The sequence below is a fragment of the Triplophysa rosa genome, linkage group LG1 (assembly GCF_024868665.1).
Source record: "Triplophysa rosa linkage group LG1, Trosa_1v2, whole genome shotgun sequence".
Classification (NCBI taxonomy): Eukaryota; Metazoa; Chordata; class Actinopteri; order Cypriniformes; family Nemacheilidae; genus Triplophysa; species Triplophysa rosa.
In genome coordinates this window covers 38,271,831-38,343,919 of record NC_079890.1, presented here as the reverse complement: position 1 = coordinate 38,343,919, position 72,089 = coordinate 38,271,831, and the positions used below count along the sequence as shown (strand labels likewise).

Here is a 72,089-nt window from a genome sequence, read left to right as displayed (position 1 = left end):
AGCGGCAACGAGTAACTTTTTGACCTTAAAATAATGTCTCTAAAATTATTTTAGTGGTAGGTCAACTTTTAAGAGAAGGAGAAGTTAGCCAACAGCAGAGCTAACAGCAACTTATAACACACCAAAGACACAGAAAAACACGTATTCGCGCCATATGACCCCTTTAAGATGTTTATGAAGCATTTGGTGACGAGCATGATCAAAAGTACTATTTTAATACCGTGAATAACTCTCGTCGGTGGGGATTTTGGAGTGATGCCTGTTAATAAAACAGAACGTAAACAGTCATTTCCTGCATGTGCAACAGGTTTCACTGTATATATGTGAATATTTCTGCATGTGTACCTATTGGAATCTGACAGATCCAGTCAATAGAAGCTTCACAATCTCGATCGTTCCACTTGCGCTCCCTCGCGTAGCCGTAATCTGCACAGTTCTCATTATTGTTGTAGTTGTTTGGCTCCCCGGATGCCCAGTTTTCATAATCAGACTACAAACACAGACACAAACACACAATTACAGACAGAAGAACATGATGCAAAACATGTGGACGATAAAAAATTATATTTTATATATATATATTAAAGCAATCAAAGTAATGAAAAGAAAAATGTTTAGGAGCAAACACCACAATAAAGCACAAACACAATCACTCACAGGAGTTTGATCTGACCACACAAAACCAGAATTACTGTCCAGTGAAGTGAAGCCGATCCACGCCGGGTCTGAGATAAAATACCTGCATAAAGATCACGTGACAAAACTAAAATTCATCTCTTTGCTACAGTGAAGAATGTATTTTGAGCATCGCCGTGCAGAACAGCACTCACGGTAACACTTTCATTTCTTCTTCGGAGTGGAAGCTCGCTAAATCACCACCGACGGCTCGACAGAAATCACGAGCCTCAAACCAAGTCTTCTTCTCGTCCTTCTGCTTTCTGTAGAGCTAAGAAACACAACTGAAACGTGTGACTGCCAGGAGCAAAAATGTTGAGATCACGAGAAAGTGAATTCAAACTTGTTCACATTTACCCGAACACAGTTGCGTGGATCTTTCTTAATCCAGTCTGTTGGGCAGCTGGGAGGTTGTGTGGTTGGAGGCTCTGGGGTTGTAGTGATTCCTTCTGCCGTTTTCTTACAGATGTATTTCTGTTTAGTGTTACAGGCCAGAACATCCCATAATCCTGCTGAAGATCCTGTTAACATCGCCACACAACCCTGGTGCCTATCTGAACATCAGAAAACAAAGACATGAGAAGAGAGATGTGACATTGATGAGTGAAGCTGCACACCTGCACGAAACTTCTCAACACACCTGGCATGCCGACATTAAAGTGTGTAAACTTGACTTTAACACCATCACTCCTCTGGAAGAGCTCCAACTGCTGAGTGTTAGACAGACCGATCCAGAAATATTTCTCAGGCCGAAGACCAACCAGACTGATGAGAAACGCATTCTCATACCTGACGAGCAAACATACAGCACTGTTTTATTCTCACTGTCATTTAGAGAGACATGACCTGATGTCTAAGGTTGGTAAACATCATGTGCATCACCTGCTGGCAACATCAACCAGACTCGCTGCGCTCTGCTCACACGTCAGTTTGGCATCAGTAAAAGTTTTGGTTTCCATGGCAACATTATAACAGTAATAGCCAAACCTGAACCAACCCTGTGGAGACATTCACACGGTCACCAAACCGTCCCTTCAATACATCTCTCTTTAAAACAATAAATCAAATGAAAAGCAGGTTGGTGGTAATTCACGTGTTATTTTCTAGACTCACAGCAGGACATCCAGGACTGATCATGTGTGTGGATCCTTCAGGCTTAATGGAAGCTTTCTTCTTACAGATGTAACCATGAGCTGTTTCACACGCTTCATCTGCCCACTTTCCCTCCTAATACACACAAAACCACCAGAACAAACTCACAAACATCACCGTGTCAAATGTTATAATGACCATAACACAACCACAAGGTAAGAGATAAAGAGTCCCCACCTCTCCCTTCATAAGCACACAATCCTCCACGCGATTGGTGATGTGTGAAGGTTCTCCGACAATCCATCTGGTGAAGGTGACGTGTTTTCTATCTGACCACTCAAACAGATTCTGAATCTTCTGATCATTAAGACCAATCCACAGCTCATCACTGGACACTACACAACACATACTCACACATTTTAGACATACCAACTAATATATTATATAAACTGATAATCAATTTTGTCTTTAACTGAAATCAAATAAAAACCGTTTTTGATAGAGGATCAATCCTAGGATCTATTGATGGATATATATATAAAAGTTATGATCTTTTATCAGGCCATTTATTTTATATTTTGATATCCACAGTATGTATGTATTGTACGCTCTGTGGCTTTAGGGGAATGCCCTCTTAATAGAAGTCTGATCATTATTTGTAAATAAAAAAGCTACAAACAACAAATTTAATGTAATAATTAAATTGCTTTCATCATAAACAGAAAACGTTACTTACTAAATTATCCTTTCCATGCCTTTCATATCAGAACTACTGCTATCTTTAAATTCCCAATTAGAACAAAATGTGATCCTGTTAGTGAAGACCCAGCGAGTCTTTTTACTGTTTTCTACATAAAATCATCCTATAGAATATTCTGTGAAAATATAACAACAATATCTTCAATATTGACTGAATAATGCCATTTCAAATATTAAAATTTTAGTTAATGCTTGAAATTAATCTTTGATGCTTGTTATTTAATAATTAATTCGTTTATGAGACTTTAGCCTGGGTTTTCACAGGGACACAAATGTTTACATGCTGATCAATAATGCTAATGATAAATGTAGGCTAGATAAAAACGTTCATAAAATATCACAAATCTGGTTGAAAGGTTGGATACATATAGCAAACAGTAAACAGACAGAAACAAATACTTTAATATTGATGCATTTTGTTTACTGTTGTGTCTCCATTTATCTGCTCTGCGTGTCTGCACTAGTGTTGTTAAAATAAGCACGTGTCTGCTGCTCTATGGAAAGCGAGGAGGGTCAAAAACGCGCGAATTTTAACACGTCAACAACGCGTAGAGTACGTGTAGTTTACGCGTGAAAAATCGACGCGTATTCTACGCGCAAACAACACGTACTCTACGCGTTGTTGACGTGTTAAAATTCGCGCCTTTTTGACCCTCCTGGCTTTCCATACTGCTCTTCATGCGGTGCGTCTTTGGCTCGATTCACATTTCGCGTCTAAAACCGCGCGCAAAACGCGAGAGGCGCTGCTTTCTCCTTTTTTACAAAGCACTCTGGCAGTTGCGCACGCAGAGCGTCTGCCGTTGCTAAGCAACCATGGGCCACGATAGCCGTTGAGACGAGGAGGTATAAATAAATTATATATGGATTATATGCACTGAAAATACCTTTCAATAACTCTGCTATTAGATTTAGTTATGCTGTGATCATCTGTGTCTCCATTTTCGTTGAGCTTGTCTATATTGGCTGGTTGGTTCTTGTCACATGACCTGCGGTGCGCTTGCGCCTTTCTGAAAAGTTGAGATTTTTTCATCTCGATGCGGCGCTGACGCGCCTGAAAAAAAGAGCGCGTCGCGACCGCGTCGCCCCCTATTTCCGCGCGGGTGCCACGCGTCTACATTTAAAATAACGAATATGCGCGCGGAAAAGACGCGAATCCGGCCTTTGGAGGGAGAAAAGCAGCGCACGCGGAGCGGAAAGGGTTCAAATGAAGCGCGTTTATAGCTAAAAGATATCACAGGATATAGCGACAAAAGATCAATTACATACATGTCCCTGAGTACGCGTGATGTGATTCTCCGTTGTGTTGACGCGCGGCTCAATTTAAACAACTGAAAGAGTCAACATTTTAAATGTCTCGCGGTCCGGATGAAACGAAGCAAAGGTCCGGATCCGGCCCGCGCGGTCCGCCAGTTGACGATGCCTGGTCTATGTCAACTGTTATTGACTATGTTTGATCTATGCATGTCGTCTGTATTTGTTGTCTGTATATGTCGTCCTCTGTGTCGTCTGTTAATATCGTCCTGCATGTCATGTGCTTGTGTTTCATTTTGAGAGGATTATTCATCTGCAATGATCAGATATGTTTAACGTGTTTGTGATTAATACGAGTAATTTTGACACATACAGACGAGTAACATAGGACAGGGAGGACGACATAAACAGAAGACAGGGACTTCCATTGTGCATCATGTAGTTAGGTTGCTGTTCAACACATTAGGTAAGGAGCGTTTGCCACCCATTGTACTTTTGGTTCGCAGAGAGTGTAGGTTTAGTCAGGGCCTCTGCGTTTTCTTATGTTTAGCAGAGGATGGGGGAAGTTAGTGTGCTTTTGTTTTGTTCTTAGCTTTAGCAACGCTCGTGTTCTTTCCCTCCGTGTTTGTATGGCGTTAGAATTGTGCCACAATTAAAAAAGCCCTTTGCAATCCTACAAACATAGTTTAAAAAAAAAACTTTAAAAGTTATTTTTAGGTTACACTCTTTTGTTACATTAACACCTGCAGCCTTGTGCGCATTGACGTTGTTCCTGTGAGAAACATGATGAACTGCGTTTGAAGCATAGCGCAGTGCTGAGAGACATGTTTTGCCTATTTGAATTCTTTGTAAGCAATTGCATAATTTTTTTTCAAATATAGTTGTGGCATGAGAGGTTAGTGGCGTATGGTGAATACAGTATGTCACGCTAAAGGACAATGTAATGATGCTAAGCGGAGCAGAAACAGAATATTTCACAGAACACGGAATTGTTAAGTGCAGCGTCATAGTTGTGCTTTATCGTGAATCAGAATAAACCGTTTTATAATTGTGTTTGTGTGTTTGTGAAGCAGACGTACAGTATCCACTCTGTGATATGATGAAACTGTGCTCCTCTATGTTGTGTATGCTGGCCAGATCTGATCCTTCTTTATGACACGCTGCCAAAGCGTCGCTCCACATCTTCTGAGAGCGCTGCAGATAATAACAGTGACCGGCGTACGGCACCCACGCCGCTGGACAGAAGTTCGGCTGATCTTTACCTGACACACACACACACACACAGAGAGATAAACACATAACACTGACACTGGCGTGTGTGTGTGTGCGTGTGCGTGTTGTACCTGTTGAAGGTGTGATCTCTGTTGAATTGCCCTTGCGGCAGATGTAGCCCAACTTCTTACTGCAGGACAAACTTTCCCACTTTGAGGCTTTAGCAGCGTTTAATGCAGCACAGTTCAGACCCGGCTCCAGAGACGGGTGACCTACAGTCAAACAATACCAACATTGACATCATCTACACGCCATTCAGCTGCTTTTTCTAGATACACGTGACGTACCAGGAGCCCAGTTGAGATATCTGAATGGGTTTCCATTACTCCATTGCCAGCCGCTCTCAAAGTCAAGACTGTTCAGTCCGATCCAAAGAACAGAACCCATGTGATCTGTCAAACCTGAAATATAAAGTACATAAAATAATGACATGTGTACAGTGTGTGTGCGTGTGCGTCTGGACCAGTCGCGCCGAGGCAGAGGAGTCCCAAACATTGAATGGATCTATACTGCATCCAGAATAGGTCATCTTCTTAACATGCTGAATAACAGCGACACATCTGTCAGAGAGCTGGCAAGTGAGTCACTTTTTCTACATCTACAACAGTGCAAGATACCGGCCGCCACGCGCAATGAGCCTAAGTTTCTTAGATTTAAATTAAAACCAAATGGAAAACTGGACATCGAAGCAAACCAATTTGGTGTAAACTCTGATTGGCTGGATTTAAGTGATCTTTGCCAGCGTACAGGACTGCAGTTCTCTTGGCAGGGACCTGACGGGGTGGTAGTGGCCCTTAATGAGAACATACAGTATCTCACAGAAGTGAGTACACCCCTCACATTTTGTAAATATTTTATCATATCTTTTCATGTGACAACACAGAAGAAATTAAACTTTGCTATAATATAAAGTAGTGAGTGTACGGCTTGTATAACGGTGTAAATTTGCACACAGCCATTAATTTCTAAACCGCTGGCAACAAAAGTGAGTACACCCTAAGTGAAAATGTCCAAATTGGGCCCAATTAGCCATTTTCCTTCCCCGGTGTCATGTGATTCGTTAGTGTTACAAGGTCTCAGGTGTAAATGGGGAGCAGGTGTGTTAAATTGGGTGTTATCGCTCTCACTCGCTCATACTGGTCACCAGTGCTGTAGTACTTGAGTCCGGACTCAAGGCGGTTTTCTTTAGTCTCGGACTTGACTTGGACTCGTTGGTATCTGCACTCAGACTTGTCTCGGACTCGATCATTGGACTCGACAAATGTTCTAGTTGGTCTCGACCGAGTCCGATGATATTTTCTCCTTCCAAACAAAACCTTTGATGAAGCATATATGTTTGCTTTAGTTGGACTCTTGACCTTCATTAAGTTAATACTCTTTCCTCTTGGAGTAGGTTACTTTTTGTGATGGGTTTCAAGCTGTAAAAAAAGATACTAAATGACTGATTTGAGTGTTCTGGTTCTCAACGCTAAGATACTGTGCCAAATTAAACTGTTACTGTGATACTGTGCCTCAACAATTGTATTTTAGCACACTGTTATAACAGACAATGAAAACCTAAAGTTAAAACACAAGAATCAAAAACCCAACGAAAGAAAATACTGATCACAATAATGATGTTTGTTGAAACTTCTACGTTCTTTCAACATTCATTGCCATGGCAAAAGTGATGTTGATTCAATGCAGTTAACACTGACAAGTCAACAAGCTGAGAATGGGAACATTTTCCTTTGGCAGCCCAGAATGTGATTGTTACACTACAATAAAAAGACAGGAAAATCTGAAGTTGCACTTCGGCTTCATGTGACTGGTGAAATTGCTATACCTACAGTAAATAAAATGATCTAATTTGATCCGCTTTTTGATCATTGCAAATAAAGTATGTGGTCTTGATTTTTGAAGAGGGTTCTTTTTTCTGTGTCTGTCTTGACCGTCTCATTTGGACGCGGTCTTGACTTGGAATCAAACCTCTTTGGACTTGGACTTGGACTTTGACTCGAACCTCTTTAGACTCTGTCTTGACTCGGTCTCGACTAGTCCTGGTCTTGGACTCGACTAAGGTGGACTTGACTACAGCCCTACTGGTCACTGGAAGTTCAACATGGCACCTCATGGCAAAGAACTCTCTGAGGATCTGAAAAAAAGAATTGTTGCTCTACATAAAGATGGCCTAGGCTATAAGAAGATTGCCAAGACCCTGAAACTGAGCTGCAGCACAGTGGCCAAGACCATACAGCAGTTTAACAGGACAGGTTCCACTCAGAACAGGCCTCGCCATGGTTGACCAAAGAAGTTGAGTGCACATGCTCAGCATCATATCCAGAGGTTGTCTTTGGGAAATAGACGTATGAGTGCTGCCAGCATTGCTGCAGAGGTTGAAGGGGTGAGGGGTCAGCCTGTCAGTGCTCAGACCATACGCCGCACACTGCATCAAATTGGTCTGCATGGCTGTCGTCCCAGAAGGAAGCCTCTTCTAAAGATGATGCACAAGAACGCCCACAAACAGTTTGCTGAAGACAAGCAGACTAAGGACATGGATTACTGGAACCATGACCTGTGGTCTGATGAGACCAAGATAAACTTATTTGGTTCAGATGGTGTCAAGCATGTGTGGCGGCAAACAGGTGAGGAGTACAAAGACAAGTGTGTCTTGCCTACAGTCAAGCATGGTGGTGGGAGCGTCATGGTCTGGGGCTTCATGAGTGCTGCCGGCACTGGGGAGCAACAGTTCATTTACTTTACTTTATTGTTTATTTTTACAGGGACAATGCACAATTAAAAGTAATTGCACCAGAGTTAGCTAATAGCTAATTTACATCTGCTGTCATTGAGTGAACCATGAATGTCAACATGTACTGTGACATACTGAAGCAAAGCATGATCCCCTCCCTTCAGAGACTGGGCCGCAGGGCAGTATTCCAACATGATAACGACCCCAAACACACCTCCAAGTCGACCACTGCCTTGCTAAAGAAGCTGATGGTAAAGGTGATGGACTGGCCAAGCATGTCTCCATTCCTAAACCCTATTGAGCATCTGTGGGGCATCCTCAAATGGAAGGTGGAGGAGCGCAACGTCTCTAACATCCACCAGCTCTGTGATGTCGTCATGGAGGAGTGGAAGAGGACTCCAGTGGCAACCAGTGAAGCTCTGGTGACTTTACACTGTAGCAAAGTGTCCCTTCTTAAGTGTTGTCACATGAAAAGATATAATAAAATATTCACAAAAATGTGAGGGGTGTACTCACTTCTGTGCGATACTGTAGTAACAGACTCGCATATCTCTGCTCGAGCGGTACTCAATACTGAAAGTGAACCTTGTCAACTACTGACCAACAATGTAAGAGCTTCACTTTTTCACCTCAAAAGAACCCAAAATGCATTTCTCCAATCAGCTGACCACTCAGTATCCCATTCTGCCTTGACAAATGTTTTCGATCTCAGAGGATATTCAAATTTTTATGATTAAAGCACGATTACAAAGTCTTCCAACTATGTACAAGCTGTCCATCAAATTTCAACCCCATTTGCCTGTTACATCAAAATCAACAGGAAAATGAAACAGTTATAAAGGACTGTATATGGCCAGACACGATCGCCTGGCTGATCTGATTGAAAAGGATTTGGAAACAATACATAAAAACAGTAAGATTGACCAACATACTACTGTTGAATTGAACTGGTTCCATCACAACATAGTTGACAGAGACTATTTTAAAGCAACCCTATGTAGTTTTTCGACCTTAAAATAATGTGTCTAAAATAATTTCAGTATTTGAACAACTGTTAACCAGATGAATTCTACTGATGCTGCTGCCTGAGCAGCCTCCTAGCGGCTAAAACCACACTCTGTAAGTTTCGTGTTTCGGGTCGGTACACAAACCCCCTCCCATCCCCTGGCTGTGGTAGAGTGCAAAATGGTTTCTAAATGACGTTTCTGCATTCGCAGGTTCCACCGGCTTACTGAACAAATTCACGCGGGAAGTTTATACAGTGACATTATTTACAACACTGGTAACAGACAATTGCGCTTATCAATCACATGGGGGAGCCGTATTGCAAAAATTCTCTCTAGTTGCTTAAAAACATTCAAAATACTCCTGACATTGTGATTGTAAACAAGGCTTTGAGCTCTGTATTTATCATTGAGGTTGGCTGTTGTTTTGATCTGTATTTGGATACCTGTTATCTTTCCAAACTACTGAAATATCAGCCATTGGTTGAAGCTATCCATCAACTTGACTGTCATTGTAAGTTAATTACTTTAGTGTTTGGAAGTTTAGGTCATATGCGTAAAAATGTGACCAAAGGACTGCAGTTGAGTGGATTGCAAAAAAAAGCAAAAAAACTTGCAAAATGTTGTTCAGTCGCAGCCATTATAGGGAGTATGCAAATATGGAAACAAAGATGTTTTGTCTACCCTAAATGTTATTAATATAAGCAGTTGTGAATGTATGTTATCCGTGAGTACCTGTCATCTTGCAAACTGAGTTCCCAAGGTATTTGGATTCCATTTTTGTTGCTTGTCTTGTGGATCCAAATAGAAGAAGAAAATGTGTGTGTGTGTACAGAAGATGTGAATGTACCTGCTATATAAGACTGCTCGTGGAGTTCTGATATACTGAGAAGATCTGCATCTTGATGTCGGCAGCTGGTTCGAGCTTGATGCCACGTCAATACTGACTGTGTGTTCCTCTGATACAAAACACCACTTACTGGATCACTGTCCCACCCTACGATGCCTATTAAAGGGAAAACATTTACAAATGAACAATGTTTGAATGTTTTTTTTATTTTGCTGAAATTGTCATTTTCTTACCTTTGGTTGGACAGAAGCCCCATTTCTCATCAGTGTCATAATCTGTCTCAGTTGAACACCACAGTAGACGGTCTGATCTTCCCTCCACGATACACTCGGCGTACCAATTGTCATCAAATTTAAAGGGGAACTGACATGGTTTTCCAAATGAATTCCCACCTAGAGTATAAATCTCTACAGACAAGAATTTCAAGAGAAAGAAATATTGATGGGTTCTGACTCATAACTGCATCAGACGTTTATTATTAATAAGAATGTTTGCTCGTACCTTGATATCCATGAGAACACAGATCGTCTTGACTCCCATAAATCTGCCAGCGACTCCAATCTCCACTTCCACTAAACAGCATCATATTTGGCTCTTCTCGATTGCCGTAGTTCAGGTGTAACGCTTGATCTTTTAATCCAAACAAGGTCTCGTTCTTACATTCCCAGGTCTGTAGAGGACTGTGTTCTGTACAGGGCAGAAGAATAATCTTCATCCAGTCTTTGATGTCTTGAGCTCCCAAGCAGAGTTTAAGAGAGACGCTGATGATTCTTGAAGATGAAACCCATCGGAAACGCTGAGCGTCAGAAGAGACGTCACACGCTGCCGTCTGCACCGCACTGGCATTAACCACATTCACACATTTGTTATGATCCTTGTTGTAGATCAGAAAAGAGCCGGAGTCTACACAAAAATAAATCACACAAGACATTCATTCTGTATTTAAACCTACAGGTGTGTAGATACAGTAAAATCTGCAATCTCCTCAGAGCTTCAGGCTCAGATTTGGGGATTTCAAACACTTAAAGGCGGGGGTGTCAGATTTCTCTTAGCCGTTGTTGATGTTCAAATCACAAAAACAAACACACCCCTACCCCCATCTGTCGCTTTCGTCAGCGCTCGGCTCGGCTAATGTCCGTCCTGTGCACCTTACTGCTGATTGGCTACAAGGTTGTTTTGGTACTCGGCCCAACTCAGTTGTCTAAAGCGTAATTCGGAAATCGGTTACCCCGCCTTTAAAGTCCTTGTTTTCGTTTTTGGGTGAACTATTTCTTTCTTTCTTTCTTTCAATGACTTTCTTATGACTTAAAGGGGCAGTTTCCCGGACAACGCTTAAGCCTAGTTCCAGACTAACTAAAATGTTAGATGTGTCTTGATCGAAAACAACTGCATTGACATTTCTTAAGAGTACATAACATGAGATCATGAAAATTACATTTCATGCGGTGTTTAATGTTGGTGTGTTTGAAAGTAAGCAGTCTGTCAAGTTGTAAATCCGAAGGTGAATGAATAAAGTTATTGGCTTGGAAAGAAGGGAGTCGACTCTGAATCACACAAACGAGTCGTCACTAGTCCGATTCGCCAACCGCCGCAGATTTACGTCACTACATATAGTCCCCGCCTACGTTTTGCTAGAACTGCGCGTGAAAACTTCACTCTTCTCCCCCAAACACTGTAGCTCGTGAGCCTCATTCGCAGTAGACCAATCACAGCAGACTAGACCATCTGACCAATCACATCAGACTAGGCTAGAGGAAAAGGAGGGGATTAGATGAATCACGCAACAAACCATTTGAGAGTCAGTCAAGAAGTAAGGTAAGAATAATTACCTATTATTATGAAATAATCGTGTTTTTACACCTTCTATGTACGTAAACTTGTTGTTGGACACTCCGTGAACCAAAGTAGGACCTTAAAAATCCCTAGTTATGTACTCTTTAAAACATAAGTGCGGCCATCTGTGTTGTCTCGAGATGCACATCAGTAATGTTTTTTTTAAAGTACATTTAAAAAAAAAATCCTAATTTAACTAAAGCCTAGTCCTGATTTAAACTAATCCCTGTCCAGGAAACTGCCCCAAAAATAGATTAGTATTAGTATAGTTTAGGATTTAAATCTGATTTTGGTTCTTTGTCAACATCCAGGTTTTTGTTCATTTTATTGTGTTAAAACATTAAAACATAAGATGAACTAAATTATACAATGTCTCATTTACCTTAGTAAAATGATTACAAATATGCCTAACATTAAAAAGGAATTATGTGAAAAGTAATTAAAATAGCATGATTTTCAGTGTGGCTGATGGAGTAGACACACACATCATAGTAATAACAGTTGTGACGTAAACCTCCAGTATCACAATGATATTCATTTCTACATGTTACCGTAGTGAAAAGTGAAAACAAATGGAAGATATTAAGCAAGTAGACGTCCAGTTTACATGAAAATAAATGCTGAAAACACGTAGATGTTATATGTATCATACCTGTTTGACTGGATGGCTTTGACACAACAAACAAACAAATGAAAACAAACAGCAGAACACGAGACGACTTCATATCTGAACTTTCACTTGTGATCCGCACATGAAGGAATCCAGCTTGTGTTTGAAGACTAACACACTTATATTCACTCTTGACAGACTTGAACACTTCTATCCTGTCATGTGCTCGAGGGGGTGGGGGCAAAAACTGATTGGGCAAAAACAATCACCATGGAAACAGGGTGGAACTCATAAATGATATATTAACCATCATGTAAGGTATAAAAACTAGCCAGTTATAGTCCTTTAAAGTTCTGTTTTTAAACAATCTCCAAAAAATGAATCCCACTATAGAAAGATCAAACATAACACCTGCACTCTATCACATCGACACAAACACTACGTCTCTTTTCCACAAGTGACTTCTGAGATTATTAGGTTTCATAGCCACAGTCTCATAATCTGATAATGTTTGTGTCTTTCTATGAACTTGTTTAATTATCTGTACGTAAAAGGAGAAGAAGATTTGGTTCCTCCCAAAGTCTATTTCAAAATCTTTTGCTTTTCACAGAGAGGTTTGTAAGATACTTCTCTTTCTAAAGCTGCTTTAGAACAATATGCATTATGTAAATCACCACACATGAGATTTAATGTCCGCAAGATTAAGTGCCATAAAGTGTATGCTGTCAACCGCCAATAAATAAACTGTAAAACTTTGCTGTAGTTTTGCAGCAGGTTTGCCAGTAACTTACTGTAGATTTAATTTACAATTTTGATTTAAACAAACTTATTGTCTTTCATGAAACAAGACTAAATATCTTAGGACACTTTTCTTGTCATGTAATTGTTTTGTAATTTAAGAAGTTTCAAATATTTCTAATAAAAAACAAGACGATGCTTAGGAAGAATGTCGTTTTTGCAGTGTTGCTGTGCTAATGCCAGTAATGAGACCAGGCTCTTCCTGCTCATTTTGAATCTCAAAAGTCAAAGTGTTTTAATTTAGGTTAAAGTTTAACTCAAATTAAAACAGTACTAATTGTAAAGTAAATAAATCTACAGTAGGTTACTGGCAAACCAGTTTCAAACCTACAGCAAAGTTTTACAGTGTATAGATCCACAATATACTGTACTTTTCCCTTAAATTACATCACGTCATAGACAAAAAACAAATCTACGCAAGAGTTTTCACAATTGTTTGACAGTCAATAATTTATTGTTTATAAGTTTAATATTGTCACTCAGAGTGAATGGCGCTCCATGTAGACTGCAGACAATTAAAATCGGTTGATAAATGTAATTGAAAACAAAAAAACTACAACTCCTCTGTTCACTTACATGTATTTGTATTAGACAGTCTTGCCAACCTGATCTCAAAGGAATTCGTAACGATTTTACGAGGTGGCTTATTCATACGTTGTGAATCGTACCGCAAACATATGAGCTTTATATGTTCTATTTGAAGTTATTTTCTGAGATCATTTCAATCAAATGCAGCTTTCAGAAATGTTTGATTTTGCTAGGTCAGCAAGTCTTTCCAAAAATAAACTAGAACTTTGGTGAAGAAATGGTTTGTAAAAATAACAATACTGCACTTGGACTGTTTTGGTTCTTTATTTTTTTGTAAAAACAAAGAGGATCAGAAACTGAACCGAGAAAGCACCAATTTAAAAGGAAAAGGTTTCATAACAATCTTATGCAGAACATGATGGAAATCTATAAAGCAAACCCTTATATTGATGTACTTTGTGTTCCTTTACTCACCCTCAGGTTTCAGTCTCTCACAGAAGTGAGTACAGTACACCCCTCACATTTTGTGAATATTTTATTATATCTTTTCATTTGACAACACTGAAGAAATGACACTTTGCTACAATGTAAAGTAGTGAGTGTACAGCTTGTATAACAGTGTAAATGTGCTGTCCCCTCAAAATAACTCAACACACAGCCATTAATGTCTAAACCGTTGGCAACAAGTGAGTACACCCCTGTGTCTAACCTGCAGTTAAATGCATAGACAGGTAGAATTTTAAAACTATTTGAACACATATTTACATTTCTGTACAAAATAATTAGGCAGATTTTTCCAATATTTTAGCACAGAATTAACCAAAAAGTCTGCAGATTCCGTATGTCCCTGGTATTGAGTAATGTCATATCCCTCTGAAATGAAATAAAACCGCACATCGTAATTTCTGCAAGTTAAGTCTATTTATTATCAATGCATTTGTCAGTAATACTGCTATTTTGGGGAAAAATTTCAGTAATTGCATTGCAGGCTCATTTAAGGTGTGCCTCTAAATTTTGTGCTTGCGCTTCTAAAAAATTCAGCCAGGGGCAAGTGCTGCTAGTAAAAAGGTGCGTTGGATATTCTGCTTAATATAGTCACATCACAAACATGTTTCCTCTGTAACAGGGATGTAGCATCCAGTAAAAATGAGAAAAATTCATCTTTCCACTATTAAAGCGGCACTAACACATGCGGTTTCTGCCAATCTCATATTTTCCCACACGCGCTCTCTGTCCGCTGGTGGGAGTGTGCTTACCTGTAGATGTGCGCGCACGTGTCTCTGTGTGCAAGAGCATCGGGGCGGAACTCCTCACGGTGAGCAGAGGAGAACTGTAAAGGCGCCACCACGTAGAAACAGAAATGACATGCCTATGCCGCCATGTAAATAAGATAAATAACACAATGCTATTTAGATTGTTTAATACGAGAACAAGGTATAGACATGTTATATAGGAAAGGTAACCTTAAATTACTTCCGGCGGGGTGCCCCCCTAAGGCAGTGATAGGGGAAACACTGCTATAGAGTAGTATTGCATACTTCGTATCTTCAAAGAGTATTTACTTTGATCACATTTATAAAAGATAAGATAGAGCTGTACGATTATTTCCTAAAGCATACAGCGCGTGGGGGGGGGGGGGGGGGGTAGGCTGAACTAAAGCACGTGCGCACAGACATTAGTTTCACGGTTCATGTCCGGCATCTTTTAGCACTGGGACGGCTCCATATATGAGTTTGAAATGAAAACGCGACCTCTTACATGGCATCTTATTGGTTGAAAGTGACTCGATGTATTCAACGAAGCAAGATGGATCCACCACGTTCTCAGGTAACAATATTAATATGTTTGATGCAACATTATTAATCAAATGTATATTAGAAATGAACGGGGCATTAGGATGCTTTGTAGGCTACATATAAACGTCAGTTTAACTACCATGTTATTCAGACAAAACAGGCCAACACCCTCAAGTTCATGTGGTCCTCATGCATGTCGTACACTAAACACAGTATTGTCAAAATAGTACTAAATTGATACCGAACAATATAGATTGGTGTCTTAAGTTAGCTTTATTCTAAAATAATATTTACTACAAGTAACGGTATATCAAAACAATAATAGCAGCTGAGTATGATCCTCCCAAGACGGCAGCGCAACATAGGGCATGACGTCAGCTTCACACTCATCATGGTGACAATTTTAGCATTTTATTTTATAGTAACAGATTTGGAATGCATTTGGAAATATCATATAATATTCTATACCTATTTGGTTATGCATTTAATGCGTTTGCAGACAGACACTGTAAGTGTTCTGCATTCAGTGTTCCAGAAGTTCAGGGCATAAAACTGAACTTCTATGCAATATACCAAACGCTCCCTTACCGTTCATTTATAATATACATTTGATTAATAATGTTGCATCAAATATATTAAAATTGTTACCTGAGAACATGGTGGATCCAGAGGCGTATTAAGACCTCATGGTGCCCCCCATCCACCCACACGCAAGAATCCACTCATTAAAAGATTTATATATTCAAAGATTTTATAAGAATGAAACTCAGCAATTTACAATGTACTATTTTACAAGAATTACACATTAACATGACACTTTTGTAGAAAAGAACACAAAAAACAACTCTTTTCATCAAGCATTTTTAACAATTAGGCCTACTGTAGTTAAGAGGTCGCATTTTCATTGGCCAGCCGTGGAAGCCTATCCCTGATTGGTTGACTACTTTTGACAGCCTATAATGCCTGGAACACACAGGAGGACCTCTCGAGAGAAAGAGTACCAAAGGATTCGTGGACGCAGTCTAATAGTAGTCTAATAGTGACCACATAATCGTTTTGTATTACCTATTTTTATTAGCCATTTCACACAGCTTCTGTGCACGGCACCTTCTCAGCAAGCAGGGGCGCCAATTCCCCACACAGTGAAATGATAGATAATAGAAAACCGCTTCGCGGTGGCAGCGCAGAGGATTTTTTTTTTTTAACTGCTCGTGCCACCCCCCCATGTATCATGAAAAAATGCCGCCCCGGGTGACTGCCCGGTTTGCCCGTGCCAAAAACCGATACTGGACGTCCAAGTAAATATTTTTTGAGACTTTGCTTTATATACATGTAATTCTCTTCACGCACATACTGAGCTCATCGGTAGAGTAAGAGAAGAGTTTACAGTCCATCTCAAAAGCAAACGTACTTAAATTATTTTTTTTAAATGTGTGGATACATGTAATCATATCTGCTTTGTGTGTGCAAACAAAGCTTTTTCTTTTATGGATGCAGAATTTGACTTCATCCATTAGATTTTCTGAAGTCTGTACTATTTTAGACAAGAAATTGATGTGATTTAGCTGACCAATGACATCAGCTAAGGGGCGGGGATTGCGCTTATGAAGGTACTTAAAGAGGAGTCGATTCCTTTAATGGACTCTCGATTCTCAACGGCTGAATCCGAAACCGCATACAGTCATACTATATAGTAGGCGAAAAGCAGTAGGCGAACGAATAGTATGTCCGAAACCTCGGTCTTCATAAAACAGTAGGCGAGAATTTCCCGGCTGGTGCACTTTTTCTCACGAGATTTGGACGTGTGTATACTAATGTTGCGACCGAATACGCCTACTTACCTACTATATAGTATGAGAAAACAGTAGTATGTCCGAATCTATATATATCTATATATATATATATATATATACAGTATATATAATAAAAACTAAGTAAATGAGAATTCACAGATATTTTACCAACTGATGTATTCCAGTGCTTCCACTAGGATTTTGTGGAACTGTAGTGCTGGATGACGCCACACGTACAAACCCGATTCCAAAAAAGTTGGGACACTGTACAAATTGTGAATAAAAACAGAATGCAATGATGTGGAAGTTTCAAATTTCAATATTTTATTCAGAATACAACATAGATGACATATCAAATGTTTAAACTGAGAGAATGTATCATTTTAAGGGGAAAATAAGTTGATTTTAAATTTCATGGCATCAACACATCTCAAAAAAGTTGGGACAAGGCCATGTTTACCACTGTGTGGCATCCCCTCTTCTTTTTATAACAGTCTGCAAACGTCTGGGGACTGAGGAGACAAGTTGCTCAAGTTTAGGAATAGGAATGTTGTCCCATTCTTGTCTAATACAGGCTTCTAGTTGCTCGACTGTCTTAGGTCTTCTTTGTCGCATCTTCCTCTTTATGATGCGCCAAATGTTTTCTATGGGTGAAAGATCTGGACTGCAGGCTGGCCATTTCAGTACCCGGATCCTTCTTCTACGCAGCCGTGATGTTGTAATTGATGCAGTATGTGGTCTGGCATTGTCATGTTGGAAAATGCAAGGTCTTCCCTGAAAGAGACGACGTCTGGATGGGAGCATATGTTGTTCTAGAACTTGGATATACCTTTCAGCATTGATGGTGCCTTTCCAGATGTGTAAGCTGCCCATGCCACACGCACTCATGCAACCCCATACCATCAGAGATGCAGGCTTCTGAACTGAGCGCTGATAACAACTTGGGTTGTCCTTGTCCTCTTTAGTCCGGATGACATGGCGTCCCAGTTTTCCAAAAAGAACTTCAAATTTTGATTCGTCTGACCACAGAACAGTTTTCCACTTTGCCACAGTCCATTTTAAATGAGCCTTGGCCCAGAGAAAACGCCTGCGCTTCTGGATCATGTTTCAATATGGCTTCTTGTTTGACCTATAGAGTTTTAGCCGGCAACGAATGGCACGGTGGATTGTGTTCACCGACAATGTTTTCTGGAAGTATTCCTGAGCCCATGTTGTGATTTCCATTACAGTAGCATTCCTGTATGTGATGCAGTGCCGTCTAAGGGCCCGAAGATCACGGGCATCCAGTATGGTTTTCCGGCCTTGACCCTTACGCACAGAGATTGTTCCAGATTCTCTGAATCTTTGGATGATATTATGCACTGTAGATGGTGATAACTTCAAACTCTTTGCAATTTTTCTCTGAGAAACTCCTTTCTGATATTGCTCCACTATTTTTCGCCGCAGCATTGGGGGAATTGGTGATCCTCTGCCCATCTTGACTTCTGAGAGACACTGCCACTCTGAGAGGCTCTTTTTATACCCAATCATGTTGCCAATTGACCTAATAAGTTGCAAATTGGTCCTCCAGCTGTCCCTTATATGTACATTTAACTTTTCCGGCCTCTTATTGCTACCTGTCCCAACTTTTTTGGAATGTGTAGCTCTCATGAAATCCAAAATGAGCCAATATTTGGCATGACATTTCAAAATGTCTCACTTTCAACATTTGATATGTTATCTATATTCTATTGTGAATAAAATATAAGTTTATGAGATTCGTAAATTATTGCATTCCTTTTTTATTCACAATTTGTACAGTGTCCCAACTTTTTTGGAATCGGGTTTGTAAATCAACATAATATTCGTTGCGTCATCACATAGTTTTTCTGTTGCAACTTCAGACCCACCCCTTTCGCCTCTACTATCTGAACGGTCTGTAATCTAATACAGATTATTGCATAATAAAGATGTTCTTACAGTTTCTGTTGTCAGTACTGATTTATAACCGTCTGACAAAATCACTACACACATCTTAAAAAGCGGGGAGTTTGGCTAACGTTATAGGCTATTCTTTCACAGTTCACAGCCTCTAAGCCTGTGCTTATTAACAGACGATCCGTGTTCATGTTTATGTATCCAAACAATCGATAACAGTGACATGTTTTAAAAATGCCGTTTTGTACTCTATTATTCACGTATCCGACACGGTAAGGTGAACTGAATGTGGTACTTCTCCCTACCGCTCACGGCACAGAGTAGACGCCGAGAAAGAGATCCGTGCGGCGGGAAAGCGAGACCTCGGACTCGCGGGGAAGTACTACTAACGACAATTTCCCAATAGATGTAAGCTGAGGTTTATGAAAAAACACGCTAGATTTGGTGCTATGCGCTTCTTCAGATCAAATGTTGCTAAAGGGGTCGAAAAAGTAGGTAAATCTTGTAAAGGAGTTTATAACTTGCTAACACGTGCGGCACAAAATAATTTAAGTTAGCTAAAAAGCTGCATCCGTGGCAGGGAATATTTTAGCGGAAACGCTGTATTTTATAACATCTAACGTAACTTTAAAAAATAAGTTAGTAGGGTCATGTGTTTGGACGAAAAGCGCCAAGCCGATGTGCTGAGCAACTCCTGAAGGAAGATAGGCCAATTTTAACAAATTTTATGTTTTTTTATAAAGCATCAGATCAGTAAATCAATGTGAAAATCAACAAATGCGCTCTATATAGCGTTGGTAAATCCGTTATTGTTTTGCTGCATCTGCTATTAATCAAGTAAGTTGTGACGTTTTCTTCTGTATAAATGCTCCATTTTCAGATAAGTATATCTTGCAGCCTGAGCCTGGGGTTAAGTCAGTTTGTGCAATAAAGACGTTTTTAATTTAGGAGGTTATAAAAGGGCGGGAATGCCACAATGTGCATGAAGCAAGCAGCGGCAGTGAGACTGAGGAGAACAATTCACCTAACTTATCTTTCAACGCTGTTGTTTATTTCACTCAAAATTACGACATAGACAGCATTTAGTAGTCAACAAAATCGTATACTTACCAATAATAAATTAAACAGCAAGAGAATCCGTCCTAACTCCTCGTTGCAGAGCGCTCAGCCCACAGCAGAAAATGGCGGCCACACATTCGAGTTCTTTCCTTGAGTTTATCTTGCTCATGCGCAGAGCCTCCAAAACCAAATTAATTTGAGTTGGTCATACTAAAATTAATCTCATAGATGACACTATTTATTCATTTCATGTCAGAATAAAGAAATATTTTCATGTATTGCTATAAAAAATTTTTTTTTAATAAAGTCAACATAATTTTAATGTTTCTTATGAAAGACGGGCTTGAATCATTTTTTTTGAGTGTAGTAGAGTATTGGATCTCTAGCACTAAAACAATTTTTATAAAACAGTCAGTTTTGGTCCTCGATTCTGATTGGCTGAGCCGAGTTCTAAGCCGTTATAAAATACTCCGATTTGTAACTGCCTACATAGTCTAGTATTACTTATTTGTTGTGTTTTATTTTATTAAACCTTGCTACGCATATGAAATAACCATTTAAAAGCAGTAAGCCCCGCGAACCAGAGGGTTACAAGTGCTTCGCGTCGTGCCTAACAACTCGTAGTTGTTATAAAATGCACTGTAAATCACTGCTTCTTGGGGCTTATTGCTTTAATAACACATACTCCAACAGGTTCAGAATAGATGTGGAGAGATTCCCGAAGAGCCACAGTGCATAACTCTTCATCCAGGCTTTGAGCCTGTCTGCATGAACCCTTATTCCCTGAAGAATGCCCCAAACATCAACAAACAATCAACCAACACACATTAGATCAGGGGTTCTCAAAGTGGGGTCCGAGGACCCCTAAAGTACTTCAGATTAATGTTAAGAGGGTAGGATAAAAATGAATGACTATTATTTCAAAACATGGCAACATGAATCATTTCTATAACTAGACAACTAGTGCAGAGTCTAGAGCCACAGTGAGTTTCGGAGACATCTGATAAGCCTGTCTACTTTAATACAACACTTTGGCAGTTGTTCATCACAGGCTGTATTCTAAAATGTATTGAACTCAATTCGCCTGGGAAACTATTTCACATTTAGTCTTCACTCTAGTTATTATTTACTTTGCAACTTACTTTTTTATTTACAATAATTATTTAATGTCATTAGCCATACATTTAAATACATAGAAATGCTAGAAAATCACTAAGAACTGTAATTTGTTAAGGGTAATTAATATTGTTATATATTATTAAGATAGGGTCTTAATCAGTTCTTAAAGAAGATAAGTCCTTCCGATTATAAAACTGAACAGTGTCTCTGAACACTGTGTGTGGACTACGAACTACTGTGACCTTACCATACATTTTCCACATCATACACAAATAGGTAAGTTAATTAACATATTGATAGAAGGAAAACTTACTTTGACGTGCTGAAGTCTTGTGCAGTGGCATGGCCCATAAACTGAGATCCCAAAAATCTTGACTAAACATGGTCATTTAACCAATACTGCACATGCAGTCGCTTGCTTATAGTTTTCTGGTTCAGGGTTTTGTCGAACATGATCACAAAAGAACCGCATCTGTTGACCTCAGCGATAAGTTTTTTTTAATATATGGTGCCAAACCAAACTTAGCAACATATCTGGTCTTGTCTTTATGTGTGGGAAATGTGATTACATAAGTTTTATTACTCTCTATTGTGTCCAAATGTTTTAACAAAATCATATTCCGGCATTTTATATAAATATTTTATATATACCTGTATATACAGTATATATATATATATATATATTTAAGGCAGCGGCTATCTACACTAAGTTTGAATAGTAGTAAGCTCTGTTTACACTAAGTGTAAATAGCAGCATTTCTTAGCGATATGCTATTTACACTAACCAAAAATAGCTGTAGGGCCTATTTTCTTTGGATTAAGTAGATATAATAGTTAGATGCTTTTTACTTATAAATAGTGGCAGATAACGTTACTATTTGCACCTCAGTATTGTTGTGCATTAAACATTATGCAATAATAACAGACAGTAAATCATTATATTTATTAAAATTATTAAAATGATGGCAACTTATTGAGATATTAAAGCCCTATACCTGCCCTATACCTACCCCTAACCTTACCCTAAATCTACAAAACCATAAAAAGTTTATGAATAAAAAAAAAGAATTTTAAGTCTTAAATCAATTTTATTGAAAACAAATGCCTTTATGATCTGTAAAGTAATAAAAAAGGTTAAAGAAGGTTTTCAGCGGGATTAGAAGCCCGGTCTCCCATGCCGCACTACACAGACTTTACACTTTATGCCACTCGAGTCGAAATGGCGTCAATCTTACACTTTCTCTTTTCCAATCACATATTGGTGGGCGGAGCTAGTGTAAATAGTCTCTGCCAACAAGGCGGGCTATTTGTACTCTGTGTAAATAGAAACTACGTTTTTTAAAATAAATCCGTTTTAGCAGTTGTTATTGGGAGACAACAGACCAAGTCTGAATCAAGTACTCCAAACGGAAGTGTAATATTGTTCGCTAATGCTTCGCTAACATTATATAACAATGAGCAACATTTTTAAAACATCTTTCTTTCAATCTTTGTCTATGTTAATGTTAATATCAATACATTTGCTTGTTTTAACGAATACTAAAACTAATACAAGATACAGTGTATGACTTGAGATATGGATTAGTAAATGTTGAAATCAATATGCTACAGAAGCACTTTTCATGTTAACTCAGGAAACAAATGAAACGTTACTGTACAGTGTTAGCACAAAAACATGAATTCAAAAGAACAGTTCAACATTCATAAAAAGCTTAAATGCTGCCAGAAAACAGCAAGTTTGCTTCTAAGCTCGATAACTCGCTGGCATGAATGGAATGATATTCTGCTTAATGTATACATCGCAAACGTGTTTCCACTGTTACTGGGGTGTAACATCCAGTCAAAATGAGTAAATTCATCTTTCCACTATCTAAATTATTATAAAAGATCTTATTATTTATCACAGAACAGTTGTCTGCTGTCGGGTCTGTATTCTCGGCGTATCTAATGTACATGTTTCAATACGGCTTGTGTGCATTACATTCAAAATTAGTGCCATGTGTGTATTGATGTGTTAGTCGTGCTCATTTTGTTCATTGTTGCCAGCGATACCCTTACTATTAAAAGTGGCAAGAGGCTCCGACAGATCAGAGTTGTTATAGAGTCTGTTGTCAAATGTACGCTGTCCAATCAAAGGCCTGCAAATTCTCTTATAGAACAGAAAGCCGGCAACACCTGCGACAGCGATGATGATCAACACGACCCCTACAGCGATGCCAGCCGAGCCGTGAGACGTCTCTTCTACGTGACGCTCTGCAAATGCTGCAATGCAACAATAAATGCATGATTTCATAGATATTAGCTGAAAGAAAGTTTCTAGATCTACAGTAGTTCTACACACCTGACACGGACGGCTTCTCTGTTGGTGGTATGACTGGAAAAGAAAGACACATGTAGATGTTTATACAAGATGATGTAATATGAATGCATTCTGTATATAGTGTTGTGTGTTTGTTTGACGGACCTTTAGCGGTCTTGCAGATATAAGCTCTGCGATTATTACAGTTGTTGTTACTCCACATTCCAGTGATTGACTGAACTTCCACACAGTCACCGGCGTTATTGGGCATCCGCGGTTTCCAGTTTGTGTAATCCACAACCGCACTATCAATCCACATCCATTCACCTGTGACACACAAACATCACATTCTGTTCCTGTTTCACTTCTACGGCTCATTTTGAGTGTTTGATTGATTTAAATGAAAACAAGTTCTGACCCGTATGACTGCGGTGCATTCCGATCCAGATTGAGCTGACTTCATCTTGAAGGATCTCCAGATTCCGACGGATAAACTTTGATTCTATTGGGTCCTCAATATTGACTAAAGATGCACCTGAAATCGCAGGAAACTCACTGTTGATGCCGTCTGTGCCTTGATGAATGTCACTCTTGTCCCATGTTTTTCAAGCACTCAGTACAATAGGATTCATGTGATATTTAAGCATCTAATTGGGAGGACAAAGTAATGTCTCACCTATTCTCATGCATTCCACTGTGGCATCATCCCAGTTTTCTCTCCGAGAGATCATGAATGTATAGCAGTGTCCTCTGAATGAGATCCAGTCTGATTCGGGGCAGTTACCCGGCAGCTGAGGGGGATCTGTGGGGGCAACAACTGCGGGGCAAAGTGAGGAGTTTAATTGACAATTGTAACAATAATATGATAAACTGACAGGATGAGTTTGAATATATTGGTGCCCAATCGCTATGACAAATGCTGGTTTAAATGTATTCGAAATCTAATTTTCTATATAGAGAAATGTACTGATAACACACTGTATAAAGCTTTCACGGTCAATGTTACTTGACTATTTTTGAAGAATCATGCTTAATAGACAATATACTGTAACTCCAAATTAAAGAACAAGTGTGTAATGCTGGGAGTCATTTACTTCAAGACTCTTATAGGAATTACTTTAAATCCTTATGTAAAAATGAATGGGGGAAAATCTAATTGTCATTTGTAGAATGTAGAATGAAATACCTTTGGATCGTTTGCAGAGGGAATAATATGTGTTGTTGCACGCTGCAGTTTTCCAGTCGCCATCCGTGTCGATATAAACACAAGCTAAATTGTTTCTGGGTTCTCCTGCGGCCCATTTACTGTAGCTTAGAAGCCAGTTATCCACCCAGCGATACCGTCCACCTGTCTGGAGCAAACAGATTTAATACATCCAAATCCTCCGATACATCCAGATGATAAGATGAATTTGGTACCAGGTTGCTGTTGAGGCCGATCCACAAAGGTTCTCTGATGGTGTCGACTCTGAGGCTGCTGTACGCCTGACTGATGGAGTCCAGCACACTAGCAAGATCAGCATCATCGGCTTTACACTCTCTTCTGGCTTCATCCCAGCTCATCTTCACCTGCTGCACCTTGTATAAATCGTTGCCCAGACTGAAGAATCTCTGTGGCACTGCTGTGGTCACGGGAGCAGCCAGCTGAGAGTCTACGACACACGCAAACACACTCACACATCCAACACAGTTGTACAGTCACGTAGGTACAGTTACGCCCCATCAGCGACATGATCTCATTTGTTTCAATGGTAGTTTAGTAACATCCGGCGACACGAGTGACAGTGACCGACGGCGACAGGAAGTGGGCGTGTCTAGTGACACGACAAAGTTGAGATTTAATCAACTTTATGCAAATGATGACTGCAGGGTTTGTTTATAAATGTTACAAGAGCAACCAAAACTACAGTGGAACACCTTCTAACAACCTCAAAGTAGAGACCGGCAACACGCATCTTAAGAGATTGATGAGGAGTACATGTATGTGATGAATAGTGATGTAACAATTCACTCAGCTCATGATGCGATGCGCAATACTGATCTTTTCTTGGATTTATTTACATTTAAGAATTATCAGCATATCCACGTTCTCCAAGTTTAAAGTGAACAAAGTTTAAAACATGTATTGCGATTCAATTATCATCTCAACTGGAATAGTCACATATTATAATTAGGGCTGTCAAAGGATTAAATCACAATTAATCGCATCCAGAATAAAAGTTTGGGTTTACATAATGTATGTCTGTGTACTGTGCATATTAATTTTGTATTTATAAAAACATACGCATTTATTAAAGAAAAAATTAAATATTCATATTAATAAGCATTTACATATCATTTAAATGATTGGAAAATATAAACAAATGCATGTAAACATTTTCTAAATATATACATGTGTATATGTATGTGTTTATTAATACTAAATTAATATGCACAGTACAGACATACATTATGTAAACACAGACTTTTATTCTGGATGCGATTAATCGCGATTCATCGTTTGACAGCCCTAATTATAATCGATTTTCAATCGTTACATCCCTATAGTGATGAAATGTGATTATATCTTTATATAATATATGTTTTATGAAGTTTTGTATTGACCTGTGTTCCTCTTGCAGATGAAACGTCTCTCATTTCCACACACTTCAACTTTCCACACACCAGTGATCTTCTGTGGATTTCTAACCATGACAACACAGTCATAGTTCTACATGGGAAAGAGTTCAAATTAATAGTGTAAAGCTCGATGCTTAATCAAATTACAAAACATATGTACTTGTAAATTGCCGTCACACAGAGAGTTAAAGAAATGCCCATGTGTCCTTTGGACTGGAAACCCACCTGACTTTCAACCCTGTGTATCGATCGATGGGAAGAAAATCTGATCCGTATGTCTTCCTAAAACAGAAAAAAAACAGATAAGCAACATCTAAACTGCTGTAGAAATCCATATGTAGTATCTTACATTTAAATATTCATATTTAATATAGTTTACGTCAAATGATTAGCTCGCTTTATAAAATCCAACAGAACCGAGTGTTCATTATAAATCGACTTCTGAAGAATCAAAGACAAAACCCCAGTGAAGTTTGATGAAGATATTTTACTTATGCAGTTGTTGTTAAATTATTAGCCCTCTGACAATTTTTAATGTGCTAAATATTCATAATTCACACTGACATCACGCACACTTGCCTCTTCATCAAAGAGGATTCTTGACTCTTGCGGTGACACGGGTTGACCTTTCATCCAGTTTGTGTATCGGACGCCTTTACCATCAGTCCACACAAACTTCATGTCCCAGTTGATGTCATTCAAGCCCGTCCACATGTCATCAGCAGAATTGAGCGTCATAGTTGTGAGAAACGCTTAAAGAAAGATTCAAGGACTCATTCAACAAATGCACAACCTTTTTGCATCTTATTTACAAACTGCTCGCAATCCAGTTAAAGTAGCTGTTATCTGTACTGGTTTTGTGCTGCATGACACTGGACACTAGTCTTCCTAGAGAATACATGTTAGTAATCGAGTGCTATAACAACGCAGCACATATACAGACACAACGCTGTTTCATTTCTTATCTTATCTTATCTTATCTTAAACATAAGTTCAGGTGTAAAGGAGAAGAACAGATAAGAGATATAATACTCACATTGCTCCGTGTGACTCTGAATGGACACCAGATTACCTCCATGTGAAATGCAGTGATCTCGCGCTTTATGCCACGTCATCTTATTATCAAAACGCTTATAACACTGTTTGGATATAAAAACCCTCAGAATTAAATGTGAAAAATACATTGTGTTTAATGCGTTTGGCAAATTTAGAGATGGACTATTTAACTGTTGGTAACAAAAATCAGGCCCAGCTGAAATCTGCAATATTGTTCGCATGTCCTGCGCTGGTTTCTAGCGTTAACTGTCATGATTCTCACTTTTCCGCGGAAGCGGGTCCATTCAGGAGCACAGCCGCCCGCCGCTACAGTTGACGGAGACATGGTGGTGTTGACAAAATCTGAACTTCTTTTACAGACAGAGGGTAACGGCCTGCCGCAGTTGACATCATGCCAAAACCCTACAAAAACACAAGCATGATATTGATCAGATGACGTGGTGCAACATTAAAACACACTGTGCTGCAGAGTTCAGCTAAACCCTGAAACTGTATGAATGGACTTGCCTTAATTTTTAGATTAGATTCAACTTTATTGTCATTACACATGTACAAGTACAAGGCAACGAAATGTAGTTTAGGTCTAACCAGAAGTGCAATAAGCAAGTGCAGGATATACAGTTGTGCATAAATACATAAATACAGGATAGAGCAAAATTATGAAGAATTTACAAGTGGGAATGTACTATGACCATTATATACAGATGGCTATTTACTGAAAACAGAAATTTACTGATGGATATGTACAATATAAATTAACTATGCAGAACAGTAGTGCAAGAATATAAAGTGTGCATAACTTATAGACAGCAGTTATTAAGTTAAAGTAAACAGTGCAGTAGATGAGTTATTGCAGTATTCAGTACATAGTACTGGAGTGCAGATGATGCGGTATATGTGTAATAATCCAGTAGTGCAAATGACATTAGTACATAGTACTGGAGTGCAAATGATGTAGTATATGTATAAATAGTCCGGTAGAGCAAGTAAACATGTAGTACATGTGTAGACAGTCCAGTCGTGCACTTGACAGGCCTGTAGTGCAATAAACAAAACAATATAGCAGCATTAAGTAGAGGTATATGAGGGGGTTGTGGAATCAGCGGGGGGTAGAGTTCAAAAGCAAGACAGCTCTGGGAAAAAAGCTGTTTCTCAGTCTGCTAGTCCTTGTCCGGAGGCATCTGAGGCGCCTGCCAGAAGGCAGGAGAGAAAACAGTCTGTGGGCGGGGTGAGAGGAGTCCTTAAGAATGCCGCGAGCTCGACGCAGACAGTATTTCCTCTGGATGTCCTCAATGGCTGAAAGTGGAGTCCCTGTGATGTGCTGGGTGGTTTTCACCACCCGCTGCAGTGCCTTGCGCTCTGCAACAGAGCAGCTCCCATACCAGGCTGTGACACAGTTGGTTAGGATGCTCTCTACTGCGCAGCGGTAGAAGTTCACCAGGATAGCTGAAGACAGTTGGTTCTTCTTCAGAGTCCTCAGGAAGAAGAGGCGCTGGTGAGCCTTCTTGACCAGGCTGGAGGTGTTGGTGGTCCAGGACAGGTCCTCCGAAATATGGGTCCCCAGGAACTTAAAGCTGGGGACACGCTCAACAGCCATCCCGTTAATGTGGATGGGGTCATGTGTGCCTCCTCTCTCCTTCCTGAAGTCCACGATGAGCTCCTTTGTCTTGGAAGTGTTAAGGAGCAGGTTGTTGTCTGAGCACCATGTGGCCAGGTGCTGGACCTCCTCCCTGTAGGCAGTCTCATCGTTGTTGCTGATGAGACCAATCACTGTAGTATCGTCTGCAAACTTGATGATGGCATTAGATCCATTCACAGGCCTGCAGTCGAGTGTGAAGAGGGAGTAGAGAAAGGGGCTCAGAACACAGCCCTGTGGAACGCCAGTGTTAAGTGTGATGGTGGTGGAGCAGATGTGGCCTGACCTAACAAGCTGGGGTCTGTTTGTCAGAAAGTCCATAATCCAGTTGCAAATGGAGGTGTTAATACCCAGGTTCCCAAGTTTGGTGATTAACTTGGAAGGGACGACAGTATTTTGTGACAGTATTCTTTAATGAAGTCAAAATCATCCACACATTATAACATCATACAGGAACAGCTCTAATGAGGTTATTACCAGTGTTCTTGTAAATGGTCACACAGTTCTCATCATTGTTGCCAAAATTTGGTTGATTGTGATCCCATGCAGTGTATATGACAGGTGAACCGTCCATCCAGCTACAAACAGACAAGAAAAACAAAACATTCATTAGATTTGCTTACTGACCTTTAAATTCAATGGAAGGTCACTCGTATGGTCACAGATTATTGTGCACTATTTAATTTAATATAACTTTTAATTTTATTTAGTTCCAAAAACACTGCTGCAACAGTGTTCTCTGTCTTTCATGAAACCCTTTTTGAGCATCGGCACATTCCACACTGTCACTGTCGTGGTCTGCAATGCGCTGAACCGCATGTTCCATTCTATCGAAAAATAAACCCGAATGAACATTAGTCCGTCTGTAAAAGTAGAGTCTAGTTTACTGATGACTCATATCTCACGGAATGACCCATGTTTCAACTGCAAAACTTAGAATGAATAAATAATAAATAAAGATCAAAAATGAATTGGAGAAGAACGTGGCACATTTTGCTTGCAGGTTTAAAGGACCCGGCATTGAAATTTAGCGGCATCTAATGGTGAGGTTACAAATTGCAACCAGGCGGTTCACTCCACACTAGAGCTTATTAATGACTAACGTAGGCTATAGGCCACTTTGAAGTTGGAACAAAGAAATAAAATAAGTCCTCTGTAACATCGTAACATCTCACATATCCCACTGGCTCATTATTCTCATTATGCACATGGTCAAAACTTTTCCTCACCTCAGACTTTGCTTTAGTTGCTGGTGCAACCAAAACGTAATTGCCAGAGGCAAGCCTCCGTTTCACCTCCTCAGCATCCATTTTCGCATCTTTCTCGCGCTAATCGGAACGCATCACATGACCGCTCATGCCGCAAGCCCGAGCCCGTGTAAAATGATAGAAATTAAGCCCGAACCCATCGGGTCACATCGGGTTCGGGCAAAGATCTTCAGCTTTACTCCACACCTCCTGTGTGAAGCACTAGGGTGGCTAATACAGGCAGGGGTGGACTTACCATTAGTCAAAGGTAGGCAATCACCTGGGGCCACGAGCTACCAGGGGCCCCCAAAAGGAAGGGGTGGACTTAACCAATAAACCATGTCAGCAGCCACGTAGAGCCCCAAGTAATCCTCAAAATAGTCAGGATATCCCTGTTAACGTTTAACGTTATTACATCTGTACGAAGGCACTCCCCCCATTATAGATTAGAGTGGACCATCCCATTAGCACCGTATATGCACGAGACTAGTTCGACACGCAGCAGCAGAATTAGTAGAACTGCCCACAGCGAGTGTCATTGTGTGGTACATTAGCTGCAAAACGAAGTAAAAGTCGCAGGGAAATAAAACAACAACGCAGCTACACTAGCGGAGAGGAAAAAAGACGATTTACAAACGATTGTTGCCAAAGTCTCTGCTTTTTCCCCACACAAACTCCACCGCTGTTCCTACAGCAGCAGCGCCTCTCTCTCCCGCCAGACACAGCACTCTCCTGGCCAGATCCCAGATCAGGGTTTTTCCTGCATAAAGAAATTGGAGGCGGCCGCCTCAATCAAATTTCGTGCCGCCTTAGACTCTCATCAAAAATATGTCAAGTGTCTTCATAAAAAACACTGCGTGCATTATTAAACAGATTGTCATTTGTAACTGCAGTTACGCCACAATGGAGGCGCTGTTTCGTTACCAGCAGTGAGACGCTGAAGAGTTCAGTAAAAGAGCTATATTAGGAGCTGTATTAGCTGTGTTTCACGGCTGTTCAGGAGTTTTACGCTCAATTTACATTTTCTTGAATTTCTTGAAAAGATTTCCTAAACTAACTTGCTGTACATCATTATAATGTTTTTAGCTGTGAAGTTGGCTCGTTGAATCAGCGTTATTCTGTACACAGCGAGTTCGCCAGTATGAACGCACATTGCGATCAGAACTACTCGCAAACAAATGACTTCTTTGAACCAATTCGTTTACACAGAATGTAAGAGATCAGTGAATCGTTCAAAGCTCAGTGAACTACAAGAGAACGTAGGATGTGAATGAGCTTTGCTCATTTAGACTGGTTACTTATGGGCGAAAAAGTCTTATAAAAAAGGCTTATATTAAAATTTTCAACTTTTCTGTTTGATTGAATAATTTAATGCTTTATATAACTATTAGTTTTCATTTCATCAAATTTTTTTAAAACTTTAATATAAGTGTTTTGTTAAGACACGTATCCCATGTTTTTCATTTGGGAATTCATTATTATATATTTTTTAATTAGTCAGTATCTGTGTTTATTAAGCTTAGTTTTCCCCTGTCACTTTGACAGGGGGTGAAAAGTTGTGTGCTTTGAGGAGGAAGAAAAATAAGGGTTGCAGTAAAGTAAAATGGTGCATAGTTGGGGCCCCCATACATGGATTTGCCTAGGGCCCCCAAATCACTAAATCCGCCCCTGAATACAGGGCTAAGATGTCGTCTTTGCCAAAGTAGAGAATGCATTAGCGAAACAACATGGTGACATGTCAACAACATTCCATGTAAGGGGACCCGCCAATAACGCTATATTTTGTAAGGTCTGTATACACCTCTGAAGACAGTTACGTATATTATATTGCATTTCTGTCAATAGATCCTCCTCAAAATCCCACACTGCTCCTATAACAAACAAAAAAAGATCTGGAAATACAAAGGCCATACCTAAAATTCTGAGGATGTTAATAAATGAAGATGATTTATTTAGGATTTAGGATGTGTCATGTAAGGGTCACATGAGGCGATAACCCCCCCCCCGAAATTTAGGCCCTGTTTTTAAATTTGATACACGGAAATCTCTCCAGTAGTTAAGCATCCACTTTAAGTCTTTTATACTCACCCAAATGATTTATCCAACTCGACAAACATCCCGATGTAGTAGTAATCTTCTGATCCACTAGATACCTGTAAAACAGCATCAGATAGTCCTACTCAAAAGTTTGTCAAAAAGAATGTTTTTCTTTTCTGTGAGCAATAGTCTTCAGTCTCTGTGACGTGAAGCATATTTCCAGATTTCTGAGACAGCTGCCCATAACAAGGTATGAGAAGAGTAGTAAGCTTTTATTTTGTGCCATTTTGGACCAGTCAAGTCAAACTGACAAAGAAATCGGAGACATGAAATATCAACTTGCTTTGTCCCAAACTCAGGAGAAACAACAAAGAGGAAACTCCTAAATCGAAATCGCATAAATGAGTACGAGTCATGAATAGTATGTCCGAAACCTCAGTATGCAAAAAATAGTAGGCGAGAAATACCCGGATGGTCTACTACTTCCGCTGAGATTCGTGAGTGTGGATCGGATGGACACTTCTCTATCCCATTATGCCACAGGAGCTGAGCAACGGTCAAATTTCAAAAGTAAATCAAATAAATATAGCGGAAAACTTTAAGGCGGACGTCCGTTTCTAATGTAAGTGCCAATAAACGAATTTTTTGTGACTAAATTATGTTTTTATCAACACTCACACGTAGGATGTTGTTAATACGTCACAGGTCAAAGAGCATACGGGTCACATGACCATAAAACATGGCGGACGCAGTATGTCCGAAATATGTTCATATACTGTTTTAACGGCCGATAGGTAGGTACTTGTTTAAATTCAGTGCATACTGTCACAGTATGCGATTTCGGACGCAGCCCAAGTCTTTCTCAATATTGAAATCATCAGACATTTTTCGAAGATCAGCTGATGTACAGTGTGCGTCTGCTTGTAAACACAGAGTTGCTCTTCCGGGTTGTGAGTCAGAACGTCGGCGTCTGCCCCCACCGAATGCGCATGCGTCGAAGTGCTCTCGTGAACGTGCACCATTGACTGACAAGACAGAGGAGAATATATCCATTAAAGTCGTTTTTTTTATAATTCATGACGTGTACTGGTGTACATCATGGTATTTTGTGTACGTTTATTACTTTGTGCGCACACTTTAGATGCATTTTAGCACGTAACCCGACCCCACCCCTACAACTTAACCTAACAGTTTGTATATTATATAATATAAAACACAACACATAACAGGCAGATACGGCCACAGATGCTATTTTTCAAAAAGTGCAATTATTCCAAGCGTTCCGAGGCCAAAGAACAGCAATCCTCTTCTCTGTCTGCCGTAGAAACCGGTTCCGGTTGCGTACAATTTCAAAAATTGCCGCCGGAACATCAGCTTCGATTGTGAAATGGCATTGGCTCTCGTGTGTCTCGTCACTGGTTGCGTCATTACGTTCGCTTACGTTGTAAAACGCCATTGCGTGACCTGCTCAGATTGCGTCACATGCTAAACTTGAGCCTATACGTCACTGCGTGCGTTCCTTCCTGCTGTGCTCACAAAATCGTACAGCTATAAAATACTCGGAATGCAACGCGGCCTCGTAAATGTTTTTATACAGTTTTTGCTGCGTGTTTTAATAAATGCCCGTGGTTGACTTCTATTTGCTTGTTGCGTGTTTTTTAATCGTCGGGAGGTGGGAAGGTTTAGGGGTTAAGTGCTCTAAAATATCTATTATTTTATATAAAGTACAAATAATAGGTATTTTTAAAATCGTTTCAGTTTACAATGGCAAAGAACTGAGCGTGTCATGTTCACGCCTAGAGGAGTCAAGCGTGACAGTGACACGCATTTTCGAGTGGACCGGCGTGTCTGTTTCACGCTTTGCCGTGATACCGGATTGCACAGGGACATCCTGCAAACACAAATTGTAAAGATGCTGACACGAAATGAGGCTTCTTTTGCCCCAATGGACAGATTTACACTTCATTTCCTATCTAATGCACTTACTGTAAGTGCAACAAGTGGCTAAGGTGCAGCTTCACCATTGGCACTTACTGAAGTCCTCTGTGATAAGACATTTGATTTTAATTGTGATTATTTAACTTCCCAATGACAGTCATTTACCTGCTTCCATAAAAACCTCCTCTCGCTTTGACCGATATCGACAGCAAGATCAGCGTGATTCTTCTTACAGAACGCTCGAGCTTCTTCCATAGGAAGCAGATCATTATTAATGAAATACTGACTGCCATTGAACACGGTCCAGCCATCCGATGTCTTGTTGTATCCTATTAAAAGATAAAAACAACAGAATCTACATTAGGTTTTAACTATGATCATGTGATTTATAGCTGCAAAATGTTTTTGAAAGATTTTTGTTCAACGTACAGTATATATGTAAACACATTTTCTAAGTACCTTGAATTACTGACGTAGATGGGTATTTTGGAGTGATGCCTGTTGAAAGAACAGAATTCAAACAGTGTTCCTGAGGTGGTGAATAATTTCAACAGACTGAATACACAAACCAAAAACAGCATTCACAAACACAATGTGTCACCTGTGAACGTCCCACTGTATAGAGCCATGGAAAAAAATAAGAGACCATTCCAAATTTTCATTTAATCATCATTTCTAGATCTATTGTGGTCGTTGGAGTCTGTTGATTTCAACTAAATCAAACATCAGGGCGACATAAAGTCACCCAACAGCAATGTGAAAGACAAGACACATGAAAACTCTGATCAAAATTCAGGTTATCGCATAAAAAAATAACAGTTGAACTTTTCCTGTACCTAAACACACCAAAGGTCTTTAAAATGGTCTCTTAATTTCCCCGCAGCTTTATGTGTATATTTCTGCATGTGTACCTATTGGAATCTGACAGATCCAGTCAATAAGTTTACCACAATCTCGATCGTTCCACTTGCGGTTACTCTTATAGCCGTATTCTGCACAGTTCTCATTATTGTTGTAGTTGTTTGGTTGCCCGGAGTCCCAATTTTCATAATCAGACTACAAACACAGACACAAACACACAATTACAGCATGTGACAAAACATATGAATGATTTAAAGATCTGTTAAAATAATTTAAGGAAAATGTTGTTTGGGAGGAAACAATACAATCAGAAAGAGTGAGAGAAAGTCATGAGAAATCACTCACAGGAGTTTGATCTGACCACACATAGCCAGAATTACTGTCCAGTGAAGTGAAGCCGATCCACGTCGGGTGTCCACTAAAATACCTGCGAAAAGTTCATGTGACACAACTAAAATTCTTGTATTTTCGGTAACAATTCAGTAGACATGTTCTGATGACAGTGTTATTTGTTTTGACAGTATTACATAAGAAGTGATTTAAAGTCCCCTTGTGGTGAAAATCAAGTTGTTAATGTTGTTTATATGGTGTTTTTAATGTGATTTAAGACAAACCATGTGCAAATTTATTATTTTAAACCATTGCTGAGTATTTTCTCCATAAAACCTCTCGGTTACGACTGTAACCTCCATTCCCTGATGGAGGGAACGAGACGTTGTGTTGAGAGACAGACTGGGGTTTGATCTTGAGAACCTATCATCTCCGAGAGGAATTTTAAAATGCCAATGGGCTTGGCGAATGACACACGCACGCCAGTCCCCGCCCCGTGCATACGGGTATAAAAGGAAGATGGCGGCGGTCATTCATTCACCCTTTGGGCTGAGGAACCTGAGAGGTATCTCCCAGTCGCTGCAGCGGGTCGGCAAAGCGTTGTGGCATGAAGACACAACGTCTCGTTCCCTGATGGGTTACAGTCATAACCGAGACGTTCCCCTTCAGTCGGTCTCTCGACGTTGTCTTGAGACAGACTGGGGACCTATCTTTACACGCCACGGCACTGAGCCGTATCACGACCTCAAGCGGAGCGACACTGACTGGACTAGCGAGGCAGTTGTGGTCTAATGGTTAGAGAGTCAGACTCCTGACCAGAAGGTTGCCGGTTCGATCCCCAGGGCCGGCGGGTAACGACTGAGGTGCCCTTGAGCAAGGCACCTTACCCCTACTTGCTCCCCGGGCGCTGCAGTGATAGCTGCCCACTGCTCCGGGTGTACGTGTGTTCACCACTTGCTGTGCGTGTGTTCACTACTCTCTGGATGGGTTAAATGCAGTCACATTTCGCAGTCACAGTGCCCATCTGACTCAGGGATGAGTCTGTCACACCCAAGGAGAAATTAGCTCTTTTTGTCAAGAATGCGTGGAGAAAGAACCCAGATGCAGGCAGCGGTAAAGAGTTAACAAAACAAGACTTTAATATATAAAATAAAAAACAAACAAAAAACCCACGAGGGGGTAACGAAGACCAGACTAATATAAAAACTGAAACAAAACACTTCCCTTGATGGGGCAAAAATAAACTAAACAAAACAAGACACAACGTCAAGGCAGAACAAAAATGAAACAATAACTTACACGACTGAGACAAGAACTTCCAAGGGCAAGGTAATTCACTGGGAGAGCACGACAGGCAAGCATACAGCACAAAGACAAAGCACAGATACATACACATGCAATACACGAGCACAGGACAAAGAAACATGAGGGCATTTATAGGTAAGACAAACGAAGGACAACGAGCGAGGGCAGGTGTGAAACATAAGTAGTGTTGGGTGTAACAAGTTACTAAGTAATTCGTTACTGTAATTTCATTACTTTTCCCTTGAAAAAGTAAAGTAAGGCATTACTCTTATTTTTTCTGTAATTTAATTAGTTACTTTTGATGTTATTAAACTAAATACTTTGTGTAATATGTGTGTGTGCAGAAGAGGAATTTACATAAAAATTCAAAGTCTAACTTTAAAATCCGTGCTTTAATGTATAATTCTCACATTTGTAATTAATAATAATACTTTATGTAGTTTTATATTATTTATTTGAATGAATTAAAAGTGCCGTTTCAAGTCTATCCTTGAATCACTTAACTCATCAAGGTTGATGTAGGATATAGAAAGTAATTAGTAATAAGTAATTAAATACTTTTTGAAGAGAGTAACTTGTACAGTAATCTAATTACATTATCGAATGTGTAATTAGTAACTAGTAATTAATTACTTTTTCAGAGTAACTTACCCAACACTGAACATAAGACATGGCAGGGAGACAATACATGAAACGAGAGGGGCGGGGCCAATGACAAGACACTGGAGAGAACGCATATTATGTTAAGATAGACAATAATATGATTCTCTCCACATAAAACCTAAGGGCTCTGTCCCGATCCTGCCACATGACTAGAAATTCATAAACAAGAAGGTAGGACCGTGACAGAGCCCCCCCCCTTAATGAACACCTCCAGGTGTTCACCAAGGGGTTGACTAACCGGACATGACAGACTGCAACAAGGACAAGACCCAAACAGACATGGCAAACAAGACAAGGGGCAGACAAGCAATAATAACAACAGGGTTGGGGTGGGACAACAAGAAAAATTAACATGGGGGGGTGGGGAAACAACAAAGTTCGTGGGGGGAATAATTTTAGTCCCCGGCTGCGCTCGAGGGCGCGGAGTCCTGGGGGACCGCCGACCTGAGCGTTGGCGGAACAAGGCTGGGACCTGGCTGGAAGGCCGGCTGCTGCACCAGACTGGACACCGGACTGGACGCCGGCTGGATCACCGGACTGGAAGCCGGACAAGATACCGGCTGCACCGGACTGGACACTGGACTGGACACTGGACTGGACACCGGCTGCACCGGCTGGATCACCGGCTGGATCACCGGACTGGACGCCGGCTGGATCACCGGACTGGACGCCGGCTGGATCACCGGACTGGACGCCGGCTGGATCACCGGACTGGACGCCGGCTGGATCACCGGACTGGACGCCGGCTGGATCACCGGACTGGACGCCGGCTGGATCACCGGACTGGACGCCGGCTGGATCACCGGACTGGACGCCGGCTGGATCACCGGACTGGACGCCGGCTGGATCACCGGACTGGACGCCGGCTGGATCACCGGACTGGACGCCGGCTGGATCACCGGACTGGACGCCGGCTGGATCACCGGACTGGACGCCGGCTGGATCACCGGACTGGACGCCGGCTGGATCACCGGACTGGACGCCGGCTGGATCACCGGACTGGACGCCGGCTGGATCACCGGACTGGACGCCGGCTGGATCACCGGACTGGACGCCGGCTGGATCACCGGACTGGACGCCGGCTGGATCACCGGACTGGACGCCGGCTGGATCACCGGACTGGACGCCGGCTGGATCACCGGACTGGACGCCGGCTGGATCACCGGACTGGACGCCGGCTGGATCACCGGACTGGAAGCCGGACTGGATTCCAGCCGCACCGGAAGCCGGACTGGATTCCAGCCGCACCGGATTCCAGCCGCACCGGATTCCAGCCGCACCGGACTGGATTCCAGCCGCACCGGACTGGACACTGGACTGGACACCGGCTGCTAAAGCCGGCTGCACCCGGACTGGACGCCGGCTGCACCGGACTGGATCACTGGACTGGACGCCGGTTGCATCACCGGCTGGGCTGTAGTCAGTGACCCCCTCCTCGACGACGACTTCTTGGACCGGCCCACTCGAAATGTGGCCGGCTGCAGAGAAGCGAGGGGAGTCCCGGCTAGCTCCGTGCTGGAGGAGTCGGACGGGGAGTCCCACAACTCCCTTCTCCCTCGCCTCCCCCGGAGGCTGGGAGGACTAGGAACAGCCAGGCATGAGGAGGGAGGAACTGAGTTTCCCAGGGTGGCGACCGCCACTACACAATCCTCCTCAATGGGAGGTAGGCGGGAGCTTGGGGAGCCTGGATGGTCGCTGGAGGAGAGGCCGATAACCATCTCCTTGAATGACCCCCTGACCATCCTCTCGCGGTCCTCCAGAGACGGAGGGTTGACCAGGCCCGCAAGGAAGAAGGCGTTCATAACGGCCTCGGGGAGAAAGCCTCTCCTCTTTGCCGATGCCTGGGCATACTCGGCGAGGGCCCGATCGCCCTGCGGAGGAAACGGGCCGTCTCCCCTCTGGATCCTGGCAGTGGTTGACTGCCACCAATCGGCCAACTCCCGCCTGGTAGAGGCCGAGATGCTGCCTGCTGGATTCATATGGGGCTCGTGTATTCTGTCAAGAATGCGTGCAGAAAGAACTCAGATGCAGGCAGCGGTAAAGAGTTAACAAAACAAGACTTTAATACATAAAACAAAAAACAAACAAAAAACCCACGAGGGGGTAACGAAGACTAGACCAATATAAAAATGGAAACAAAACACTTCCCTCGATGGGGCAAAAATAAACTAAACAAAACACGACACAACGTCAAGGCAGAACAAAAATGAAACAATAACTTACACGACTGAGACAAGAACATCCAAGGGCAAGGTAATTCACTGGGAGAGCACGACACGCAAGCATACAGCACAAAGACAAAGCACAGGTACATACACATGCAATACACGAGCACAGGACAAAGAAACATGAGGGCATTTATAGGTAAGACAAACGAAGGATAACGAGCGAGGGCAGGTGTGAAACATAAGACACGGCAGGGAGACAATACATGAAACGAGAGGGGCGGGGCCAATGACAAGACACTGGAGAGAACGCATATTATGTTAAGATAGACAATAATATGATTCTCTCCACATAAAACCTAAGGGCTCTGTCCCGATCCTGCCACATGACTAGAAATTCATAAACAAGAAGGTAGGACCGTGACACTTTTAGGTCTGTAACTCGCTGACTCGAAATAAACCATTTTATTATTCAGTAAGTCCAATAGTACTGAACTGATGAGCACGAGCAGCTGATACTGAGCGATTCTCGTTCTCGAGTCAAGTACCGGTTTGCAGCAGCTTTCGCAGATCACCAGTAGGCCTACACTGAGCAGGGAGCTGTTTCTTTCCGAGAACCGATGAGCCGATGATACTGCGCATGCGTGTAACTTTTAAAGCAGATAAAAAGCTTGTAAGACAGATATTTTATTGAACATCAAACACATTGGAAATATGTTTAAACTTAATTACTGCCTTCTCACTGTATATACACTAGGGCTGGGCGATATGGCAAAAAAGTAAACTCGATAGTTTTTTTCTATATTGATCGATAACGATATTTATTTCGATATATATTTAATTAAAAAACTATTTAAAAGAATCTATTTTAAATACAGTTTATTAACAAAAGTTAACCTTTAACCAGTTAAAATTCAATTAAATTAATGCACTGTTGTAACAGAGGATATTAGGCCATAAACAACATGTATCAGTTCATTCAGTCTCATTTTGACTCAATTGACTCGTTAAGTAAAGGGAGTGTTCATTCAGTACATTCAACCAATGAAAGGGCTCCGTTACTGCGTACATACGAACGCTATTGGCTCAGCACCTGCGCACATACATAACGCTGCAATAATGTCTTGCTCGAGTAGTGGGATTCATTCAATGCATTCAGTGAACCTTAGTCTTTCAAAAAGACATCGCACATAAACTGTAGTACATTTCTTTAATCATGCAAGCATCTTACATACAAGGGTCAATATTTTAATGTGCACACAAACTCACTTCATTACATCTCTGATCTGTACAGGGCAGCGCTGGTTTGTTTCATATGCACCAGCTCATGTTAGCAGATATGTTAACGATGGATATAAAAACGTTTGTGCTTGAGTTTCGAAGTAACTCGCTTGCAATTGCGCCTCAAGTTTGTTTTGTTTAACCGGCGATCGCGAAAAAAAAATAAGACACTTGATAAACCGCGTGATGACAACTCGAGGTTAGTTTCACCTTTGTTTCCGCTTCCAGTAATGTTTTCCTCCTCATGTCGAGTTTTCTTTGCCAAGTGCAGTATGAAATGGACTTTGTACTTTGACACGCATGATAAAAGCTGCACGCTGACCGACTGTTGTTGCATTTATTTCTGCGTTCTGTTAGACTGTAAAATTAATCCATATCGAGTCAAAATGCCAATAGCTTATCATCGTTTTTGAAATACATTCTATCGCGATTCGATATGATATCGTTTATCGGCACAGCCCTAATATACACCGATCTGCAGCGCCGTTTACGTGCATGCCACTGCTAGAGCGGTTCTCGTTCAGCTTTCGGATCACCAGTACACTGAACCATTGAGATTTCAGACTGAGATTACGCAGACTTTTCAGACGATTTATTAACGTATGATCTGATGACACTGAGCATGCGTGATTCACCGTGAAGCTGCTGAACAGTAGGCTATGGACAACTGATGCTGTGCTAATGCTACGAGTGCACAAGAACCGAGGACTTAAATAACTGGAGCACTCTGGCGAAACATAAATTTATTTAATAACAAATAAATCGTATTGGATTATGCATGGGTCATAAAGTTTCTGTAAAACGCTGTCGCTGATGAAGATTATTCACTTTAAGACTTCAATCATAGTTTGCACATCACTGTTCTTGTATTTGGGGGCTTTTGTTGCAAAACTTAAATGTAAGAAACGTGACAGATCATGACGATGATGTTTTAACTGTTATGATTTACTGATTTATATATTTGAATGTGTTGACTGTATGACACATCCCACCTCTTTGCCCATTTTCGATAATCCCGGAGTGACGTGCTGCTAACACGGCGAGGGCCGGCTCTGCCCACTTTAGGCTTCAAAAAGGCACCTCAGAAACCTACGGGTGACGTCACGGAATCCATGTTTTATACAGTCTATGGTGTAGAGTTACATTAAAGCTATTTTATGGCTGGAAAAATATTTTTACAAGAAAAAAAAACTTGAAGTGTAAAGTTAGTTTTGATGGTCAAAGATTAGTTTAAAGGGATAAAATTATTGACCACAATTGGACTTAAAGATAAATTTCAGTAAAATCACTCTGCTCCTCTTCCTGTCATTCTAATTCAATATCTTGTAGGGTGTGGCCAACTGAAATCAAATAAAGCTTATAAACTGAAGGGGGAAGATTTAAAATTTTACACAATTCTAGTTGCAACACTCTACAAAATACTCAAAAATATTTTGATTAGGCTTGTGCCGGTGTTCGGTAATATGGTACACCACGGTAGTAAAAATCCACGGTAGTGTTACCGCGGGCACTTCAAGAATGTCCCTTATTTTTTCCTTTGACTGGTTAAAATAACACCTCATGCGTTTATGCTGTGGTGTCATACGCACACGCACTCTGATGTAAACAGCCTCGTTGAGAAGAATGGCAGAAGGCGGAGCGCTGCCGAGTCCGACCTAAGGTGAAATATAAGTTCCCATTCAGTCGGTTCACTCGGTACAACACATGACTATGGGATATCTTTGCTCGGCCATTCCACGCTCGAGCGGCATGTAGAATTTGTAGAGTGGGTGCTTAGCGGGGAAGCAGCGAGGCACGCTCCACTCCTGTCTGCGGAGACCGATCCAGAGGCAGCCTTGAATCAGAATCAGAAAGAGCTTTATTGCCAAGTTTGTTTGCACATACAAGGAATTTGTTTTGGTGACAGGAGCATCCAGAACACAGAAACAGCAACAACAGTACACAGAGACCATAACACAATAGAATACAGTTCACAATGATTTAAATAAGGGCCTATGGGTATAAAAAATTAAGAAATACAATACAATAAACATAAGATAAAGATATAGAGAGTAAAGCTATGTATGTATGTAAATATGTACAAGTAAAAAATAAGAATAGACTCTTGTAGTACAAGGTATGTGCTATATATAGCAGAATGAATGAAATATAATTTACAGAAAAAGTTGTATAAAAAATAGATATAATTAATATTGCACTTAATTATTATTATTGCACAGAGTTATTAATTGCACGGTGTGTAAAAACATTTAACTGTTCAAGAGGTAGATGGCCTGAGGGAAGAAGCTGTTTTTGTGTCTGTTGTTTTGGTGCTCAGTGCTCTGTAGCGCCGACCAGACGGCAGCATTGTGACGAGCTGATGGCTTGGATGTGAGAGGTCCAGGGTGATTTTCTGAGCCCTTTTCCTCACTCTGGATGTATACAGTTCTTGGAGGGTGGGCAGGGGAGCACCAATGATCTTCTCAGCAGTCCGTACCGTCCTCTGTAGTCTTCTGATGTCTGATTTTGTGGCTGAGCCAAACCAGACAGTGATGGATGTGCAGAGGACAGACTCTATGACAGCTGAGTAAAACTGTTTTAATAGAGTTTGTGGTAGGTTGAACTTCTTCAGCTGATGTAAGAAGTACATCCTTTGCTGGGCTTTTTTAGCAATGGAGCCAATGTGATTGTCCCACTTCAGGTTCTGAGAGATGGTGGTGCCCAGGAACCTGAATGACTCCACTGCTGACACAGTGTTGTTCATGATGGTGAGAGGGGGGAGTGCAGGGGGGTTTCTCCTGAAGTCCACAATCATCTCCACTGTTTTAAGCATGTTCAGCTCCAAGTTGTTATGACTGCACCAGACAGCCAGCTGCTCAGCCTCCTGTCTGTACGCAGACTCATCACCATCCTGTATGAGGCCAGTGAGTGTGGTGTCGTCTGCGAACTTCAGAAGTCTGACAGAAGGGTCCTGGGCAGTGCAGTCATTTGTGTACAGGGAGAAGAGCAGTGGGGAGAGAACGCACCCCTGGGGAGCGCCAGTGCTGATTGTGCGGGTGCTGGATGTGAGTTTCCCCATTCTCACTAACTGCTGCTTGTCTGTCAGAAAGCTGGTGATCCACTGACAGATAGAGCCAGGAACAGATAGCTGGGTTAACTTTGTCTGGAGCAGTGATGGGATGATGGTGTTGAAAGCAGAGCTGAAGTCCACAAACAGGATCCTCACATAGGTCCCTGGTCTATCCAGATGTTTCAGGACAAAATGCAGCCCCATGTTAACTGCATCCTCAACTGACCTGTTTGCTCTGTAGGCAAACTGCAAACTGCAGGGGGTCCAGTAAGGGTTCTGTGATGTCCTTCAGATAAGCCAGTACCAGTCTCTCGAATGACTTCATGACCACAGATGTGAGAGTGACGAGTCTGTAGTCATTCAGTCCTGTGATTTTGGGTTTCTTTGGGATGGGGATTATGGTGGAACACTTGAAACAGGAAGGAACTGTGCACAGCTCCAGTGATCTGTTGAAGATCTGTGAGAAGATGAAGCCAGTTGAATAGCACAGCTTTTAAGACAGGCTGGGGAGATACCATCTGGGCCTGGTGCTTTTCTTGTCTTTTGTTTCCTAAAGACTCGGCACACATCCTCTTCACTGATCTGAAGTGCAGGAGGTAGGGTGACTGAAGGTGATAGGTGTTGTGTAGAGAGAATGTCAGAGTTGGTGTGAGGTGTAAAGTTAGCATTTTCAAATCTGCAGTAAAAGTCATTCAGATCATTGACCAGGTGTTGATTGCCTGCAAAATTGGGGGATGGTGGCTTGTAGTTGGTGATGTCTTTAAGGCCTTTCCACACAGACGCAGGGTCGTTGGCTGAAAACCGGTTTTCCAACTTTTTAGAGTAGTTTCTCTTAGCCACTCTGATCTCCTTTGTCAATGTGTTCCTAGCCTGCTTGTACAAGACTTTGTCCCCTTTTCTGTAGGCATCCTCCTTGGCTTGGCGAATCTGTCTGAGTTTTGCTGAGAACCATGGTTTATCATTGTTGTATTTTAAGGAAGTCCTGGTAGGAATGCACAAATCCTCACAGAAACTGATGTATGATGTTACAGTCTCTGTAAGCTCGTCCAGATCGGTGGTAGCAGCTTCAAAAACACCCCAATCGGTGCACTCGAAACAGGCTTGTAAGGCCCGCTCTGTTTCGTTGGTCCATCTTTTAACAGTCCTTACCATAGGTTTGGCAGCTTTTAGTTTCTGCCTGTAGGCTGGGATAAGGTGAACCAGGCAGTGATCAGACAGTCCTAAAGCTGCTCTAGGGACAGAGCGATATGCATTCTTTATTGTGGTGTAGCAATGGTCAAAAATATTTTTGTCTCTGGTAGGGCATGTGATGTGTTGTCTGTATTTTGGCAGCTCGAGTGTAAGTTTTGCCTGATTAAAGTCGCCAAGAATAATAATAACAGAGTCCGGATGTTGTTGCTCAGTGTCCGTGATGTGATCGGCGAGCTGTTGTAACGCCACGCTCACGTGCGCTTGCGGTGGAATGTAAACACACACGAGAATGAACGAGGAAAACTCTCGCGGCAAGTAAAAGGGCTTACAGTTAATGAAGAGTGCTTCTAGGTCGAGACAGCACATCTTCTTCATCACTGTTGTATCTGTACACCACTTTTCATTGATGTAGAAACAAACCCCACCACCGCGCGATTTCCCCATTGAGTCTGCGTCGCGGTCCGCTCTGAACAGCTGGTAGCCGGGCAGATGTAGCGCGCTGTCCGGGATGAAGTCATTAGTCTTCATTGGCCATTGGCCTTCCTTGCAGAGGTCGTGGGGACCTGGGGTGATCGTGCGGAAATCAGAAGAGGAAACAGGCGTCCCTCTGATCACTCCTGGGTTTACCTATCGAGAAGATGTCTCTGTCTCATTGGATGCGGGCAAAGACTTCTACGATGACATGCTACAGGCATGACAAAATCAGAGTTCTCCCTCGGTCTCAGAAGAGACTGGTGGTGTCGAGACAGGGGAAGATCCTTTCATTGATCTTTTCCGGAGAGCAGCGGAAAAGTTGTCGGTGGACTGGCCCGCTCCGCCACCGGTGCAGAAGAGTTCATGCTTCGGGGGGTTCTATCTGTCCCCGATGCAAACGGTGGTGAGAACCTGCCTGCCGCTATACCCAGATTGTCTTGCGGAGCTCACGTCTTCATGGTCGAAGCCCATGTCACCCCCTCCCCCGGTTTACGGTGCTCAAAGAGGCAGAGGGAGCAGGACTAATATCAGCCCCTCCAATGGAGCATTCCTTGGCGGCATACCTAGCGCTCTCCAGAAACACAGGTGTAACAAGCACTCCCACTTTTCCGACGGGCCCTTGCCTCTTCTCTTTTCAGCAACTGGGCAGGGTTTACACCAAACAAGCATGTACGGCCAGAGCTTTGAGCTCTACGCCTTGCTACAGACATATCAAGCCATTGGCGGGGTGTGAATACATGGCCCATAGTCATGTGTTGTACCGAGTGAACCGAATGAATGGGAACATTGAGTTATGCATATAACTACTATTCCCAGAAGAAGGGAAACGAGGTACAACACCTCTGGGCCCAGCGCAGTCGAAAGCTCGGCGAAGAGCTGGACTGAACAAAGTTAATGACACATGCGACTGCATTAACTGCCCACGTCGTCATGCGTCATTTGCCTTTTCAGGCGTGAATATAGGTGTCTTCAGCAGATGGTACAAGAGCGCGATATCCCATAGTCATGTGTTGTACCTCGTTTCCCTCCTTCTGGGAACAGTAGTTATATGCATAACTCAACGTTATGTCACGCCACTTCTCATATTTACGTGTTTCTGAATACTACATAAAAACAAGTTGCCTAACTAACATGTCAGAATTGCATGGATTATTGCCATTTGCATTCCTGACAGTTGAAGATTTAGCTTGGTCCGCTAGCTATGTTAAAGTTTGCACTTCGTAATTTAACAAATAAAAGACAGTAATCCGCTAATAGCAAGTTATGTAGTTAATAATGGCAGAACAATTATTTTGATTTCAAGTTAAAGATGAAACTCAACATTATCGTATCTTGCCACAGAGTGCTGACTCTAAATGTCTTTTAAACTATATTAGCAATCCTACTGCTTGCTATCTGGGAAAAAAATATGAATTAGCACAGTTGTTGTACTGACACTGACAGGTAATTATTTATAGTGTATAGTGACGTGTCAGTAAAATGACCATTTAAATGTCAAGCCATGAATATTATGTTACATTTGTATTTGAATAGTATGTTAAATAGACTATTGTACAGCAAAAGTGAGTACAAGTACAGTCGGCATCTTTAGCTTAATCATCACTATTACATGTGTTCCTCCTTTCCTAAAATCTAGCATGGAATCAAATATATATTTATCATATTTCATTAAACACCTGACAAATTATCAGTAAGCTTTACTTTCCATTTATTTCTTATTATTGGTTGATAATTGAAAAAGTTATTAAACTTGTTGTTGACACTATAACACTGAAGTCATAATACCGACTACCACAATAAAAGCCTAATCAATTACTGCAACACAAAAGTGTATCACCAGCACAAGCCTAATTGTGAGGAAAAGCATATATTCTGAGCACTCACGGAATCGTCTTCATTTCTTTATCTGAGTGAAGGCTTGCTAAATCACCACCAAGAGCTCGACAGAAATCACGAGCCTCAAACCAAGTCTTCTGCTCATACTTCTGCTGTCTGTAGACCTAATGAATACAAACAATTTAAGTGAATGTCCTGAGTGGAATTTAAAGAGAAAGTATTAAAATGTCCTTAAAATTACATTTCATGCAGTGTGTAATGTTGCTGTGTGTGCATGTAAGCAGTCTGCCAAGTTGTAAAGCCGAAAGTGAACGAATAACAAAGTTATTGGCTTGAGAATAAAGGAGTTGACTCTGAATCACGCGAACGAGTCGTCTTTCATCTAAGTTCCATTCGTGACGCTCTACGCGGTAAGCCAATCACAGCAGACTAGACCATCCGACCAATCAGATTAGAGTAGGCTGACAGAAAGGAGGGGATTAGATAGATGAATCGCCGAACGAATCATTTGAGAGTCAGTCAAGAAGTAAGGTCACTAGTTGTTGGAGACTCCATAAACCAAAGTAGGACCTTAAAAATCACAAAATATTTACTCTTGAAGGAAAATGGTAAACATCTAAAATGTATGTAATTTCTTTGCCATTAATGGCACTAACATTAAAATTACTCTTATGTTGAGACTGCAAGACACTTAAGTCATAATCACGAGAATACATTTTACTACGTCAAGAGTAAAACGAGAAAGTAAAGTTATGATAATGGGAAAACCACTCGTGTCCAGCAAGAATACAAATAAAACATGGCCTCTTAGAGCTTCTGCAATGCATCACTACAAAAGTATACTAATAGTTTGTTAGTATAGCCTTTGGTTGGAGCTGTTACGCACGCTCAGTGTTTCATATGAATGTTGTGTGTTCACATTTACCCGAACACAGTTGCGTGGATCTTTCTTAATCCAGTCTGTTGGGCAGCTGGGAGGTTGTGTGGTTGGAGGCTCTGGGGTTGTAGTGATTCCTTCTGCCATTTTCTTACAGATGTATTTCTGTTTAGTGTTACAGGCCAGAACATCCCATAATCCTGCTGAAGATCCTGTTAACATCGCCACACAACCCTGGTGCCTATCTGAACATCAGAAAACAAAGACATGAGAAGAGAGATGTGACATTGATGAGTGAAGCTGCACACCTGCACGAAACTCCTCAACACACCTGGCATGCCGACATTAAAGTGTGTAAACTTGACTTTAACACCATCACTCCTCTGGAAGAGCTCCAACTGCTGAGTGTTAGACAGACCGATCCAGAAATATTTCTCAGGCCGAAGACCAACCAGACTGATGAGAAACGCATTCTCATACCTGACGAGCAAACATACAGCACTGTTTTATTCTCACTGTCATTTAGAGAGACATGACCTGATGTCAAAGGTTGGTAAACATCATGTACATCACCTGCTGGCAACATCAACCAGACTCGCTGCGCTCTGCTCACACGTCAGTTTGGCATCAGCAAAAGTTTTGGTTTCCATGGCAACATTATAACAGTAATAGCCAAACCTGAACCAACCCTGTGGAGACATTCACACGGTCACCAAACCGTCCCTTCAATACATCTCTCTTTAAAACAATAAATCAAATGAAAAGCAGGTTGGTGGTAATTCACGTGTTATTTTCTAGACTCACAGCAGGACATCCAGGACTGATCATGTGTGTGGATCCTTCAGGCTTAATGGAAGCTTTCTTCTTACAGATGTAACCATGAGCTGTTTCACACGCTTCATCTGCCCACTTTCCCTCCTAATACACACAAAACCACCAGAACAAACTCACAAACATCACCGTGTCAAATGTTATAATGACCATAACACAACCACAAGGTAAGAGATAAAGAGTCCCCACCTCTCCCTTCATAAGCACACAATCCTCCACGCGATTGGTGATGTGTGAAGGTTCTCCGACAATCCATCTGGTGAAGGTGACGTGTTTTCTATCTGACCACTCAAACAGATTCTGAATCTTCTGATCATTAAGACCAATCCACAGCTCATCACTGGACACTACACAACACATACTCACACATTTTAGTAATATCAAACTACTTCAACAACTATTTTGACAGTGGATTAATCTATTGATTGAGATATTGAAACATTGCATAATATTTCCATTTAAAATCCATTTTTTCCATTACTAGAGTAATTATTAATTTAAACATGTATATTTCATAACACAATATCACTAATTAATACTGCACTGTAAGTTACCCCAGCATCACACAACGTATTTGGGTATTGTAGTAGGCTAGATTTTGAAAAATAACCAATGACGACTTCACATTCACAATATAGATGAATAAACATTTATTATTGAACATTATTGAGAGGCTTCATGAACCGCCATTGCTGTGAAAAAAACTTCCATTGGAGTCCACGGAGTTGTCGCAACTCTCTCTCTCAATGGCTCTGCCTTCAGTGTAAAATGTGCTCATTTTTAAATGACGCCAGTTCACGGCTCTTTGCAGAGCTGAGACAGCGCGTGCTAGAGGAGAGTAGAGCAAAAACGCGCAATAAAGGAAAACAAATACATGGATGCCGTTTCACTCTAGTTTAATATTTACAGCTGTAGGCCTACAAAAGTCGGATTTAAAATATACATTTGGGCATTTATCACATTTTACAGTGATCCAAATTGTTTACATGTAATTTTACAAAAAAAAACTATGCTGTAAGCTACAATTTTGTATGCGTAATTTTTAGGTTCATTAAAAACAACTTTCAATGTTCTATATTTGGTTATAGCTATAGGCCTATCTGGTTCAATGTTCTATATCTGGATATTTATTTGGTTTATAAAAAAACTGGCTTTGTGAAAGAGTTAGAAACGTGTATAAATGCCTGACGGTTATTAAACTTCTATTAGTTTTCCAGCAGTTGACAGAATATAGATTTGTGTGTTTGTGAAGCAGACGTACAGTATCCACTCTGAGATATGATGAAACTGTGCTCCTCTATGTTGTGTATGCTGGCCAGATCTGATCCTTCTTTATGACACGCTGCCAAAGCGTCGCTCCACATCTTCTGAGAGCGCTGCAGATAATAACAGTGACCGGCGTACGGCACCCACGCCGCTGGACAGAAGTTCGGCTGATCTTTACCTGACACACACACACACACACAGAGAGATAAACACATAACACTGACACTGGCGTGTGTGCGTGTGTGTGTGTGTGTGTGTGTGTGTGTGCGTGTTGTACCTGTTGAAGGTGTGATCTCTGTTGAATTGCCCTTGCGGCAGATGTAGCCCAACTTCTTACTGCAGGACAAACTTTCCCACTTTGAGGCTTTAGCAGCGTTTAATGCAGCACAGTTCAGACCCGGCTCCAGAGACGGGTGACCTACAGTCAAACAATACCAACATTGACATCATCTACACGCCATTCAGCTGCTTTTTCTAGATACACGTGACGTACCAGGAGCCCAGTTGAGATATCTGAATGGGTTTCCATTACTCCATTGCCAGCCGCTCTCAAAGTCAAGACTGTTCAGTCCGATCCATAGAACAGAACCCATGTGATCTGTCAAACCTGAAATATCATATGTTTTTAGTTAAGCTTGATAGTAGAATCTGTGTGTCTGTAAAATGCAGAAGATGTGAATGTACCTGCTATATAAGACTGCTCGTGGAGTTCTGATATACTGAGAAGATCTGCATCTTGCTGTCGGCAGCTGGTTCGAGCTTGATGCCACGTCAATACTGACTGTGTGTTCCTCTGATACAAAACACCACTTACTGGATCACTGTCCCACCCTACGATGCCTATTAAAGGGAAAACATACTGTCAAGGCCTGGATAAGCAATGTTTCAAGGATTACGCTTAAATTGTCATTTTCTTACTTTTAGTTGGGCAGAAGCCCCATTTCTTGTCCGTGTCATAATCTGTCTCAGTTGAACACCACAGTCGGCCGTCTGATCTTCCCTCCACGATACACTCGGTGTACCACTTATCATTAAACTTGAAGGGGAACTGACATGGTTTTCCAAATGAATTCCCACCCAGGGTATAAATCTCTACAGGATACAAGAATTACAGGAAAGAGAGAAAAATATTGATGGGTTTTCACTCATAACGAAATCAGAAATGTTGTATCCATCTATTAGTAATATAGTAAATGTTTGCTTATACCTTGATATCCGTGAGAACACAGATCGTCTTCACTTCCATAAATCTGCCAGCGACTCCAACCGCCACTTCCATTAAACAGCATCATATTTGGCTCCTGATAATTGCCGTAGTTCAGGTGTAACGCTTGATCTTTTAATCCAAACAAGGTCTCGTTCTTACATTCCCAGGTCTGTAGAGGACTGTGTTCTGTACAGGGCAGAAGAATAATCTTCATCCAGTCTTTGATGTCTTGAGCTCCCAAGCAGAGTTTAAGAGAGACGCTGATGATTCTTGAAGATGAAACCCATCGGAAACGCTGAGCGTCAGAAGAGACGTCACACGCTGCCGTCTGCACCGCACTGGCAGTGACCACATTCACACATTTGTTATGATCCTTGTTGTAGATCAGAAAAGAGCCGGAGTCTACACAAAAATACAGCACACATTGTGAATGATATTTGTCGTAAATTAAACACACGTTTCCATTTTCAGTTTTTCGTTTGAAAGGTCCAGTCATTTATAAACACATACACATACATGTACATATTTAAGAAAAATATAAAAATTAATAAATGCTTATATGTAATTTAAATGATTGGTAAATATAAATAAATACATCTAAACATTTTCTTAATATATATACATGTATGTGTATGTTATTGTGTTTATTTATACAAAATGAATATGCACAGTACACATACATATATTATGTAAACACAAGCTTTTATTCTGGATGCGATTAATCACGATTAATCGTTTGACAGCCCTAACAAATGAAATCATTGCAAGGAAAAAAACGTGACCGGAATGACTCCAGTGAATAACGGGCGAGAGAGTTTTTGTGTCAATACCAGAAGAGCGATGGAGACGGAGAAGTTAGTGCTCCTGTCCTCAAGATGAAACCCCATCGAACTCGGACTGCTGAAGACAATGAAGTAAACCCCTGGCCATATTTAAGCAACCATTTCAGCTTCAAGACAGGATTATGGACGCTGTCCAAACTAGCATCTTATAAAATCCTAATGTGCAAGTGTGTACCATTGATAATTTATTAAGAAAACGAGGCTTAAAATCTTTTTTAAGGCTTAATTTTGCTTCTGAGGAAAATGTATATTGATTTAATAATTTAGTTAATATTTCTGCAAAACAAGACAAAAAAAATCTTTATGGTTGCAGTGCACTTGTAACCTGTTTTAATGTATACAATTAGGCACTATGATGACTATTGTTGGTGTTGCCCCTCCCGCTTTTAAAAAGTAATAGGTAACTTTTAAACAAGCTACTTTTTACTTTTACTTGATTTTTTGACTGGTAATTTTACTTGTACTCAAGTACAATTTCATCAAAGTAGTAGTACTTGTATTTGAGTATAATAAGTATATATATATATAAGTATATATTTTTGTACTTTTTCCACCTCTGGATAAATGTTTGTAACGTAATAAAATGCTCCTTGCTCTTTTTAGATGAAGTATTGAAATCAGTCATTTAAAACTATTAAAACTTGTACTGGTTACCAAATTGTACAAATATTTGAATGACAAGTAAACATTAATTCACAAAAACATTGTTAGCTGCTCATGGAAACATTAGAAATAAATGTCGTTTAATGCATCATACCTGTTTGACTGGACATCTGTAACACAACAAACAAACAAACAAAAACAAACAGTAGAAAATGAGACGTCTTCATATCTGAACTTTTACTTGTCATCCACACATGAAGGAATCCACTGTGTGTTTGAACCGTAACACGCTTATATACACACACGAGACGGATGGGGGTGTTAATGTAATGATGTTCTTGGAAACTGGGAGGGTTGGGGGGTTTCTGGTTCACAAGTCTGTCGCGATTTGAAACAGTTGCTTTGATGCGTTCAGTGAAGATAGACAGCTTCTAGCTGTGGGAGGCAGCACAACACGACAGCGGTCCCGTCTGGTGTACACAGTCACATGCTAAAGACTGCGCCAGTGAATCTCTGGTGGTGTTATTGTGCACATTAAGCTTTGAAGAGCTCTGTTTGCAAATAAACAAGGACCGGCATTTTAATTATCCCCTAAAGACCATTGGTATTTGCAAATAGTGTTCATTTTTGACACGTTGAATAAGTATTTGAGTGTTACGTGTTTTATATGAAGGTACTTTCTGTGTCCACTTCTAATCAAACGTGGTGTCCAGACAATTCGTATTATTTTCTATCGTCAGCAATAAACTTTATTTAATCATTTCTTTGTAATATTGGCATAATTCTGCACTTCACTTGGTTCTACCAGAAAGACTCGGGAGGCAAGAAAACTTGATAATGAACATTTATTAGACAACTGATCAGCGACAAGGTGCGAATATGGTAAAATACATAGATCTTTGGCGTAGGCCCCGTCCATAGCTCACATCCAGGGGGTCAAGAATTCCTCCACTTCCTACCTGATGATGATGAAGGCAGGGGCGCAGCCAACCCCCCTGGGGTTAATGGACAGGGACCATCCTGGTGGTGGTGGGGAGGATGGGGGTGAATATCGGCTGCTTCAACTGCGAACGCAAACAAAGGGTAAGTGGCGATCTTTTATACTCCAAGTGTTAGGTGATGATTGGTTAGGTCTATACGTAGTAAGTAACGTAAGATTGAGTCTTCCCGGCAGAACTAGCGCTGAAACTTCATTTCTGGATTTCTTGGTGGTGCAAAGAGGAACAGAAATTGATAAATAACCCATTCAAAGAAGCTTTCACAATCATTTTTATCATGAAATACTGTGGAAATTCTCTGCAGCTCAAGCATTTGTGTTTGAGGAAGCATGAATGTTACTATAGCCTATTCACATTCAGACATATTCTCAAATATTCTATATCAGAAAATGTATTATATTATTCTTTGAATGTGTATGAACTAGGGATGCACAATAAATTATCGGCCATATCGGTATCGGCCGATGAATGGTAATTTTCAATGTTAACGGTAATAAAATCAGGCCGATTAATTATAAATCATTTCCTCTGATTAAACCACTTCAGGTGCATGCTGCACACAGTTAAAATCCAGTAATGGTACTCTCTTTGTGTCAAGATCATTCACTTAGTGTTATTAGCAAAACATTGTTGATGTAGGTACAGTATGTAGATATTTATGAATGTGTGAATTATAGGAACAAAAGCATATTGTTTGAAGCCGATTGCTGTCAGAATGATTTCTGTCTTGGGACTTGTGGCTATTGAGAACACTTTTCTGGGTTGAACTGAAAGAACATCTATAATTTGTAGCAGAAAATTTTAAAAGTTTAAGAATCTTTAACTAATGTCAATGTATTTCAAATAAAATCAGTTTTCCACTTTCTGCCTTTTGTTTCAGTGTCAGAAAATTTGATATTCATATTTAGATACTGTATATCGTAATATATCGGTTATCAGCTTCCAATGTTAAAGAATTATCGGTTATCGTCATCGGCCAAAATTTACATATCGGTGCATCTCGAGTATGAACCCATCATATCTTCCCATGTCAATATGTTTTGGCATTGCACTTAACCTTCAATTTTGAAAGAATGCTATGCTCAACTATAAATAAAAAAATAGTTTTTCTCTCCTTATATCCACTAAAACATAAAGTATTTGTGGTGGGTCTTGATGAGAGAGAGTCAGGACAACGGGAAGTTCCAAATGCTCGAGCGTCACGTGATTCATGTAGACATCTTTGAGCTCCAGGAAGTTATGGCAAGTTTTAATTCTTTAATTCTTAATGTTTTAAACATCCTATGTCTTTAAATGTGTTAAAATGTCATCACAATCGGTCAGTTCTGCTGCAGCTCCATGCAGTGCTACACTCATAGGGGAACCACTTTAAGTGCTTTATAGAACCATATCTTGGTGCGTCAGTGGTTCTTCAGCGGTTCTTTGGGATTACTAAGGTGCTATATAGCACCGTTTCCGTATAAAGAACCCGTTAAGCCCCAGTATGGTTCTTCAGCGGTTCTAAATAACAACTCAGTCATCAAGAACCATTGAAGCAACAAGATATTGTTCTATATAGCACTTAAAGTGGTTCCCCTATGACAGGGGTCACCAACTAGCAGACTCCAGTCCGAATGCAGACCGCGATATGCGTCCGTCCGGACCTCAAAGCCTTTTGACGTAATAAATAAATGAACGCCTAACATTATTTTCTAATGCAATCAAATTTATACCAGGCACATCAAGGTCCGCTCAGTAGCAGTTTGGGTCCTAAGACGCCACGGACAGTTAACATTTGCGCACTGTTGCTAGTACGTTCAGACGTAGTGAAGAGGGAAGAGAGCCGAGACAGATGTAACTGTCAGTGACTGAAAAACAATGTCCTTTTCAAAAGTTAGAAAAGTTGAAGCTGAAAACCATGTTTTCCGAGATTAATGGGTCGAGAGATTTGCATTTATTCTTCCTGCATCGACATGCACGAGACCGATTTGTCTCATTTGCTCGGAGTCTGTTGCGGTTGTCAAAAGTGGAAACCTTAAACGGCATTATGAAACTAGACATAGACACTATGAAGAAACTTGCCTGCAGCAGTCCGAGGTAAGGACACGGAAATATATTAGCTCAAAGTCCAGTAGTAGCGATCTACATGGGTCCTCCCTCACTCACTTACCGCCCAACAACGAGCATATGAATGTTCACTAACTGTGTGTTCCCACCAGACGCGAATGAAGCAAGCGCGAGTGATTTTCATGTTAAATCAATGCAAAAACGCGATAGGACATCCTGCGGCGCAAATGAGGCGTTTGACGCGCGAATTGAAAAATCGGAACTTTGGCTAAGATTCGCGCCGCGTTAACCAATCAGGAGCTTGCTCTACAATTTCATTACAATCACGAGTCGTTTGATTCAGGCTTGGTTGGTAAGATTAGAGCATCTGCTACACTCATCACATCCTGTCTGTCAGTTAATACATCAGCAGTTCTCTGAACTTTTTGTTCAAGGTCAAGTGAGCAATCCTCAGGAAATTCAGAGCAGTCAAAATCCTGCAACGCCATGCAAGGAAAAGCATCTGCAAGTGTAGAATTTCTTTTCAAAGTAATTGCTTTCTCAGAAGGATTTATCACTTTGAGCGGGACCCATCCATCTCTACGTATCAAAGTTACCGTTTTTCCAACCAGCACAGACCTTGGCCTTGATTTTACTCTTCTGGGCTCCAAAATGACAGCACTGCCAGCTGAGATGTCATGAGTACTGTGCAGTCTGCCCCAAACTAAGTTTTCAGTCATAGGTTCGAGTGACACTGCCTTTTTGATCTTTACTGTTCCTACTAAATCAGGGACAGTACCATTTCTCCATATCTCCACATTGGCTAATAGATCAAGCAGCTTGTTTTGTTCAGTGTTATCACACTCACGTTCAGACACACTTATTAGTAACTCTGAAGAACTTCTCAGCTGATGTAGCAAATATTTCAAGAGATTACTGCCAAGAATTAGATCATCACCCTGGCCCTCGACTACCAAAGTCGGAACCGTGACGTGACAGCCGTACACATCCATCTCCAGCTCACTCATTCCTAAGGGTTTTGTTCTGGTGCCTCCACATCCGACCAAAACAACATCTGTTGGGGCAAGTGAAAGGCTTGACAACACACCATTACTCAGCAATTGTGATAAAATCTTGGAGCTCATGGTACAAGCCATCGACCCAGTGTCAAGCATTGCTTTTGCCTCAACCTGTCCACCAATAATCACAGTAGTATAGAACAGATCATCATATGGCTCAAGTTTTTGTGTATTTTGCAAGACAACTGTACATCCAGAACTATATTCTTCACATACACTTATATACCGATTCCAGATCATAATCCAACAATGATGGAGGATTCTCATTTGGCCTTACACTCATCCCCTCCGTATGCAGGCCTATTCGTTTCCCGTACGTGGAACAGCATCCGTTTCAGGCATCTTACTGACAATGCAAGCTTTAGCTTTAGGACACTCTACACGTGCGTGACCGGCTTTGTAGCAAAGAAAACACAGATGATTTGCTCTGCAGTGAAAATGGGTGGTGTGGCCAACATCTCCACACACTTCACATGGTAGAGTAGGCCTTCCTCTGCTTCTGTATGACTTAGGCAAGTGCCGCTCTGTACCGGCCTGATTTCTTGATTGTCCGTTCTTCAAGACACGTTCCAACATTGCTAAGATCCGTTCCATGGGTTCAATGGGCTCTTTAGATGGAGTATGATATACATCAAATTCTGGATTAACAGTTGTCTTTACCTTTGTTTCAGAAGGCAGAACGGCAACTTCCTGTTTCAAAAGAGTGATTGCTGGAGGCACTCTAGACACAGAGCCACATCGTTTCTCTCTACTATACTCTTCCAAACGTGCGTGAACATCAGCTGCTGTCCATTGCTCCACAGGTCTGCACTTGAATATAAGGGAAAGCTCAGGGTCTGGACAATGTCTGATAAACATTACGGTGAGCTCACGGGACAGATCATCAGTCTTCTTATTCTGTCTCTTTAAACAGTCCTCAGCCATGTCCATGGCTCTATTTAGCCTCAGCCAGTAATCAAAGCAGTCCTCACTAGCATGTGGGAGTGTGCCATAAAAGTCTGCTAATGGCATGTTAGAATACGCTGTGTCACTGAAATGCTGTTTCAGCAAGTCAAAAATAGGTCTCGGGCCCTTGCACAAATCAATAGAGGGGTTACTGCGCAAACCCACCCTCACAACTTCTCGTGCCCGCCCCATAAGTCTACTCATGACTTCATCAGCTTGTTCTTCAATTGGCGTCCCAATTTTGCGCAAATATGACAGCACTATGGCTTCCCACTCATGTATTGTGTATGGCTCACCCCTAAAACAAACAGGTTCTTTAATTTCAGATTTCAGAACTCTGTTTAAGACAGATGAGTCTGTGCTATTAGACACGCACATTTTTGACTCTAAACAGGAAGCGATGCTCTCCCCAATAGAGCGACCCATACGCTCTACCATTTCCACTATTAATTCCATTGACTCATTGGTTTCCTTCAAACTTGGTTGTTTCAATTCACTTTCACTTAACTGAGGTGGTGGAGGACTTAAATGACAGTCTACATCCTGTACAGTCTCTAAATCATACATTGGAGTAGATGTGACAGGAGTATAATCTAATCTACCTCTCCCCACTGAAGGCATAGGTGAAAACATGAAAAGCCCTCTACCTCTTCCAATACTGTTCTCCGACTCCATGACCAACACTGACAATAGCAATGTTGAATACCAAAAAAAAAAATGTAAATGTATTGTCTCAAAACTTCAGAATAACACTTTCAAAGAGCAAGAGAAGAAAAAAAATTGTGCAAAAATATCCTAGTTTCAGAGTTCAAAGTTCAATCAAAATGTATTTGTGCAAAGTGTCAGTCTTCACAATAAAACCCTGCAGTAATCCTTAGTCATCAAAAATGTCTCTTTGTTTTTCAAGGTTTTTCAAATCTTCAAAAAAAATAAGTGTACTTCAAAGTTAAATTTTCAGCTGCTACTGTTGTCAATATCGTGTTCAAATTGATGTCACAATACCAGAACTTTGCTTTCGTCAGCGGTGAAACGCGGTCCTTTCCTCCTCCTTGTGGTAGCAAGCGGTACTGCATCAAACAGCTCCTCACGCTAAAAGCTCTCGTCACCCGGTACGAACACCTCCGGAAACCTCCGATCAGTCGTTCCAGCACGCTGCTTCCAGAGTCACGGTCACGGCACCATTGTAACGGCTCGTATCTGCGTTGTGTGAAATACTTGCGACAACCAACACCATTTCGCGTCTTGGGGGAATCGTTTAATTCTGTTAACACATTCAAATGAGGTGATCAGTTTCACAGCATTTTTACACGACGTCCTGCAATGACGGGTGCACATTAACCATTACAATTTCATTTGGCAACAAGAAAGAAGAAAAAGACATCAAAATATAAAAAGAGCAACAAAAGAAATACATTTTTCGAGAGTACTCACCCACCACAACCACTCTCTTGACTGGCGCGAATATTAATTAGAGGTGGGCGGATCGATCTAAATATCGATAGTATCGATGCCAACACTGGTATTGGTATCAGATCGATACAATTGTAATTGAATCGATATTTTAATTTAAATATCTCACCTCTACGTTCATATACTTTGCTCGTGTCTTCTACCTCTACAATCCTGAGCAAACGCTGCTTTCACATCCTGGCCCACTTTGCTACTCCTCCCCCTCCTGCTGCGATTCGTTGTTGTGTCGTCACGTGTCTCACTGACACAACGCGCCGAGGAGCAGCGAACTGAGTGAGCGAAGCTGATAGCACATTGAATGAGAGATCAGGATGGCCGAGAGGAAGAGAAGCGTTGTGACTTCAATACATTAATAAAAAATATTGTCTAAAGAATTGATCATTCATTCACCTGAGAAACAATGACATACTGCTCTCCCCTACACAAAAGTATTTTTTTTAAGTAAAAAGTATCGTATTGGTATTGGTATCGGCAATACTGACCCTATATGTATTTGGTATCGGATCGATACCAAATTTTGCAGTATCGCCCACCACTAATATTAATGACTAAACCGGAAAGAGTTTCCAACATGCCGCCAGCCAATGAACAGAGAGTGCAGGTCTATTATACTTAAAGGGCCATATGTATATAATAACCAAAAGCAAGTGAAAGCACCTTTTTTAACCTGTTACATCTAGTAGTGACAAGAAGAGCTGAAATGTTATCAGAGGATGATCAGTCTCAACTTGATGCTGCCATTTGTTCATCTCAGTTCAGCAGAAAACAACACTTTAGTTTTCTTTTAAAGTTGTTCATGTTGAAATGAATGTATGTTCAGTGCAGGTTTAGAGATTAGGGCATTTTGCACTTTTTCCTTCATTATATTGTTGCAGACATTGTAATGCCGTTGTATAGATATGAAAAGACATGTTTATTTCTTTGGTCTGCCAAAAACCATCAATTCATGATTTTAGGTATTTAATTATCCGGACCTCGACTGGCAAGGAGGGTTTGTTTACTGGACCTCAAGCGATTTTAGTTGAAGACTCCTGCCCTATGATTACGAGCTGTTATATAATGTCAAGAAAGTACAATTAATTTGACTACTTGTCTGTTATTTTTGCTTATTTCTTAACCAGTGTATCAAAAATAATGGATTTTGAGCAAGAACATACCACAAAGGAGTCTTCCGACCTAATTGTGAGTATTTGAAATACTTATAATTTAGACTGGATTTGACTTACTTTACCTAACCTGAGAATAATAAACAATAAGGTTTAAGGCGATAAGACAAAAGTGCACGTCGTAAAACAGAGCCAAGAACCATATTTTTTAGAGTGTAGTAACTTCTGGGAACTACTGAGAGGCCATGAAAGTGGTTGATGTCCTCAGGGCAACATATTTTGTTGACCTAAGGACAACATTTTTATAAATAAATCCTAAACCCACACCAAACCCCAAGCCTAACCATAACTTACCCCTAAAATCAGAGGGAAATGATAAGTGGAAAACAATGGTCTAGAAGGACCTAATTCTGGTTGGAAGATTAAATTTATAATAAACTGTAAACTCATTTCTGAAATCTGATTGGTTGATTTAAATGTCATCCCTGGGTCAACATGATGTTGCGCTAAGGAAATCAAACCACTTTGCAAAATCAGGAGAGCCAGCCATGAACCACCATTTCTGTGAAAAAACTGTTCCATGGAAGTGAAGAGAGTTGATGTGACTCTCTCTCTCAGCGGCTCTGATGTTGCTGTGGTTCCTGGAATGAAGACGAATCCCTGTTCTAAAGTAGCAGTCTTGGCATTAAGCAAAGGTTTTGACTGAAGTTGCTTTAATTTGTGCAGATTTTACACTGTGTGAGCTTTGCATGTTTCATATGAAGTTACTTTCCGGGTCTAATTGTAATCAAATGCAGTTTTTCATAATTTCTGTAAAATATTTTGATATGTCAGCAAGTTTTTCTAAAAAAATAAATCTATAAAAAACTTGGCTGAAGAATTTCTTGGTAACAACCACATGATTCTGTCCTTGAATTACTACATTTCTGGTCAAACAAAAAGGAACAGAAACTAAATTGTCCAAGACATGAAACATAGAATATGAACGAATAACATTTATAGGCCCGGTCTCACAGACAGGGCTTAAAGCTAGTTCTAGACTAAAATGAATGTTTAAGCCGCCTTGACTGAAATCCTAAAATATATCAGTGCCATTCTTTTGTCTCAGTATGCACACCAGTAATGATTAATGACTTCAATAAACTAAGGTTTATTATGTTTAAAATCACATTGATTGTAGTGTCAGAGGAGGGCGGGCTGTGGTGTTTGGCACCTGTTGACAGAGGTTCTGGGTCACTGCAGTGTGTTCTGGACATTGAAGCGTTAAGAGGAGATCGGTCACTTTCTCTCTCTGTCCTCCGGTCTACTCAAGAGCCAACAAGAACCAAAACCAGCACATTATCAACACCATTAAAACAGTGAATGAAACACACAGTAATGAGATACAGTGGAGATTAAAAAACAAAGTCTCATTTTTATTAGTTTACTGGCTGTAAAATGTCAATAAAATGTTTACCTGGACTTTCTCAACAAAAAAACCTTGGACATTGAGACCCATCTACTCAAACACTTGTTTAATTCACATTACCACAATTCCCACCAAGAGGCTCATTAGAAAAACGCTTTTACAGAAAACTTTTCTAGTTTTTATGAAACATTTGCATCTTTTCTGTTGAAAATCTTGTACGTATTTCATTTAAAATGTCAGTTTACTGCTACAAATAAACGACTGAACATATAACTCAGAAAAGCTTTAAATGAACGTAAGTGCTAAAACGCCACCAGAGAAAGACAGCGAGCTTGTTTCTGAGAAACATTATAACCATCCCATAATCTTCAGTCACTGGGAGTGTTCTAGATAAAACAGTAAAACTCAATTATTGGTAGCTGTTATAAGCGATAAAACATAAAATACCATTTACAATACAAAACAAGCTTTACAAAACCGATACAAGTTCATAAGCACATGGCGGGTTCTCTGATTCTCATTCCAGATACACAACACTCAACCGACTGACCTGCTGACGTGTTGCCAAACTTTATTTTAAACTGGCTACATTTACAGCTATATATGTGTGTTTATGCGTTAAGCGTGTTCATTTTGTTCAATGTTGGCGACAAGTCCTTTAGTATCAATAGTTGTAGGCGGTCGTGACAGATCAGAGTTGTTATAGAGTCTGTTGTCAAATGCACGCTGTCCAATCACACGTCTGGGAATTCTCTTAAAGAACAGAAAGCCGGCAACACCTGCGACAGCGATGATGATCAACACGACCCCTATAGCGATGCCAGCCGAGCCGTGAGACGTCTCTTCTACGTGACGCTCTAAAATACAAGAATACATTTACATAAATGCTAAAAAAGGAAATGCAGTAAAATTCATATCTACAGTAGTTCTACACACCTGACCCGGACGGCTTCTCTGTTGGTGGTATGACTGGAAAAGAAAGACACATGTAGATGTTTATACAAGATGATGTAATATGAATGCATTCTGTATATAGTGTTGTGTGTTTGTTTGACGGACCTTTAGCGGTCTTGCAGATATAAGCTCTGCGATTATTACAGTTGTTGTTACTCCACATTCCAGTGATTGACTGAACTTCCACACAGTCACCGGCGTTATTGGGCATCCGCGGTTTCCAGTTTGTGTAATCCACAACCGCACTATCAATCCACATCCATTCACCTGTGACACACAAACATCACATTCTGTTCCTGTTTCACTTCTACTGTATATAGATTAAGATATGGTTTAGATCAGTGGTCCTGAACAGGGGGGCCGGGGCCAACAGAATCCACAAAATTAGCATTGAAATACATTAAAAAAACTGGTAACGCTTTAGATTACGGCCCGCAATGTTGTACCGCATAATTAAACAGGATTTACAGCGTAACTAATTGTGACAATAATGCACCTCTACAGTACATATAGGGGAACAATATGTAAAGTTTGGGGAATAAAGGCGCAAGAGTAAGGAAAATGTAAAAAATATTTATGAGGGAACTGCATGCCATATAAACATCCATATCAAACCGCTCTTGAAATACTTTAGGTTATAGTCTCAAAGGATCAACGATTTTTTCAAAGATTCAAAGATTTTGCACATTTTACACATTCAAACTCATCACAATAACTCATAATAACCTAAAGTCAAAACTCCAGTCAAATATACAGTTGACAGTCTGCGTGCTTCATTCGTGTTGTTTTGCTTGCGCAAAAACTGAACACATAATTTCCTCTTACTTAGTGTTTGCTATAATAATAAAATAAGAACCCTGTACGTAATTAATATCCACAGTAGCTTATTTCTGGGTACATTGTGATTACAAAAACGTAGTGTGTGTTCACGCTAAGTTTATACTGCAGGTCATGCATACCACGTTATATTAAAATAGTTACCCCTTAGTTTTAAAATACTTACAGTATAAATATTTTCTTCTTTATTCCCCAAACTTTGCATATTGTTCCCCTTTACCTAGAGATGTGTACTGTACATTTAGTCACGCTGTAAATTCTGTTTAATTGTGCGGTACATTACGGCCCATCAGAGCCGGATTAACCATATGGGCAATTGGGCGAGTGCCCAGGGGCACCAAGACTTTACGGGCACCAAATAAACCCACAATACAAAACATTTTTTTATAAATGTACATAAGCACTTGTTTTTTAAGACTTAAGTCACGCGTCTGCGCTAAATAGGCACCATGTGCGGGAATACCCCCACTTCAGATAAAAATGGTTCTGTCCTCTGCACTTTTTCGACACACCTCCGCCAACATTCCCGCCAATGTTATCTGGTTAGTTTCATAGATTTGAGTGAATTAACATTCAGCCAATCACAAGTGAGTGTTATGAGGCGAGTTGTCTTTCGTATACACTTTAATCTTCAAACAGATGTAAGCGGGATCGATGCAGCATTACGTAGCGGAGACTAAAAATGCGGGGATTAGCACTGATTAATAAATGTATATATACATGGCATGCGTCAGAAATAAGATGTTATAGTGCCGATAATGTATGCTAATAGTACGTGGAGGTAAGGCCACTATTTAAGGTCCAAACCTGGGTTTTAAAGTGAAAGTGAAGAACGGTGTCATCACTATAGCAATCAATTCATATGTGTCCTTTTTAGTGGAGTACACTTTTATCTTAGTACTTATGTGATCGTTTAGTAAGAAGAATATACACATACTGTACTTAAAAAGTGCGTTTGAATAGCTGTATAGCAGTTAAAATAGTAACAATAACGTTTCATGTTATTTGAATAACCTTGCTATACATTGTAATCTGGTGAATGCCACTTTGGTGAATTAAAATCCCAATGTCCTGAAGATCTGTACATTGTTCCATTGTCCCCCTAATGTGAATACATGCAAACTATATATATGTGTGTGTGTGTGTGTGTGTGTGTGTGTGTCCCTGTACCCCCACTTTGTGGCACGCACAACATTTACACCTGTTAAAAAAATGTTAGTGATTTTTTTTCACTACATCAAAACCTGAAATGTAACGTTACAACAGAAAGCAGGTGCCCCTTAACTACAGTAGGCCTAATTGTTAAAAATACTTAATGGAAAAGAGTTGTTTTTTTGTGTTCTATTCTACAAAAGTGTCATGTGTAATTCTTGTAAAATAGTATATTGTAAATTGCTGAGTTTCATTCTTATGAAATCTTTTAATATATAAATCTTTTAATGAGTGGATTCATGCGTGTGGGTAGGTGGGTGGATGGGGGGCACCTCTGGGGCTGTTGCCCAGGGGCACCATGAGGTCTTAATACGCCTCTGCGGCCCATAATCTAAAGCGTTACCAAAAAACGTTAAAAAAACAAAGCAAACAAGATATTTCTTATTAATTGGCCATTTTTATATGTACCCGTATGACTGCGGTGCATTCCGATCCAGATTGAGCTGACTTCATCTTGAAGGATCTCCAGGTTCTGACGGATAAACTGTGATTCTATTGGGTCCTCAATACTCACTAAAGATGCACCTGAAATCACAGAAAACTGATACTGAAACTGACGGAATATTAGTGCTTGTTTAAAAAGCCATTATTAAACAAGTACTCACTTAGCAAAGAAAGATAATAAATAGGAAATTATTTAATGGTTCAACTTTCAAATAAAAGTAGTGTTCAGAGCTAGAAAGTAATGTTGAAGAAAGTGTCTCACCCATTCTCATACATTCCACTGTGGCATGAGCCCAGCTTTCTCTTATAGAGCTCATGAATGTATAGCAGTGTCCTCTGAACGGGATCCAACTTTTACGCTTCTTTGATTCGGGGCAGTTACCCGGCAGCTGAGGGGAATCTGTGGGGGCAACAACTGTGGAGTGGTGTGAGAGGTTAGTATTGTACATTTCTCTTTAACAGGAGTGGTCAACTATAAATACTGTATATACAGTATCTATATACACGTTGTATATATACTGTTTATATATATATACATATTATATTAATCTTATGTATATTATAGTATTATGCTATTTAGAAAAAAACATCAGTAATTGTAATTTGTAATTGTAATTTCCTTCTTTTAAATTCTAATAAAACAGAAATATTACTTATCGGACCAAAGACACGTGAGCAGAATATTTCTGATTATAACCTGCAAATTGAAGGCTGCACTGTTACTCCAACAAATACAGTTAAAGACCTCGGCGTTATATTAGACAGCAACCTGTCATTTAAAAATCACATCTCAAATGTCACAAAAACAGCCTTCTTCCTCCTTAGAAATGTTGCCAAATTGTGAAATATTCTATGTGTGGCTGATGCAGAGAAGCTTATTCATGCATTTGTGACCTCAAGACTTGACTACTGTAATGCACTACTTAGTGGTTGTCCTGCAGCATCAATAAACAAACTACAGTTAGTTCAGAATGCAGCTGCCAGAGTTCTAACCAGGTCCAGAAAATACGATCACATAACCCCAATGTTATCAACCCTTCACTGGTTACCCATTCAGTATCGTATTGACTTTAAAGTTCTTTTAATGACTTATAAAGCCTTAAACGGTTTAGCCCCTACCTACATAACAGAGCTTCTACCACACTACAACCCATCACGCTCTCTAAGATCTCAAAACTCCAGACTTTTGATAACACCTAGAATAACTAAATCCACCAAAGGGGGCGGAGCTTTCTCATACGTAGCACCTAAACTCTGGAATAGCCTCCCCGATACTATTCGAGGGTCAGACACACTCTCCCAATTTAAATCTACATTAAAGACACATCTTTTCAGCCAAGCTTTCACTTAATGAAAAATATGCTAAATAAACCACCGGGAGACTGCATTTATTAGATATTATTTACTAGAATAATCTTGCTTGTTCTATAAACATCATGGACTGTGCTGTGTTTTACCTTTTTAGTGTGTTTCAGTTTTTCTTATTTTCTCCTGTAAAGCTGCTTTGGAACAATGCACATTGTGAAAAGCGCTATTTAAATCAAATTGAATTGAATCGGCGATGATGCACTCGGTGGATTGTCGATTGTAGCTGCAGTTGCGTCATCACACCGCTAGGGTGGCGCTATGTCGTCATCAACACAATAAGAGCTGTGTGTAAAACATTCTCTGACAGCAACGCAGCACGTTCAAACTCGCCGTACACTTTAACGTTTAGAAAACGAAAACATCAAATGGATTGAGAATATTTAATTTAGTGTAGATGCTGCGCTAGGCCCATGGCAAAACATACAGCGAGTCTAGTGCCTGACGTCAGTGGCAACACACCCCGTAACCAGTACGACTCACAAACTATAACTAATGACTCTTGTGAACAGATCTGTTTTAATGTGAAAGAATTCAGCGATAACTGAATCACATATAATTCATATCATAATCCTCAAAGGCTCCTCAACAGAACCACCAATCAGAGGTCTAATAGATCATTTAGATGATAATAAGAATGAAATACCTTTGGATCGTTTGCAGAGGGAATAATATGTGTTGTTGCACGCTGCAGTTTTCCAGTCGCCATCCGTGTCGATATAAACACAAGCTAAATTGTTTCTGGGTTCTCCTGCGGCCCATTTACTGTAGCTTAGAAGCCAGTTATCCACCCAGCGATACCGTCCACCTGTCTGGAGCAAACAGATTTAATACATCCAAATCCTCCGATACATCCAGATGATAAGATGAATTTGGTACCAGGTTGCTGTTGAGGCCGATCCACAAAGGTTCTCTGATGGTGTCGACTCTGAGGCTGCTGTACGCCTGACTGATGGAGTCCAGCACACTAGCAAGATCAGCATCATCGGCTTTACACTCTCTTCTGGCTTCATCCCAGCTCATCTTCACCTGCTGCACCTTGTAGGAATCGTTGCCCAGACTGAAGAATCTCTGTGACACTGCTGTGGTCACGGGAGCAGCCAGCTGAGAGTCTACGACACACACAAACACACTCACACATCCAACACAGCTCATTCATGTGTGATCAAGTGTGATTGTATTGAGTTTTCTATTCACCCGTGTTCCTCTTGCAGATGAAACCTCTCTCATCTTTACACACTTCAACTTTCCACATACCGGTCAACTTCTCTGGACTTCTAGCCATGACAACACAGTCATACACCTACATGGGAAAGAGTTAAGAGTAGGAGTAAATAAGGAGTAGTAAGATTTGAACTATTAACAGCACTAGAGGTCTAGTGAGAACAGAATGACCCAGTACAGTTGTGTGTGTTGCCTCCTGGGGCCGGTTGCGTAAACTACTTAGATTAGTCTTACAAGTTAGTCATCCAATTTTTTTCTTTAAGACTGGTAATAACTTCTTAAAGTCAGTTACATAAAAAGGAAGATTGGACTAATTGAAATCTGAAAAGTAAGACTGATTGGTCTTAAATAATTGCCAGTCAGTGAGACTAGTTGTTAAGACGCAGTCTTAACTTAGCGGCTAAGTTTATGAAATAGGCCCCTGATTTTTATATTTCAAAAAACGTTAGATGCGGTACGGCCGTGTAAACCCTTAGTACTTGACCCCTTATTTTGTTGCGCTATTTGATGAAGCATGTTGAGCGAAAAACCTACCCGTTCTTCAAACATATACGAACGTTCAATAAATCTCTCCCAAGTGGCGACCTAAAACAGAGAAAACCAGCACAGATGATCAATAGTGCTACCGTTCTGAAGAAAATACACTGATGCTTATATTTCCTGTTGCTTTGATGGCACACATTACACAAAAACTGAAATTCACGCAACTACATGCAAAACTAGCGTGAAGCTTTGATGATTGCTTTACATTAACGTCTTGCAGACTTGTTTCCCTTTTGTAATGTCTTGACTGGGGCCATGACGCGGGATGACCTTTCATCCAGTTTGTGTATCTGACGCTTCTTCCATCAGTCCACATAAAGTGCATCTCCCAATTGACGTCATTCAATCCGGTCCACACGTCATCAGCAGAACTGAGCATCAGAGTTGTGAGAAACGCTACAGGAAAGATTCAAGGATTCATTCAACAACTGGGGCATTTTGGCATTATATTTACCAATCACTGGCAATCCAGTTAAAGCAGTTGCTGTCTGTGCTGCCTCACATATTTAAAATGTTCTTTTTTAGTGCCAAAATGCAATCTAGTCTTGTACATGTTAGTAATCGAGTGCTAAAAAACACAGCACAGACACAATGATATCATAAAGTTTAATTTCTTATCTTAAATTCCAAGTAAACCCATATTATATGTGTTTTGAGTGTGTCACACTAATTAAAATGTGTTATTAACCAAATCAACCACATTTTAATGATAAAATAAGTTGACGAAATCTCGAAAAAATGAGCAGTACTCTGCTCTCAAACGCTGGAGTCGTGTCCGCTGTCGGTGCTGAAGCCACGCCCACTTGCATCTCTCAACTTGAGTCCTCAGTACATGTGAAAAGTTTTTACGGGACAATTTGAATTTGAACACACGAGCGATATTCATCAGTAGAAAATTACTGAAGCGCGTCATGCATCCCCCTCCTTCCGTTAACTGTTTGCGATAGTCCCCTCCGTCCATAGGGAGGCTCAGAGATGACGTATTTTTGTATGCAAATGCCGGAAGCGAGTTAGCATTTTAGGACCTCCGGTTCCATCGCCCCAAAGTCTATGGGTTTTTTGAATGGGTTTTTGGTAAATCGCCTGAAATAAGGTCTGTGGTAAACAAAACCTCTAAATATTTTCACGTTTTATTCTATGACATAAAACGCACCAATTATAACCCGCTTGTGATTTTTTAAAGCCTTATTGTATCTTAAAAACGGCGGTTGCTAACAAGTAGCTAAAAGCGACTACTTCCTTTGGCGGGGACGTTAGACGTCATTGCGCATATAAAGCTCACAAATAATGCAACATTGGCACAGATCTCTTAAAACGTAGATGCGGATTCATTCACAGAGTAATTACTGACCAGGGAACACATTTTTAATAAAGTTTGAAAGAGTTGTCAGAGGCTTGGTGGTGGTGACGTTGATTTAGATGTAGTCTGCAATTCTCAGAATTCTCTTTACACGGACTTTAAACATGATTTCAGGTTTAAAGGAGGTTACGTGTGAAGAACAGATAAGAGATATAATACTCACATTGCTCCGTGTGACTCTGAATGGACACCAGATTACCTCCATGTGAAATGCAGTGATCTCGCGCGTTATGCCACGTCATCGTATTATCAAAAAACTTATAACACTGTTTGGAAACACAAATGCTCAGAATTAAAGTATGTAGCCTGGTCTTCACTTTCACGGAAAATACCATCTGTTTAATATGTTCGGCAAATTTAGAGATTAATTATTTAATTGTTGGTAACAAAAATCAGGCCCAGCTGAAATACCGTTCGCATGTCGCATGTCGCATGATTTCTAGTGTAAAGCAGTGTTAACTGTCATGATTCTCACTTTTCCACGGAAGCGCGTCCATTCCGGAGCACAGCCGCCCGCCGCTACAGTAGACGGAGACATGGTGGTGTTGACAAAATCTGAACTTCTTTTACAGATAGAGGACAATGACAGGCCGCAGTTGATATCATTCCAGAATCCTACAAAATAAGATTAAATGACATGCAGTTGATATACAACATGAAAACAGAGATTAGACTAGACAAATTGATTGATTGATTGATTGATTGATTGATTGATTGATTGATTGATTGATTGATTGATTGATTGATTGATTGATTGATTGATACATTGAGTGATTAAACAAAATAGGTTAACCTTGGTTTGTTATGAATTTCTACATACACGTTTGGAAATTTGAAAAGAAACATTAGGGGATGTTGTTGTTCACACTGACATCATACACGAAGAGCTCGAGGAGAAGTTCTTACCCATGCTTTTGTAAATGGTCACACAGTTCTCGTCATTGTTGGCAAAATTTGGTTCATTGTGATCCCATGCAGTGTAAACAACAGGTGAACCGTCCACCCAACTACAAACAGACAACAACATTTTTTACATTTGAGTAATTTAATTGCAGAATGATTTATATAAGTGTTTTGTGTTTGTACGACAATGTGAACCATCACTATATAAGTATTGTCAACAGTCTATGAAGCAGCCACTTGTGATGAAATTAGATTCATCATTTATAAGGTACAATGCAGATTTATATTAACACTTAACTAACATATATATGATTCAATGAAATACATGTTTAAGAATAGGAAAGTATACATATAGGGGTGGTTTCCCGGACAGGGATTATCTAAAGACAGGAATAGGCCTTAGTTAAATTAGGATATTTGAGTTTTTTTTAACGCACACTTTACAAAAAAACATTACTGTGTGCATGTTGAGACAAAACAATCGCACTGACATATTTTAAGACATGTCAGTATACGTTGTTTTCGATCAAGACACCTCTAACATTTAAGTTAGTCTGGGACTAGGGTTAAACCCTGTCTGGGGAACCGCCCCAAAATGCATACATTTTGTGACTTTTTTTGACAGTGTCGTATTTTTACAGTGTATTGTACACTTATTTTGTCCCAGTTTAGCATCCATCTTGCACACAAGTCTTTCATACTCACCTAAATGATTTGTCCAACTCTACAATCATGCCGATGTAGTACTGAGCTTCTGATCCTCTAGATATCTGCAGAACAAAAACAACCAGTCTGGTCGTAAATCGTAAAGTTTTTTATAACACTTCATTATACAACAGTTCTTTCTGATTCTAGAATATGATTGGCTGAGAGCCATGCGATATTCCACCAGTATCACCACGGGAACCGTTCGGACCCTAAGCTAAACCGGAGGCTTTCTGACATAGATATAAATAACTAGATACCGCAATAGCATATAGAGGGCATTGACGTCACTTTCCCACTTGAACAAGGGGGAGGCTGGACTCGACGTGCTCCTTACGATGTCTCTACGACTTACATAGGAATCAGGTGTTCCTGGACACTGAAATGTTGCGCGGCATTGAGTTTCCTGATATTGTAAGCAGTCATTTTGCTGAGTGTTTTACCACTCCGGAGGGCACGCTCCGGCATGCTCACGTGGTGTTCACATGGTAAAGTGACGACACGTCCATACCCTCTCATGTTTCACGTAGGTCGTCCGCCATATTGGAACGGTGTGAGCCGGTCCGTTAACATTCAATATCAAGCTGACTGTATATGATTATGAAAACATATTTATTGATGTATGAACTCAAACATTATATCTGCTACACTAACACGTGACAACAACAAAAGGTTGGGCTGCTTATGAAATTGAAAACCCGCCCAAGCAGCTTGCCTTTTCTTTGCTTTTGATTAGTCAAGTTATTTCAAAAAGTTTGAAAATAATGTGTAGTGCAGTCATAAACACATTATTCAATCAGGTCTGTGATAG

General features: G+C 40.6%; 3 protein-coding genes across 11 annotated transcripts in view; all 3 read right to left on the bottom strand.

Moving 5' to 3' along the window:
* LOC130561838 (macrophage mannose receptor 1-like) overlaps positions 1–12,255 on the bottom strand; it is a 17,778-nt gene extending 5,523 nt beyond the window's left edge. For all 3 annotated transcript variants that reach the window (XM_057346434.1, XM_057346453.1, XM_057346443.1), the window contains exons 1-16: positions 12,120–12,255; positions 10,136–10,537; positions 9,868–10,041; positions 9,635–9,790; positions 5,337–5,450; positions 5,121–5,261; positions 4,857–5,039; positions 2,005–2,162; positions 1,789–1,902; positions 1,558–1,673; positions 1,316–1,464; positions 1,033–1,229; positions 831–946; positions 658–739; positions 346–490; positions 221–259 (exon numbers count right to left, since the gene is read on the bottom strand). In XM_057346434.1, coding sequence (XP_057202417.1) covers positions 221–259; positions 346–490; positions 658–739; positions 831–946; positions 1,033–1,229; positions 1,316–1,464; positions 1,558–1,673; positions 1,789–1,902; positions 2,005–2,162; positions 4,857–5,039; positions 5,121–5,261; positions 5,337–5,450; positions 9,635–9,790; positions 9,868–10,041; positions 10,136–10,537; positions 12,120–12,192 — 2,359 coding nt within the window. In that variant the 5' untranslated portion in view covers positions 12,193–12,255. The remainder of the gene's footprint in view (positions 1–220; positions 260–345; positions 491–657; positions 740–830; positions 947–1,032; positions 1,230–1,315; positions 1,465–1,557; positions 1,674–1,788; positions 1,903–2,004; positions 2,163–4,856; positions 5,040–5,120; positions 5,262–5,336; positions 5,451–9,634; positions 9,791–9,867; positions 10,042–10,135; positions 10,538–12,119) is intronic.
* Positions 12,256–22,046: 9,791 nt separating this feature from the next.
* LOC130563209 (macrophage mannose receptor 1-like) lies at positions 22,047–59,079 on the bottom strand. Of its 7 annotated transcripts, XM_057348952.1 has the most exons (33): positions 58,750–59,077; positions 53,660–53,764; positions 52,855–52,870; positions 51,256–51,657; positions 50,967–51,140; positions 50,733–50,888; positions 50,542–50,655; positions 50,326–50,466; positions 50,044–50,226; positions 48,972–49,129; positions 48,756–48,869; positions 48,525–48,640; positions 48,283–48,431; positions 48,000–48,196; positions 47,123–47,238; positions 35,126–35,207; positions 34,831–34,975; positions 34,379–34,417; positions 34,085–34,248; positions 32,033–32,097; positions 29,175–29,275; positions 27,324–27,463; positions 27,042–27,144; positions 26,579–26,757; positions 26,231–26,287; positions 25,991–26,096; positions 24,806–25,038; positions 24,573–24,738; positions 24,063–24,203; positions 23,805–23,921; positions 23,552–23,713; positions 23,429–23,461; positions 22,048–23,349 (listed from the first exon to the last, which is right to left on the bottom strand). In XM_057348952.1, exons 3-33 carry the CDS (start codon positions 52,868–52,870, stop codon positions 23,102–23,104), a joined length of 4,317 nt encoding a protein of 1,438 aa, XP_057204935.1. In that variant the 5' UTR covers positions 53,660–53,764; positions 58,750–59,077; the 3' UTR covers positions 22,048–23,101. The 7 variants fall into 7 exon arrangements, with proteins under 7 accessions (XP_057205100.1, XP_057204935.1, XP_057204654.1 ...); XM_057349117.1 differs by having other exon boundaries at positions 22,047–23,340; positions 52,855–53,764; positions 58,750–59,079; XM_057348671.1 differs by lacking the exon at positions 52,855–52,870 and having other exon boundaries at positions 58,395–59,078.
* Positions 59,080–61,713: 2,634 nt separating this feature from the next.
* mrc1a (mannose receptor, C type 1a) overlaps positions 61,714–72,089 on the bottom strand; it is a 46,410-nt gene continuing 36,034 nt past the window's right edge. The window contains exons 18-31 of the mRNA XM_057349249.1: positions 71,279–71,343; positions 70,577–70,677; positions 70,146–70,285; positions 69,834–69,936; positions 68,516–68,706; positions 68,302–68,352; positions 67,741–67,846; positions 67,423–67,655; positions 67,190–67,355; positions 65,441–65,593; positions 65,143–65,259; positions 62,791–62,952; positions 62,668–62,700; positions 61,714–62,588 (exon numbers count right to left, since the gene is read on the bottom strand). Of these exons, the coding sequence (XP_057205232.1) occupies positions 62,350–62,588; positions 62,668–62,700; positions 62,791–62,952; positions 65,143–65,259; positions 65,441–65,593; positions 67,190–67,355; positions 67,423–67,655; positions 67,741–67,846; positions 68,302–68,352; positions 68,516–68,706; positions 69,834–69,936; positions 70,146–70,285; positions 70,577–70,677; positions 71,279–71,343 (1,860 nt within the window). The 3' untranslated portion in view covers positions 61,714–62,349. The remainder of the gene's footprint in view (positions 62,589–62,667; positions 62,701–62,790; positions 62,953–65,142; positions 65,260–65,440; positions 65,594–67,189; positions 67,356–67,422; positions 67,656–67,740; positions 67,847–68,301; positions 68,353–68,515; positions 68,707–69,833; positions 69,937–70,145; positions 70,286–70,576; positions 70,678–71,278; positions 71,344–72,089) is intronic.

What these genes read in the sequence shown, in the direction of transcription:
- LOC130563209 (XM_057348671.1), bottom strand. Translation starts at nt 58,422, where the DNA reads ATGGAGTCGGAGAACAGTATTGGAAGAG. An exon ending in ATCTACGTCAGTAATTCAAG is followed by an intron (nt 34,249 to 34,378) that starts GTACTTAGAAAA and finishes ATCTTTTAATAG; the next exon opens with GATACAACAAGACATCGGAT. An exon ending in GACCATTTACAAGAACACTG is followed by an intron (nt 27,464 to 29,174) that starts GTAATAACCTCA and finishes GTGTTTTTGTAG; the next exon opens with GGTTTTGGCATGATGTCAAC.